The sequence below is a fragment of the Mirounga leonina genome, unplaced genomic scaffold, assembly GCF_011800145.1.
Source record: "Mirounga leonina isolate KUSES-001 unplaced genomic scaffold, KU_Mleo_1.0 Mir_418, whole genome shotgun sequence".
NCBI classification, from domain to species: Eukaryota; Metazoa; Chordata; class Mammalia; order Carnivora; family Phocidae; genus Mirounga; species Mirounga leonina.
The window spans coordinates 11,396,138-11,459,654 of record NW_023270739.1 but is presented as its reverse complement, the minus strand read 5'-3'; the positions used below and the strand labels follow the sequence as shown (position 1 = coordinate 11,459,654).

At 41.9% G+C, this 63,517-nt stretch overlaps 2 protein-coding genes across 3 annotated transcripts; one reads left to right on the top strand and one right to left on the bottom strand.

The window, feature by feature from the left end:
- Positions 1-12,282: 12,282 nt before the first annotated feature.
- Positions 12,283-39,598, bottom strand: PRDM4 (PR/SET domain 4). Of its 2 annotated transcripts, XM_034987643.1 has the most exons (12): positions 39,493-39,598; positions 39,032-39,298; positions 34,909-35,042; positions 33,089-33,274; positions 30,828-31,622; positions 25,818-25,967; positions 24,544-24,662; positions 23,269-23,354; positions 22,507-22,634; positions 21,546-21,860; positions 20,175-20,343; positions 12,283-13,998 (listed from the first exon to the last, which is right to left on the bottom strand). In XM_034987643.1, exons 2-12 carry the CDS (start codon positions 39,040-39,042, stop codon positions 13,686-13,688), a joined length of 2,406 nt encoding a protein of 801 aa, XP_034843534.1. In that variant the 5' UTR covers positions 39,043-39,298; positions 39,493-39,598; the 3' UTR covers positions 12,283-13,685. The 2 variants fall into 2 exon arrangements, with proteins under 2 accessions (XP_034843534.1, XP_034843535.1); XM_034987644.1 differs by lacking the exon at positions 21,546-21,860.
- A 13,741-nt stretch (positions 39,599-53,339) lies between these two features.
- Positions 53,340-53,858, top strand: ASCL4 (achaete-scute family bHLH transcription factor 4). Its single transcript, XM_034987267.1, has one exon. It carries the CDS (start codon positions 53,340-53,342, stop codon positions 53,856-53,858), a length of 519 nt encoding a protein of 172 aa, XP_034843158.1.
- The last annotated feature ends 9,659 nt before the right edge of the window (positions 53,859-63,517 follow it).

The window sequence follows — 63,517 nt, the reverse complement described above, 5'->3', positions numbered from 1 at the left end:
CTTTCCTCTCCCACCCCCAGCATAAACACATTGCCACCTGCACCAGCCAGCTCTGACACTACCTAACTTCTTACCCCAAGCCCCGCCCCCCTGTGCCCTGGCCCATCTGCCCCTCCTAGTCATGCCTGCCTCAGTCCCAGTGCTGTGCAACACCTCCCCCAGAGCACAGGCACAGAGCCCACCACCATCTCATCTCCTGACCCACACCTTTTGCAGGCCTTGGTTCTGGCAGCCGTGGGGTTTGTAACACTTCACAAGCAGACCAACACACCTTGTTAAACATCATACCCCATCCACTGAGGGACCAAACACTGCCCACAACAGGCAAAGTAAGCTACTGCAGACAACTGGACTGAAAGAAAAAGAGGCCAGGACTCAAGAGCAGGGCACACACAACACACATAAGAGCCACTCCATGGAGTGTCAGGCTCTGGGGAACAGAAGACATTGCATGGCAGGGCACTACAGGACCTCTTCATAAGCCCATTACCTTCAAAAGCAAAAGATGTAGCTGACTTTCCTAACACACAGAAGCAGAGAGTCAGACAAAATGAGGAGACAAAGGAATATGTCCCAAATGAAAAAAAAAAAAAAAAAAAAGGACCAAACCACAGCAAGAGGCCTAAGCAAAACAGATGTAAGTAATATGCCTGACAGAGAATTTAAAGTAATCATAAAGATACTCATTGGACTTGAGAAAAGAGTGGAGGACACCAGTGAAACCCTTAACAAAGAAGAAAAAAAAAAAAGAACCAATCAGAGATAAAGATGATAACAAATGAAATTAAAAATACACTTTATGGGGCCCCTGGGTGCCTCAGTCAGTTAAGCTCTGCCTTTGGTTCAGGTCATAATTCTGGGGTCCTGGGATCAAGCCTCACATTGGGTTCCCTGCCCAGCAGGGAGTCTGCTTCTCCCTCTCCCTCTGCCCTCCTCCCTGCTCATGCTCTCTCACACACACACTCTCTCTCTTGTTCTCTCTCAAATAAATAAATAAAATCTTTAAAAATATATACTTGATCGAGGGGCACCTGGGTGGCTCAGTTGGTTAAGCATCTGCCTTTGGCTCAGGTCATGATCCCAGGTTCCTGGGATCAAGAGAGTGAGAGTGCTTCTCCCTCTCCCACTCCCCCTGCTTGTGTTCCCTCTCTCACTGTGTCTCTCTCTGTCAAATAAATAAAATCTTTAAAAAAATAAAATAAAAATATATACTTGATCAAATAAATAGCAAGCTAGAGGAAGCAGAGGAATTAATTAATGACCTGGAAGACAAGAGTACTGGAATGTAACCAAGTTGAGCAAATCAAAGAGAGAAAAAAATTATGCAAATTGAGAACAGTTTTAGGGTACTTGGTGACTACATAAAGTATAATAACATCCACATTACAGGGATTCCAGAAGAAAGAGAGAGAGAAAAGGGGGCAGAAAATTTATGTGAAGAAATAATAGCTGAAAACTTTCTTAACCTGGGGAAGGAAACAGATATTCAGATCCATGAAGCACAGAGATTATACCAAAAAATTAACCCAAGGAGGTCCATAACAAGACACATACTAATTAAAATGGCAAAAAGCAGCAGAAGACAGTTACATACAAGGGAAACCACATAAGGCCATCAGTGGATTTTTCAGCAGAAACTTTACAGGACAGAAGGGAATGGCATGATATATTCAGAGTGCTGAAAGGGAAAAATCTGCAGCCAAGAATACTCTATCCAGCAAGACTATCATTCACAACAGAAGGACAGACAGTTTCTCAAATGAAAACTAAATGCGTTCATGACCACCAGCCGTACGAGAAATATTAAAGGGGACTCTTTGAATGGAGAGGAAAGACCACCAAGTGAGAGTATGAAAAGTAAAAAAAAACACAAAATTAGTAAAAATAGGAATTTCTATAAAAATCAGCAAGAGATTCATAAAATAGAAGGATATAAAGTATGACACTATCTACCTAAAAAATATGTAAGGTGGGGGAGAAGAATAAAGAATGGGTAAACAGGGGCACCTGGGTGATTCAGACAGTTAAGCATCTGACTCTTCAGCCCAGGTCTTGATCTCAGGGTTGTGAGTTCAAACCCTGTGTTGGGCTCCACGCTGGGTGTTGAGCCTACTTAAAAAAAAAATAAAAAGAATGGGTTCAAACAACCATCAACTTCATATAGACTACTATATGCAGATGTTATATACAAACCTAATGGTAACCACAAATCAAAAAGCAATAACAGGTATGCAAAGAATAAAGAGAAAGAAATCCAAATATATCACTAAAGAAAGCCAACAAACTATGAAAGAGAGCAAGAGGAGCAAGAGAAGGATGAGAAAAAAATTACAAAACCACCAAAAACAAGTAACAAAATGGTAATAAATACATATCTATCAATAATTACTTTGAGGGGCACCTGGTTGGCTCAGCTGGTAGAATATGCAATTCTTAATCTTGGGGTCATGAGTTCAAGCCTCACGTTGGGCATAGAGCTTACTTTAAAAAAAAATTAAATAAAATAGTTAAATAATTACCTTGATTGTAAATGTATAAACACTCCAATCAAAGGACGTAGGGTTACAGAATGGATAAAAACACAAGACCCAACTAGATGTTGCCTACAAAAGACTCATTTCAGACCTAAAGACACCTGCAGATTTAAAGTGAGGAGATAAAGGGGCACCTGGATGGCTCAGTCGTTAAGTGTCTGCCGTCGGCTCAGGTCGTGATCCCAGGGTACTGGGATTGAGCCCTGCATCGGGCTCCTTGGTCAGTGGGAAGCCTGCTTCTCCCTCTCCCACTCCCCCTGCTTGTGTTCCCTCTCTCGCTGTCTTTCTGTCAAATAAATAAAATCTTTTAAAAAAAATAAAGTGAGGAGATGAAGAAACATTTATTATGCAAATAGATGTCAAAAGAAAGCCAGGTTAGCAATTCTTATATCAGACAAAATAGATTTTAAAACAAAGACTGTAACAAGAAACAAAAGAAGGGCAGTATATAGTAATAAAAGGGACAACCCAACAAGAAGATATAACAATTGTAAATATTTACACACCCAACGTGGGAGCACCCAAATATTTAAACAATTAATAACAAACAGAAAGGAACTAATCAATAGTAATACAATAATATTAGGGGATTTAACACATCGATGGACAATTCATCCAAACAGAAAATCAACAAAGAAACAGTAGCTTTGAATGACACACTGGATCAGATGAATTTAACAGATACATTCAGAACATTCCACTCTAACACAACAAAATACACATTCTTTTTGAATGCACATGGAACATTCTCCAGAACAGGTCACATATTAGGCCATTAAAATAAATTCCAATAAATTAAAAAAGATCAAAGTCATACCATGCATCTTTTCTACCACAATGCTATGAAACTAGAAATCAACTACAAGAAAAAGTCTGGAAAGAGCACAAATACATGGAGGTTAAGTAACATGCTACTAAACAACAAATGGGTCAACTAAGAAATCAAAGAAGAAATAAAAAATTACATGGAAACAAATGAAAATGAAAACACAATGGTCCAAAATCTTTGGGATGCAGCAAAAGTGGTTCTAGGTGGGAAGTTTATAGCAATACAGGTCTACCTCGAGAAGAAAAATCACAAATAAACAACTAACCTTACACCTAAGGAGCAAGAAAAAGAACAAACAAAACCCCAAACCATCAAAAAGAAGGAAATAATGAAAATTACAGCAGAAATAAATTATATAGAAACTAAAAAATAAAAACAAAAAACAAGACAAAAAAAACAAAAAACAAAACCAAAAACAATAGATCAATGAAACTAAGAGCTGGTTCTTTTCAAATAAAATTGATAAACTTCTAGCCAGACTCATCAGAGAGAGAGAGAGAGAGAGGACCCAAATAAATAAAATCACAAGTGAAAGAGGAGAAATAACAACTAACACTACAGAAATACAAACAATTGTAAGGGAATATTATGAAAAACTATATTCCAACAAACTGGATAATCTAGAAGAAATGGATAAATTTCTAGAAACATATAACATACCAAAATTGAAGCAGGAAGAAATAGAATATTTGAACAGATTACCAGCAATGAAATTGAATCAGTAATCGAAAAACTCCCAACAAAAAAAATCTAGGACCAGAGGGCTTCACAGGTGAATTTACCAAATATTTAAAGAAGAGTTAATACCTACTCTCCTCAAACTATCCCAAAGAATAGAAGAAAAAGGAAAACTTCCAAAATAGAACTCCCTATAGTCCAGTAATCACAGTACTGGGTATTTACCCCCAAAATACAAAAATACTAATTCAAGGGGTTACATGCACCCCTATGTTTACTGCAACATTACTTACAATAGCCAAATAATGGAAGCAGCCCAAGTGTCCATCAATAGATGAATGGATGAAGAAGACGTGATACATATATATGATACACACACACACAATGGAGTATCATTCAGCAATAAAAAAATAATAAAATCTTGCCATCTGTAACAACATGGATGGTGCTAGAGAGTACAGTGTTAAGCAAAATAAGTCAGAGAAAGACAAATACCATACGATTTCACTCATATGTAGAATTTAAGAAACAAAAACAAAGTAAAAAAGAGATAAGCCAAAAAACAGACTCTTAACTATAGAGAACAAACTGATGGTTATCAGAGGGGAGATGGGTGGGGGGATGGGTGAAACAGGTGATGGGAATGAAGAAATGCACTTGTGATGAGCACTGGGTGTTGTAGATAATTGTTGAATCACTATATTGTACACTTGAAACTGATATAATACTGTACATTATACTAGAATTAAAATTAAAAACTTAATTTAAAAAGTAAAAGAGGGGCACCTGGGTGGCTCAGTCGTTAAGCGTCTGCCTTAGGCTCAGGTCACGATCCCAGGGTCCTGGGATGGAGTCCCGCATCGGGCTCCCTGCTCAGTGGGAAGCCTGCTTCTCCCTCTCCTGCCCCCCTCTTTGTGTTCCCTCTTGCTGTGTCTCTCTCTGTCAAATAAATAAATAAAATCTTTAAAAAAATAAAAATAATTTTAAAAAATAAAGTAAAAGCGTAGAAGAATATATATTATGTAAGTACCAAAATTAATGTGGTACAGCTATTTTATTATCAAAATAGACTTTATTTAAAGGAAAGACACACGGGGCACCTGGGTGGCTCAGTTGGTTAAGCGTCTGCCTTCAGCTCAGGTCATGATCCCAGGGTCCTGGGATCAAGCCCCACATCGGGCTCGCTGCTCAGCGGGAAGCCTGCTTCCTCCTCTCCCACGCCCCCTCCTTGTGTTCCCTCTCTCGCTATCAAATAAATAAGTAAAATCTTAAAACAAAAAAAAGGAAAGACACATCATAAAGACAGCAGCCTTTTTTTTTAGGATTTTATTTAGTTATTTGAGAGAGAGGGAGCACAAGCAGGAGGAAGGATCAGAGGGGGAGGGAGAAGCAGACTCCTCACTAAGCAGGGAGCCTGATGCAAGGCTTGATCCCAGGACCCCGAGATCATGACCTGAGCCAAAGGCAGACACTTAACCAACTGAGCCACCCAGGTGCCCCAAAGATACCACCCTTCTTATAACAATAAAAGGATTGATCCCGTAAGATACATTTCTAAATTTTTAAACATTCAGAAACACAGCTTTAAAATAAAACAAAAATGACAGAACTAAAAGGAGAAACAGACAAATGTACAGAGTAGGAGAATTTATTTTATTTTTTAAAAATTTTATTTATTTATTTGACACAGAGAGAGAGACAGCTAGAGAGGGAACACAAGCAGGGGGGAGCGGGAGATTTGATCCCAGGACCCTGGGATCATGACCCACGCCGAAGGCAGGCACTTAACGACTGAGTCATCCAGGCGCCCCTGGAGTGGGAGAATTTAATATACCTTTCTTGATAACTTATATAAGGAGACAAAAATTACAGTAAGCTGATTATCAATTTGACTTGTAATTATCAAGTTGACTTAACTATCAAGTTTATTATTGAGTTTGACTTGATTATCAAGTTGACTTGTTATTCATAGAACACTGTACCCCAAAATAACAGAATATACGTTCCTTTCAAATATACATGGAACATTTTCCAAAATTGACCTGATACAGGGCCATGAAGCAAATATCAACAAATTTTATTTATTTTTTTAAAGAACTGAAACTATTCAGAGTATGTTCTTTGATCATCATGGAATTAAGCTAGAAATCAATTCAAAAAGAAATTAGAAAACTCCTGAAAACTTGGAAATTAAGGAATTCATTTATAAATAATTCAAGGGTCAAAGGAGAAAGCACAGCAGAAATTAGAAAATATTTTTAACTGAATGATAATGAACAACAGGCTTATAAAATCTCATAGGATGTAAGTATAATTGTATCGAAAAGATGATTTATAGTCTTAAATGTCTATTAGAAAAGAAAAAAAAGTTGTTATTTAAGTAGCCATTGTAAGAAAAAGAACAGCAATTTAAACCCAAAAATGTACACAGAAGGAATTAAGGTAGAATTTAATGTCATAGGAAACAAACATACAATACAGAAAATGATCTGATCAAAGCAAAAAATTGATTCTTTAGGATGCTAAGAAAACTGATAAACCTAGGAGCAGTACTAATCATAAAAAAACACACACCTTATCAACATCAGGAGCCAAAAAGGGGACATTACAGATGCTATAGACATTGATAAAATATAGAACAACTTTAAGCGACTAAATTTGAGTATGTTTACAAAATGGACAAATTCCTGGAAAAGCGCAACTTGCCAGAACTGATACAAGAAAAAATGGAAAACCTTAATAGCGAGGCACTATTCCTATCCAACTGCCTAAGAGACATATAAGCTAGGTCCAAGAACCAGGGATTCTCCATGACTGTCCTGAATCCTTTCTTCCCTCTTGTGGCCGTTGGCTGATACAGTGATAAACCAGAAGCAGAGTCTGATCCTATGGGTTACTGGTTTACAACACAGGTTGAACTCACAGTTTCAACAGATTTCTTAAATGAGAATTATTATATTGGGCGGGGGGGGGGGGGGGGGGAGTACAAACCTGAAAGATGGAATGGTGATACTTGAGAGAATTCCAATAACTCCAAGCACCCAAAGTTTCCCTTGTCAACAGAAGCAGCTCCTCCTCCCCTTAATCTAATGAGGATGGTTGACTTTCTTGAATAACCTCTAATGACTACACCAAAATAAAATTCCAATTCTCATTAGAGAGATACTTCTATACCTCTTACTGCCTCTGACCCCTGACTAAGCCCAACCCTCAAATTCTCTGTAATTCCAAAGCCAAACTCTGGAGAAGAAGGTTTAACAGAGTGACAAGAATTTCATAACTCTTGAGGAATATATGTTAAAAAAAAAAAAAAAAACACCCAAAAAACAAACAAACAAAAACAACGCTGAGGATGCTAGCCAGGGGAAGACAAACATAGTTTAGATCAAGCTGAATTTATTGATAAGGGTATATTTCATTGCAAATGATCAAAGGTGAAGCTCTAACCCAGGTTCCAGTACAATTCTGTGTCCCATTCTGCCTTGAAACCCAGCCAGGTCATATAACTAAACTAAGATATCACATTTCCTTGAGGATATGTTTCCTACAATATTTCTGATACCAATTACTTGATCAGCATTTCTATTTTCAGACAACAGAATCTCCTCGATCTAGTTTAGGCAAAAGGAATTTATTAAGCAGTATCGCAAACACTTAATATCACTGAAAAGGCCTGAAATGGATTGTAGGCTGAATTCTAGAAATGACTCCCAATCCCCTAACTGCAGAAGTGAAATTGCAAGGCACAGCTGCTGTTTTTATCATCAAGAAGCTACCTGCCACATCAGAAAACCTCCATCCATCAGAGCCATTAGCTCCAAAATCACATCACCCTTGGTAAGATCCAAGCCTTCAGAAGAATAGATGCCTCAGGCCTTGCTGCTCTCCCCACATAACTCAATTCTGAATCAAAATCTCATACAAGTGCATCTGATCAGAGAACTTTGATTTTTTTTTTTGAATCTTAGGTCTAAAGGAGTCTGGGAAGCAGGTTTTACCTTTCCAGACTCTGTAATACAGGGAAGTATAAAGGAAATTGACAATCTATAGTATCTTCTTTGTACAATTCAGGTTACTATATCATATAGATACAGATAATAGGTCAGACAACATGCTTTTTCACTTCATATGTTTTGGAGATAATTCCATGTTAACATATGGATTACCTCATTCTTATTGATAGCAGTATTGCATTGCTTTGTATGGATGTGCCATAATGTATTCAACACTGCCCTTTTGGGGGACACTTAGATTTCTTCCACCTACACTGTTAAAAACACTGATGTAGTCCTTTGCCCAAACCACACACCCGTAAGAAAGGACTAGGATGCTATACATACCTTTTTCTTTCTTTTTTTCCTTTTTAGAAGCTTGAAATTGGATCTCTGAGTCACAAGCCATTGCTTTTCTTTACATATGTGCCTCTCTCCTTACCACCCTTAAAGTCTAACATGTTCCCTTCCCAAAGAGAGTATATACTGAAACACTATTTGCATTTTTGGAATTTCAGATGCAAAAGAGCCTGGCTCACTTTCTTTTTGCTGCAGCGTATCTGGGTCAGGCATCTTGAAAAATTCCATAATAGAGTACTGTCATCTCCCACACTTTTGAATAATTCATCTTTCATAGCTGAGTGCCAGTTCTCTAAACCAATGAAGTGCAACAGCCCACAAAGGTGTTCTCCGTTTCTAAAAATGCATTTCACCACCCCAGGGCAAACATGCAACTATTACAGGTAGCAGTTTAATGTACCCTGAAAAGAGGTGTCACATCATCAGATTAACATGAAAGAGAACCCAACATGGGGCTTGACCTCACCACTCTGAGATCATGACCTGAGCCAAGATCAAGAGTTGGACACTTAACTGACTGAGCCACAACAAAGCACCCTGAAATATATACATTTTAAGAAGTGCTACCAGGCAGCAAATCACTGGTATGTAGAAAATCTTAATTTTTCTGAACTTTGTTTTCACCATCTATAAAATGAGATAAAACCTACTTTTATAATGCTCCAGAAGGACTAAATAAACATTAAACTAAAATATACTACTATTATTCCAGGCTGTATGTGCAAGTAAATGTGTTAAAAATGCCCTAGACCACGTTAGCTAAGAAGGGCTGGAAGTTGACTATTGACCAACTTTCCCAACATCACTACCTTTTTCCTTAAGTGATTTTCTCTTACTGTGGCTGTAAACTGACCTTGATGTTTGTCCCCAAACAAAGCCATCTCCAGCCTGTGCCTCAGCAAGGATGCAGTGGTACAGAAGGGCAGGGGACGTGCTGCCACAGAGCAGAGAACACAAAAACCAAGGCATACTCGTCAGGAGGTCCCTAATTCACGCCTCTAAATATGTTTTGTCTAATGGAATAGCTTAGATCTTGTGATTTCCTTTAAAGATGTGTAATGGATATATGCCATGATGAGATCCCAAATTTAACTGGGCCACTACTGAAAAATCAGTAAAGCTTGGCTGGTGAGGCACAGGCTGCTCAGCTAGCCGGGTAACTGTGTGCCACTTACTTAACGCTCTGTACCTCAGCCTCTTCTTATGTAAAGTCGGGATAATCACAGGTCACAGGTCAACTATGCAGCTTAAATGTTATTTATAAAGCATTTAGAAGAACAATGCCTGCCACAAGTAAACAGTATCATTGTAATTAAAAATAACCAAAAAGCAGCTATCGATTTGGTAAACCAGATATTCTAAAATTTTTAGTCCTCTATCTGGAATGCATTGCCCCATCTTCACTTTATTACAACTTAGATCCAGGTTAGTCTTCCCCACTTTTCTTTACTAGTCTTCTCTTAGGACTTTTCCACTCTTGCTCCTGGATTTTAATATTTTATACCTGTAACACTCACCACGGTCTTGCTTGCGTTAGATATAGACGTCTGCATCTCTATCTTATGTGGTCTCCAACACAAGACTCCAGTGGACTGCTTCAGGATCATCTGGGCCCAGGAGACTTGTCAGTAGGCCTGGGGCTGACGTGGACATCTGACGCTTCTTAGCTCCTTAGGTGATCCAGCTGCAAAGCCAGGTCTCTGCAAGATTTTGTTTCCAGAGGGCAGGGGCAGAGTCCCAGCCACTTTTTTTTTAATGCCTTAAACTGGGACGGCACTTAGAACGTTTTTGAGAAGAAAGTTTTGTCCTTGTCTGAGGACTACACAGGCCTGGGGGCACTTCATGACTCTCAAGTGTGTATATGCAAGAAAAATGAAGGAACAAAAACCTAGTTGAGAAATTATTCTATCCCTTTCAGAAGCACAGATATCTGCCAGTGACAATACATACCCTTATGAATGGTTCCTGCCATTTTCGTTGCTCACGAGAATTTGTAAAGCTAAGGTTACAATTATAATCACTACTCTGGAAGCCGCTCCTCATTAAGCAATCATCATAAAGATGCCACCTTCAGTTGGACAGTGTTGAGCTTGCCAGGACTGTCACAACAAAGTACCACAGATTGGGTGACTTAACCAATAGAAATTAGTTTTCTCACAGTTCTGGAGACCAGAAGTCTGAGATCAAGGTATCAGCAGAGTTGTTTCCTCTGAGGCCTCTTTCCTTGTCTTACAGATGAGCGATCTTCACCCTGTGTCCAAATTTCCTCTTATTAGACCAGTCAGACAGATGAAGGAACTCATTTTTAACTCAATCAACTTCTTTGAAGACGTCATCTCCAAATATGCTCACATTCTGAGGTACTAGGGGTTAGAATTTCCACATATATGAATTGGGGGGGAACACAATTCAACTCCTAACAGACAATAATCACTTGTATACCTGAAGATAGGTCATTTTGCAGTGTTTGACCCTACGATGCAGCTCTGGTGATCAGATGCTGCAAGTTCACACACCTGATGACAGGCTGACAGCTTCTGGCTTGCTTATGTTCCTCAAGACAGTTGAAGGAGTGTTTACTAGGAGGTGTGTATATAGGCCAACGTGCTGAAAAGGCTGAAGGAGACTCTAACTCCTATTACCTCTTTGCCCTTTGATGTGGTGAGGACCTCAGCTCAGCACACACAAGGTTATGAACAACTCACCTTTTAAGGAAGGAAACACCAAGCATCATATACTAAACTACAAGAAAACTGCAAACTAGCTTCTAGGCTTGGCCCTGAAAACTCAAATAATGAGTCTTTTACTTGTATTAGTAAAACCTGGGGCTTCTTGGGTCACCTACAGACTTCTTAAGGCTAGAAATCTCTGCTGGGCTAATTTAAAACTGAAGACGATTAGCTAATACTGTTTACTGTATGTGGGGCACTGTGGTAGCCCTTTACATGTATTAACTAACATCAAACAGTATTATAAATGCGAACTCTTATTATTCTCTTTTTATAGTTAACAGAGGTATAAAGAGTACACAAAACTTGGCTAAGGATACAAACCATCATGCAATGAAGCCCAGATTGCAGACATTCAGCAGGGCTCCACAACTCATGTCCTGCCTCTCAGTGTGACTCTTTACCCAACAGACTGATCCCACAGCAGCAGATGAGGCCACCTGCAATAGGTACAGACGGCTGAGTAAACTCTTGGCAAAGGGGCAGTTACCAGCTGATTCATTTCCTGGGAATGACTTAAAATGTGCCATTTAAGTCTAAGAAGTCAAACATGGAAGAGACAGTTGTAAATAAGCAACAGGTACATTCTCAAACTGTTTCCTAGGCTTCCTGTTTTCCTACGAGGCTAACAATCGTGGATGGCATCTCAACTGGAGCTGGGAAATGAAGGCATTTAACCCAGCATGAGCTAGTGAGATGGAGGGAGAGAGGGAGCTGGTAGTTCAGCACCACCAGTTTCCTGGGACAGAGGTGGCCTGCCACCAGGATGCCTTTGGCAAAAGGCTCTTTGGAGCTGCCCCAGTCCCACCAGCGCCGTCTAACAGAGTATTCATGACCCAGTATCAGCAGCCAGCTCTAACCACCACCACCTCACCCAATCCCTCAACTGTACACCTACTGAAGTTCTCCAAGAAGGCAGCAGAGTAAAGGCACTCCCTTAGGGAGGACGAGGGCTGGAGATGAGAATGGGAAACACAGGAAGCATAGTTCATTTAACCACTGCTATGCAGAAATACATTACAATATTATCCCAAAGTTATGCTACTTAGAAAATACTTTCTCCACTTCTAACCATAGAAAACAAAACCAAGCTATACCTAATCTTTCCCTAAATGACTCATTCTTCTTCCACAAAATGAGATTACAAGGGGAAGCCTGTATTTTAAAAAAGGTTTTTATTTTAATCCTTCCTAGAGGAATACAGATTTGAATGAAATACATTCATTCCATAAATACATTAGCAGCAAAACCCTCCCACCAGAGTCCGCTCTACTCCAGCCCAGAGGCTGCACCTTAGAGCAGGAGCATGTTCCATCAACCTTCATCTCCAGGATGTGTCTGCTTCTTGCTGAAAGCAGGATATACATGTGAGATCAGGTGAAAGACCAGATGGATGGATGAATGAACTAAGCTGGGACCCTGAAAACACAACCACGTGGTGACCATCAAGCCTTCTATACCTTTGAAATCCGCGACACCCACCATGCTGAACTGATGAGATCCTTCACCAGAGACAACTGAGAAGGTCTAACCTTGCAAATGCACCAATGTGTTTGAAATCATTTGTCATTCCGAGTTGGCACCATTTTAATGGTGTCTTGTTCTTTCTCGCAGGATAAGCCAGATATAAAGGATCATTCCCTCCTTCCTGCCACGGTCCGAGGTACCACTCTGTCAGCTGAGTCCTCATGTGTTTGCTGTCAGGAGATAATCCAGCAGGCATTATTTGACTCACTACACCTCCAGCTCCCCTTTGTCTAGAGGCTAGAGGCTTTACTGGAGACAGAGAGAGACATGTCTAAACCTACACAGATCTCTAAGGAACTGTTAGTAACAGGTGTCTCAACCTGGCTTCCATCAAACCTAGTTTTTTTGGACAGTGGGCGATGTCTCTCCTTTTCTTTTCTCCAACATTGCCTGTTGCCTGGCTGGTCCTTTTTTATCTGCCCTCTAGGCTTCTGCTGAAATTTTGGGAAGCAAGATCTACCCTAAACTCCCAAGTAGCCAAGAGAGATTAAGGCAGGTGGTGCTTTAAACCTGTCAGCTGAAGTCAAAGCAACAAGCTTACACTGCTGTGTTCCAATCCATTCTGGGATGACTTAAGTCACAACAGTCTACATAAAACACACCAGAACCACAATCAGCAATCGGGATGACTGTGAGGCAGGGACCAAGTTTGGCATGCTACCACATCATAGGGCCAGGAGGAAAATGGAACAATGGAAGAATTTAAAATAAATCTGATTTGTCTGGGTGGAAGACAGCTTTGACTCAGGTATAAATGCATCACCTAGTTTATCCTGTAAATACGGAGCGGGCTTCAAAAGCTGACACTTTCCTCCCCATACACCACTTAAAAAGAGTTTACCTGCTCTCTTTTCCCAATCTGTTCTAAAGTGTTCTCATTAGGATACTGTTCTCTAAGTGCTTTATCCATTCCCATTCAGTCTTTGACTGTTGGCTGGAAGAAAATCAGAAACCATTTTATATAAAAACCACTGTAGTGGATAACTGGTTGTATATGTTTTTCCCTTTTGCGTTTTCCATCCAAAATAGTTGGCTTTTATTTATGTGCCGAGAGAGACTCATCTGCTGAATACACAGCACTGTTAATCCGACAGTCTTCTGTCCCCACAGAGTCTGCTAGTTCTTCCTCCTCTGAGTCGTCATCTTCTTCCTCCTCTTGTGCTGATGAGCTGGAGGTAGGACCTTTGCAGGTTTTCAGGTGGCGGGTGAGATGGTATTTGGTAAGATAAGCCTTTGTACATTTTTCACAGACATAATCCCGTTTTCCTTCGTGAGAATTGAGATGTTTCTTCAAGTGATTTGTTCTCAAGAACAGCTTATCACACTTGGGACACTTGATCTGGCGTTCTCTGAGAGGAACACAAGAAAAAACATTTGATTTGGGGTTACAAATGACAACTGAGGCACACACTTATTCTTCACAACCTCAGGTCTTTGTCAGAGGAGCTCTACCCATCTAGAATCAGACTTTTTTTTTTTTAAAGTAGGCTCCAGGCCCAGCATGGAGCCCAACGCCAGGGCTTGAACTCACGACCCTTGAGATCAAGACCTGAGCTGAAATCAAGAGTTGCATGCTCTACCAACTGAGCCAGCCAGGTGCCCCTCCAATGTGGTAGTATTAATATACATGCCCATCAACAGCCACTTGGGAGTTCCTGTTGCCCCACATTCTCAACAACTGGAAGATTCAAATTTGAACATTCATGCCATCTGGCCAATACATAATGAGATCTCACTATGGTATTAATGGTATCCCATATAACAAAAAATTACCCAGTTCAAAATGTCATGTGTCAAGGTTTGAGTAACCCTGGCTTAGACATTTTAGAGCTGGAAAAAAACCTAAAAAATCATGTAGACCAGGAATTTTTTTTTAACTCTTTTTTTGAGCAGCTGAACCCTACGTCTTAAAGGCTCAATATGCAAAACAAATAAAAGGAGATTAAAATCCTTGAAGAAGTGGTAGGATACAGTGAGAAGTTCTGAAGTCTGGCCTCCTTAGCATTTCTACCACCTTCTCCCAGCAGAAGAGGGCACTGAGGGAACCTGTGGAGCTACAGGATGTGGAAAACTAAGCCCCTGCCTTCACGGAGCTTATGTTCTAACAGAGGAGTTACATCATAAACAAAAAATATGTAACATCATATCAAATAGTAAAAAGTACTATGGAAAAAAAAATGAAGCCAGGTAAGAGTGATAGAGTTCTATTTTAGATAAGATAGTCAAGGAAGGCCATTCTGAGATGACAACATTTTTGAGCAAAAACCTGAATGCAGTGAGGGAGGAAGACAGGAAGATGTCTAGGGTGGAGGATGTCTAGGCACAGGCAGTTCAGGGCAAAGGTCCTGAGACGGGAGTGTGTTTAGTATGCTGGAGTCTCATGGGGGCCGGGGGGCAGCAATGTGGCTAAAGCAGAACATGAGGGGAAAAATAATAAAGACGAAGTGGGAGAAGCAGCCACATACCACTACCATATCATGAAGGGACTTCCACACTATGGTAAAAACCTTCTCACCCAAGTATGATGGGAAGCCATGGGGGAATTATGAGCAGAGACAAACACAGTCTGACTTATGTCTTAAATGGATCACTCCAGTTACTACGACAGAATACAGTGCCTGTATATGCATGTCTGGGTAGAAAAGGAGCAGAGAGGCTGGCTGGAAGACTACTGAGATGATCCAAACGAAAGATGCTGGCGGTCTGGACTAGATAAAGCTGAATGAAGAATGGAAGACTGAGCTGGTGAACACTGGGGGAAAATCAAGTTTGTGGGGGGTAATAGTAAGAGCTGAGTTTTGGGGGTGCCTGGGTTAAGTGTCTGCCTTCGGCTCAGGTCATGGTCCCAGGGTCCTGGGATCGAACCCCACCATCGGACTCCCTTCTCCGCAGGAAGCCTGCTTCTCCCTGTCCCTCTGCCCCTGCTTGTGTTCCCTCTCTCGCTGTCAAATAAATAAATAAAATCTTTAAAAAAAAAAAAAAAAAAAGGAGCTGAGTTTTGGATATACCAGGTTTGAGTTACCTTAGTGGACATCCAGAACTGAGAGATGTTGAGTGAATGGTTAGATATATAAGGCTGGAGATATAAATCATAAAAATGGTATCTAAAAAGCCATGGGACTAAGGAGATGACCTAGGTGGTAAGCGTCCCTGCTCCTGCTCTCAAGTTGCTCTTTCTGAGGAGGGTGCAAAGTCAGTCTCTGCCACATGCCTCACACTCTCCTCAAACTATGGGACAGAAACTCCTCCTGCATTTGGCTTTAGGACTGTAGCTAGTTTTTTTCTAAGCAGATAAACAAAATGAATTCCAATACTACTACAACCATTTTGAAATGTCTAAAGGTAAAAAATACAAACATCTAAAAATTTTACCAATGATCTCCACAGGAAATTTAGTGTCTCATTCAAAAATATTTTGAGTGAGGGCACCTGGGTGGCTCAGTTGGTTAAGCATTCGACTCTTGATTTTGGCTCAGGTCATGATCTCATGGTCATGGGATCAAGCCCTGCATGAGGCTCCATGTTCAGTGGGGAGTCTGCTTGAGATTCTCTCTCTTCTCTCTCTCCTCTACCCCTCTGTCCCTCCCCACCATGCCTGTGCACACACACACTCTCTCTCTGCTTCTCTAAAATAAATAAGTAAATCTTTAAAAAAACACTTTGAGTAGTGCTTAATTACGAATGACTTACAAATTAGGTTAAAGCTTGGATGGTCTAAAAACTTTTTATCCCATGGAAGTTTGGCAAAAAGGGTTATTATGTTTCATCATTGTGACAGAGAGTTCAGATCCTCACTTAAGAGAATTGTTTTCATTGGTGAATACCTGATTAAGCCAAGTCTCAAACCCAGTGGAGACAAACAGTTATACCACTAACCTCAAAATAATTTATATTGCATTATGCTGTGAAATGGCTACAGAAAAAGCAAATGCAGAGAAAGTCAAGGTCAAGGAAGAAAATAACTCCATTTAGTAATAATAATAAGCACAGAACATGGGGCGCCTGGGTGGCTCAGTCGGTTAAGCGTCTGCCTTCGGCTCAGGTCATGATCCCAGGGTCCTGGGATCGAGCCCCGCATCGGGCTCCCTGCTCGGCGGGAAGCCTGCTTCTTCCTCTCCACTTCCCCTGCTTGTGTTCCCTCTCTCACTGTCTCTCTCTCTGACAAATAAATAAATAAAATCTTTAAAAAAAATAAATAAATAAGCACAGAACAGTTCATATCCGGAACACTGTCTTCACTTCTGGGTAACAAATCTGAAACCAGGTGATAAGAGGGAAAGCTGCAGAAATTAGGGACATTAAGCCTGATGAAAAGAAGGCTTAAAGGGAACATGACAGCAATCATAAGTACAAAGGAGTTTAAAGATATATTAAACCTACATGTATCATTCCAGAGGCAGGTGTGTATAGAGTGAATGGAGAGAGGCTGACATAAGCTGATTCAAGCAAAACTTTTCCTGAAAACTAAATAAATCAGTTGTGTGGTATTCTAGAACAAACCATAGTATCACTTGCCAGAGACACTGTGGAAAGAAGCCTTTCATTTGGATGAACTCAGTAGCTCTCAACACTGGCTGGACATCAGAGTCACTTGGCGAGCCTTTAAAAATTACCAAGGCCAGGGCTCTACCCCTTACCAGCTAAATTAGAATCCCTGGAGGTAGGACCCTGGCACCAACTGTTTTTCACATTTTCCTAGTGATTATTATGAGCAGTGCTATAGGTTGAATGCTTGTGTGCCCTATCCTCCAATAAATTCATTTGTTGTAGACCTAAACCACAAGGTTATGGTATTTGGAGATGGAACCTATGGGAGGTAATCGGATTTAGATGAGGTCATGAAGATTGGACCCCCCATAATGGGTAAGTGTCAGAAGAAAAGGCAGACAGACCAGAGCTCATCTGCTCTCCCCCACCCCATGTGGGGACACAGCAGGAAGATAGCTATCTACAAGCCAGGAAGAAGGTTCTCAGGAGAACCCAACCATTCTAGCACCCCGACTTTGGATTTCCAGTCTCTAGAAGGTATTTTGTTACGGCAGCTCAAGCTGACTAGCATAAGCAGCTGGACTAAATGATCTGAGAAATCTCTTTCAGCTCTAACGATGTATAATTCTATATAGTATTTGATAATTCGCATGTCTAATTTCTAAAATTTCACACTAATAATGAAACTACTTCATGAAGACTTTGTTTTTTAAAAAGTCATTCTGAGAATTACAAATGTAGATCCAAACTTCTTGGATGTTTTAGTGTTTCAGGTTGCATTTTCAAAAAGATTTATTTACTTACTTATTTGACATGGGGGGAGGGCATACGTGAGCAGGGGGAGGGGCTGAGGGAGAGTGAGAAGCAGAGAAGCAGACTCCCCACTGAGAGCGGAGCTGCACATGAGGCTTGATCCCACGACCCATGAGATCATCATCTGAGTCGAAACCCAGAGTCTGACCCTCAACCAACTGAGCCACCCAGATACCCCTCAGGTTGCACTTGATTAGGAATCAGACAAAAGAGCTAATACAAAAGCAAAGTACCTAACTAAACCTTACAATAAGAATATCAAGTTTCGGGGCACCTGGGTGGCTCAGTCGGTTACACATCTTTCGGCTCAAGTCGTGATCTCAGGGTCCTGGGATCGAGCCCATGTCAGGATCTCTGCTCAATGGGGAACCTGCTTCTCCCTCTCCCTCTGCCACTTCCCCTGCTTGTGCCCCCTCTGTCTCAAATAAATATTTTTAAAAATCTTAAAAAAAAAGAATTATCAAGTTTCCATTGAACATGACTTCCTAAACGGTACCTCCATAACATAAGCTAATGTTTTCTCCCTCTTCTAACATTTACTAAAAGCTCAGGGCCACAAAATCTATTCTTTTTTTTTTTTTTTTAAGATTTTATTTATTTATCTGACAGAGATAGTGAGACAGAGAACACAAGAAGGGAGAGTGGGAGAGGGAGAAGCAGGCTTCCTGTGGAGCAGGGAGCCCAATGCAGGGCCCTGGGATCATGACCTGAGCCGAAGGCAGACGCTTAATGGCTGAGCCAGCCAGGCGCCCCCACAGAATCTATTCTTTTCTCTTTACCACTACCGTTAACTAACACAACCCAGACATTTAATTACACTTGGATTCATGCAATAAATTCTTAATGGGTCGAGCAATATTTGATCTTCTCCTTCAATCATCCTGTCCTACTGCCAGAGTAATCTTTACAAAATGGACATCTCACCATGACATCCTTTTCCTTAAAGTCCTTCAACATTTATACAAGAGTGTGAATACACTTAACATTACTGAACAGTATACTTAAAAAATGGTTAAGATGGTGAGGCTCCTGGGTGGCTCCGTCAGTTTAAGCATCCGACTCTTGATTTCATCTCAGGTCATGATTTTAGGGTTGTGAGATCGAGCCCTGTGTTGGGCTCTGCACTGGGCAGGGGGCCTGCTTGAGAGTCTCTCTTTGCCCCTTCCCCGTCTACCTCCCCACTCTAAAAAAAATAAAATAAAATTTAAAAACGGTTAAGACGGTAACTTTTACGTTACGTGTTTTTTTTTACTGTAATTAAAACACACACCCAGCATAGTGCCTGCTACATGGGGACGTAAAATCCTTCAGTGGCTTCCCATTATTTCCAGAAAGAAATTTAATTTTCCTAGTTGGATAAAAGGTTCATGACTTCATTGCCGCCTCTCTCTCCATCATTCTCACATGCACACTACGCTCTAACTGTAAAGAACCACTTGTGTTCCACAGTCCTTGTATCTGTGTTTCTAAATATGTCTAGAGTACTATTCCCACCCCTTTACCCTTCTTTGCCTCCCTGAATAATTCTAATTCATCTTCTTTAATACTTAGCTCAGACTACCAGGAAGCTTTTCCAGGACACCCTGGCCGGGTCTGTGACCCCTTTCCACAGCCTCTCAGGATCCAATGTTTACTCTAACCGCAATGTGGTATGATCATGCTTTACTGTTCTGCCTCTCTTATTGGACTCTAAGCTCTTTAAAGATAAGGTCTATGTCTTTCACCTCTGTATTTTCACCACTTGGCATAATGGTGGGCATCGAGGAGGTACTTAAAAAACATCTGTTAAATTAAATGAGATTATGGGTTGAAAAAAGTAAATACAGAGAGAAGTGAAAAATAAGATGAAGCAGGGGCACCTGGATGGCTCAGGTGGTTAAGCGTCTGCCTTCAGCTCAGGTCATGATCCCAGGGTCCTGGGATCGAGTCCCATATTGGGCTCCTGGCTCAGCGGGGAGCCTGCTTCTCCTTCTCCCTCTCCCTCTGCCTCTCCCCCTGCTCATGCTCTCTATCTCTGTATCTTAAATGAATAAATAAAATCTTAAAAAGAAAAATGAAACAAACTAAGTGAAATCTTCCAGGATAAAACCAAAACTTAGATTTCCAACCTTTGCTTGGTGAGGTGAACACAGGAAGCAGCTACCAAGGTAGAAGACAATGAGTCAGCACTTGAAAACACTCAAGTTCACCACCTAAAGAGCATGTGGGGTGTGGGGTAACTTACTGTGTGTGGATGAGCACGTGCTGCTTGAGGTCCTGCCTCCGCATAAACAACTTGTCACAGTAATCACACTTCAGATTCTTCTCGCCCGTGTGGATTACCATGTGCGACTCTAGGTGAGCCTTCTGGGTGAAAGACTTGTCACACAAAGTACATCTGTAGTTCTTCTGACCTGCACATTAACCCAAATTGCCACACTGTGAATAAAATAATCACTAGCATTCTCGAGATGAATAGACACAGGTATGGGTATGTGGCAGAGGCAGGAATGAAACAGAACTGATAACTGGAACATCAGCTTCTAGGGCTATTTACCTAGAACCAGTCAGAGAAAATGAATTTATAATCTGCAACAAAGGCCAGTGAAGCTAATAAATCTGACCTCCTTCCAGGACCACTTACCAAAATGTCTATACATATTTTTTTACTGTTTGTAGCTGACACATGATATGAAATCTGAAAAGACATTACTTATAATCCTAGCAACCAACCTAACCCCATTATGTTTAAAAGACCTCATGAAGGGCGCCTGGGTGGCTCAGTTGTTAAGCATCTGCCTTCGGCTCAGGTCATGATCCCAGGGTCCTGGGATCGAGTCCCACATCAGGCTCCCTGCTCGGCGGGAAGCCTGCTTCTCCCTCTCCCACTCCCCCTGCTTGTGTTCCTGCTCTATCTCTCTGTCAAATAAATAAATAAAAATCTTTAAAAAAAAAAAAAAGACCTCATGAACTGGGGAGCCTGGGTGGCTCAGTCATTAAGCGTCTGCCTTCAGCTCAGGTCATGATCCCAGAGTCCTGGGATCAAGCCCTGCATTGGGCTCCCTGCTCCGCGGGAAGCCTGCTTCTCCCTCTCCCACTCCCCCTGCTTGTGTTCCCTCTCTCGCTGTGTCTCTGTCAAATAAATAAAATCTTTAAAAAAATAAAAAATAAAAAATACATGCTAAAAGAAAGGGGTTGGCTTGTATGGAGTTTAGTAAATGGAAACTCAAAAAAACAAAATTTGACAGAACTGGGCAATATTCATAGGAAGAAAACTGGCTCTGGCCAGTGACTAGGAATGAGAGGCTCAGAGTGTTTCTATAGAATTCCCTTTGCTTTCAGTCCAAACACAGGCATCAACTTCCAGATGAAGTCCATTTTCCCAGTCACCTTCAAACTATGGTTGGGGCATTTGGAATGTGAAACATTGTAATAACAGGAGCTAACACTCTCTGAGGAAGCGCAATTATCCCACCAAGATTTATCACCCAATGAAGTCCTGCTGTCAGCCAGACTTTCACATCTTAACTCCACCTACAAGACTAGCTAGCTGCAATTGACTACTGCAGTTTCTAATTGTTGCGAAATTCCATTTTGATGGTCCAGTACAACTTACCTGTATGTATCTTGAGGTGGGTCCGTAGGTTGCTGGGATCACTAAAAGCCTTGCTACAGAAATCACACTTGTGGGGCTTCATACCCATGTGACCCATAAAGTGGACATGAAGTTTGGAAGGAGAGATAAAAGCCTGGGGGCACATTGAGCACTTCCACTTCCTTTCTTTGCTGTGGCTTGGCCCATGGCTGCTGCTGTGGCCCTGGCTATGAAGATGGTTATGGATGTGGCTGGTAAGGTGAGCTTTGAACTCTGTATAGGAATTGCACTCCTTGCCACAGTTACAGAGGTGCACATCTGGGTGTTCGGGAACACCTTCAAAAAAAAAATTACTCAATGTCTCCTCGTACTTAAATTTTAAAAATTCATTCTTGATATTAATGTTGCTTACAATTCTCTATTCTACCAAAATTTCCATCTTGCCCACTCCCTGTAAAACTAAAATGTCTTGTTTAATATTCTATTCCCAGCATCTCACATAGTGTGCCAGGCACAAAGGAAGCATTTGTAAATACTGGATTTTAATACATCTTTCCTAACCAAAAAACTTTTGTTAAAAAAGTGTAGTATAAACTCTTAAACATCGCTTGTCATCATGACACAGTGCAAAGAAAAAGACTATGAAGTTTAAATCAATTAAAGGATCTTTCCTTTTTTTTATGAACTTAAATTACAATGGTACTGGCTCAAAAAAGCAGCCTCAGGAACTTCAAATACTCCAAATCAAAATCTTAACGCAGAAGTTCCTTTCATAAGAATACTGCTTGATCGATAACATTCAGCTTGTGAAGAGCCTCACAGATTTTAACACTTCTAACATAGGCGTTAATACCCTGCTTTTATATATACAAATGTATGTGATTTGCTTCAGCTAACATATAAATCATTACCAAAACTACTTCTGGTCCTTGGTGTTTTTACTATGCTAGATTCAGGAGAAACAAGTCTTATAGTAACTTACCAATCTGCTGAGCATAATCCCGGCTATAATAAAAAAGCAGTTCATTTTCAGGAGGGATATCTTGTGAGGTGCAGAAATAGATTTTTCCATCATGGGGATAAGCCACCAAATTCTGCTCTTCCCGGTTCCTAAGTTATCACATTTAATAGATCAAGCATATTAATTTTGAAATATATACTAAACATATCCTATCCCTAAGCAAAATTCTACATGAAAACTTAGAACTATTTTCTTTGGGTCATTTTTCTAATTCCCTATCCTATTAGGAGGGACATAGAAAGAGAATTCTTACTTCTGTACATCAGCTGATTGCCCTTTATAATAGTCAGAAACACTAGAGAGTTTATCACAGGAAGTAAGAAAATTAAATAAAATTAAGTTTTAAAAAAGCAATAGGACAAAGACACAGAGATAGACAGCTGAATAAGAATTAACTACAACAACAGCCTGAGGGTTGACTAACAGCGGATATAAAGAGCAGGTACCCACTTGCAAATTCAATAACTGTACCATTCCTTATTGTGCTGGTAGGTTGAATAAAATTATTTATTTAAAAAAAGGATATAGCTTCTTCTCTTTTGATTTATAATCACCTAATTAGTCAACAACTACTAGAGTGAAGAAGGTAAAAAGCCTTAGGCCTCAACATATGTTTAGACATCAGTATAATCCGGAATTTTTGGCTCTTCCCTATTTTATGCAACGCTTCCTATTGAAAAACATCCAAATCTTAACTATGTCTTCACCCAAGACTACTCTTACCTGGCTTTGCGCACAAACATCATCCAATTACATTCATTTTCATCAGTTGTAATGATGCAGAATTCTAGGACACCATTGTGGTATATCTGTCAACAGAAGGCAAACATACATGTCAAATGAACAGACAGGCAATACAAAGTGCTACTGAATTTAAGCTAACCAACAGTCTACTCTGCAGTAGGCCTCTGCTTCCCTAGTCAGCGTGGAACTCCACAGTTACCTTCTCACACTTTTGTCTTTTCGCCCAGGCCCATTTCCAGCAATGTAATAAAGACTACTGGAGACAGACAGTTAGTGCTCAAGGTATAGAATGACCTTGCTCTTCATTATTCACATTTTGGCTTGACTGGAAAAAACAAACAAAAACCTACCACATGGTGACAAGGAGTGACTACACAGACATTAAGGTCACAGAACCATCTCTTCTCAGTCTTTTTCCAATGGACCTAGCGTTCTTCTGTATTCTTTTTGGATACCAAAATGCATGTCCTCAATGCTGGCAGCACCTTACCTTTCCAATGTTCACAAGACCCACTTTCCTCTCACTTCAATTTTGCAGGCATCATTCCCAATCTATTGACTACAGTGAACCTATATAAACATGTTAAAGGAATAGCTGTTTATGACAAAACCTTGCATTTCCAGGATTCCCATTAGAAAACGAGAGAAATGATCCGGGGCACCTGGGTGGCTCAGTCAGTCAAGCGTCTGCTTTTGGCTCAAGTCATGATCCCAGGGTCCTGGGACTGAGCCCCGCATCCGGCTCCCTGCTCAGCGGGGAGTCTGCTTCTCCCTCTCCTTCTGCCTCGCCCCCCTGCTTATGCTTACTTGCTCTTTCTCTCTCAAAAATAAATAAAATCTTAAAAAAAGAAAAAAAAGAAAAAAGAAAACTAGAGAAATTATCTTAGCTTCCAATCCCAGAACTGTTTCCCAAGCTAACTATTTGAAGAATGTTTTGGTTGATTACAAAATAAGACTTTCATCATATAAACAAAGTCCATGTATGTCCTCAGCTGCCTCAAGTAATTTAAATGAAGAATCACTGGATTATCTAACAAAAGGAAGACTAAAAACAGTTTATTTTCTAAATTCCATAGCTGGTGTTTTGCTAAATATTATAATTTGGCTACAAAGAACAGAAAGGATGGAATATTAAATAAATGACAGGTGAATGGCACCATACGAGTCTTGGCCAATTTTGTTTTACATCACTTTTAACTACCTCACTATAGTAAAAACATTCGGAAACCACAGAAAAGTTTCATGAACACTGACCTTCCAGATATGGTTGACTGCCTTGTCTGTCCATTCTGCTACTTCCATGGAATGGCTCTGTTGGCCAATGAGAGGCCCAAAGCAAGTCCGCACAGGAATGGTTTCTCCAGTCCACACACCTGTCAGTGAAAAGATATTAACTGCCCAATCAATGGTTTAAGCATCTAACAGGATACACAAGAGAGAGTGGCTTAGCTTCAGTGAACCTAAGAACTACGGATATTCCAGCACTCCTGTGAGGTAGCTAAGTATTTTGTGTTCTATCCTATAAATATGAAAAATGTAATGAGATTAAATGGGGCTCAGAAGAAACATGCAGAATAAGCAGTATCAGAAATCCCTAAACCTGGTCTTATACATAAGGAACCAAACCAAGTCCCTCCAAGTGTTATCTTGGAATACATAAAAAAGACTAGAGAACATTACCCAATTATAAAAATATAAAGCAATTACTACAAGATAAATCAAACTTATAAAACCATCTGTGCTTAAAGCACTGCTCCATATTATCGAAGCTGTTTTAACGTTTTCAACTGACTCATACCCAAACTACAGCTGAAAAAATAATGAACCTAGACTGATATTTTCAAAGAAATGGCACAGTAATTCAGAAACCATTTTTTTTTTTTTAAAGATTTTATTTATTTATTTGAGAGAGAGAGAGCATGAGGGGGGGAAGGTCAGAGGGAGAAGCAGACTCCTCGCTGAGCAAGGAGCCCGATGTGGGACTCGATCCCGGGACTCCAGGATCATGACCTGAGCCGAAGGCAGTCGCTTAACCAACTGAGCCACCCAGGCGCCCTCAGAAACCATTTTAAATCCAAATATGGGTAACCAAACTCTGGCAGTCTATATTTCTTATTCCTTTTTCCTAAGGAGTATTAAACAATTTATGAACATTCGATGTAACTATCTTTTGTGACAAAAGTTTATCAGTGATGAATTTTCCATGTTTTATAAAAGAAATTTAAGTTTCAAGAAATGCTTTGTCATCATTGTTAGAGAATGATACAGCCAAGAATAAAAGTCTTCAGACTCAGGCCACGATTCTTTCCTTTATACAATTCTGATTCTAAGAAAGGGGAACTTTCTCAAGAAAGTTTCAACTTGATTTATTGCTATCACTGGACAAATGTTCCTAGAAGGATAAATCTTAAGCTGTAAATTGACTTCTGAATCAACCAAATAATGACTATATTATACATATCCACTTTTACAACTCTATCCTACAAAGGAAGAGAACTGACAGGCTTTTATGGTTCCAAGGTTCTTACCAACTTCTGCTCCCACAACTGACTGGCGGAGAACAAGCTGCTTTGGGAGAGAAAGCCTCGCTCTGCTCTCTATTGGAGTGTCAGGAACAAAAGTCACTGGTCCGTGATCGGGGCAGTCTGAGGGATAGGCTCGGTCACAGAGAGTGCACCCTATGGATAGGAAGTTTGAGAGAAACAAATGGGGTTAGTTCAAGCAGCCTGAAGTACCACCTGCTTTCTTATTTAAATGCTAATTACTAAAGTATAACCAGTAAGAAGCAAAATTCTAGTAAAAAAGACGCCTGGGTGGCTCAGTTGGTTAAGCGTCTGCATTAAGCTCAGGTCATGATCCTGCCCCACATGGGGCTCCGTGCTCAGCCGGGAGTCTGCCTCTCCCTCTCCCTCTGCTCCTCCCCCTGCTTGTTCTCTCTCAAATAAATAAATAAAATCTTTAAAAAAATACTCTGATCAAAGAATCACTTTTTTTTTTTTAATAGATTTTATTTATTCATTTGAGACACAGAGACACACAGAGAGAGAGAAAGCATGAGCAGGGGGAGAGGCAGAAGGAGAGGGAGAAGCAGGCTCCCCGCTGAGCCAGGAGTCCGATGTGGGGATAGATCCCAGGACCCTGGGATCATGACCTAAGCTGAAGGCAGACGCTTAACCATCTGAGCCACCCAGGCGCCCCAAAGAATCACTTTCTTACACTAAGATACATATCCCACTCTGACATCTCTCTCCAGTAAGATTTTTTTTTTTTAATCTCACAGGACAATTTTACTATTCAGTCCATAGACACTGATCAAAAAGTAACACTAAATTAATTCAAGAATAAAGTACATTGTTTCCTAAAGTAAATACATAATACCTTTAGATATTGTATCTAAAGTCCCAAGATTCCAATTCTACCAAACTGTATGAGGAAACGGGAGTTGAAATGCCATCACGCAAAGCCAAAACAGAGATGACAATATAGTTCAACAGAGGCAGAGACAGCTGCACCACTGTTCGCTTTTGCTTCACTATAAACAAACCGGTCACCCAGGTTTTGATGAGATTCTTAAGACAAAAAAAATTTGGCAAAAAAGTGCTCTTAGGGACAATAGGTAGAATCATGTGCTTGCAGACACGTTTGCTTAAAATTCTTAATTTCTTACTGTTCATATGTTCTTTCTGCATTGTCAGAAAGGGTGCTGCCTTTATATATTGCTCTCTGTGGTTACTGTAACTTCACTTTTACAAGCTCATGAGTGTCGTTCTCATAAATCTTGTGCTCTATTTCTGTTAAGGAATAGTACACATGACTATCAGTCAATGATTATGCTCAAACCTTCCAAATTCGTCCTCAAAATAGTTGGGAGTACATCAACTGCAGAACCACAGCCATCTAAGTGGTTTTTTTCCCTAAGCAATCATTAAACATTTCTCCTTAAATGACATAAAATAGCAGTTAAGTTTTCGTATTTAGGCAAAGCAGAAATAATATCTTACTTCAACTACTACTTAACTAAAAATTCTTTGAAGATCAGATTAGAGATCCCCTACACTTGGTGAGAACTCATTCTCCAATGCTTTTTTTTTTTTTTTTTAAAGATTTTATTTATTTATTTGCGAGAGAGAATGAGAGACAGAGAGCACGAGAGGGAGGAGGGTCAGAGGGAGAAGCAGACTCCCCGCCGAGCAGGGAGCCCGATGCGGGACTCGATCCCGGGACTCCAGGATCATGACCTGAGCCGAAAGCAGTCGCTTAACCGACTGAGCCACCCAGGCGCCCTCCAATGCTTTTTTTTTTTTAATTTTATTTATTTATCTGAGAGAGAGAATAGGAGACAGAGAGCATGAGAGGGGGAGGGTCAGAGGGAGAAGCAGACTCCCCGCTGAGCAGGGAACTCGATGTGGGACTCGATCCCAGGACTCCAGAATCATGACCTGAGCCGAAGGCAGTTGCTTAACCAACTGAGCCACCCAGGCGCCCAATTCTCCAATGCTCTTAATAACAAACCATGCTAAATCTCCAAAGGAGATTCAGATTCCATACTGCCAAAAATGCTTAGCGGTTTCTCCAAAAATACACAAATGGCCAATGAGAACATGTAGAGGTTCAACATCCTTGTCACCTGGGAAATGCAAATTTAAACCACCATGAGATGCTACTTCACACCCACTCCATAGCCGGTAAGACGGCTATAATAGAAAATGTTCGGAAGATGTGGAGAAACTGGAACACTCACACACTGATGCTGGGAATTCAAAATGATGCAACCACTTCAGAAAAGCAGTTCCTCAAGAAGTTAAACACAGGAGCAATTCCACTCCGAAATATATATCCAAGAGACTTAAAAACATGTTCACACAAAAACTTGTACATGAATGTTCATAGCGGCATTATTCCTAATAGCCAACAGGAGAAACAACCAAATGTTCATGAATGAAAGGTGGATAAACAAAATGTGGTACAGCCACACACAGGGTAGTATTCAATCCTAAAGAGGAATGAAGTACTAACACCTGCTACAACATGAATGAGCCAGGACAACATTATGCTAAGGTAAAGAAGACACAGAAAGCCACATGTGGTATGCTTCCATTATATGAAGTGTCCAGAAGAGGTGAATCTACAGAAAGTAGATTAGGGTTACCTGAGGATGGTTGTGGGGAGGGAGGGGGTTAGAAGGGCGGGAATGATGAGAGACTGCTAGTGGGGTATCTTTATGGGGTGATAAAAACATTTTGGAGTTAGATAGTGGTGCTGCTTGCAACAACCTTGTCAATATACTAAAAACTCCTAAATTGTACACTTTAAAATGTATATGTGAATTGTTTCATTTTTTAAATTTTTTTTTAAGATTTTATTTATTTGAGAGAAACAGAGAGAAAGAGCATGAGCAGAGACAGGGAGAAGCAGACTCCCCGCTGAGCAGGGAGCCCAATGCAGGACTCGATCCCAGGACCCTGAGATCATGACCTGAGCTGAAGGCAGACGTTTAACCAACTGAGCCACCGAGGCACCCCAACATATCTCATTTTTTAAAAAACACACATAGGAGCAAGAGGTTCCACATGCCCACTTAAAATAGGATCAACAGACTTTAGGCCACCTCTTCTGCTAAGTTAATGAGGCTACATTAATCACATTCCTAAATTAAAATATTTTAAAATTTTAACTTTCAGATTTCAAAAGATTAACATAAAAGTTCTCCTCACTGCTTGGCTTCTGAGGCACCAGAAGCTCTGGCCTACTTTTCTGACCCTCCTGTTCAGTCTACTTTGGAAGCTCTTCCGCTACTACTGTGTCTTAGCATCCCTAGCCTCTTTTTTTTTTTTTTTTTTAAAGATTTTATTTATTTATTTGAGACAGAGAGAATGAGAGACAGAGAGCATGAGAGGGAGGAGGGTCAGAGGGAGAAGCAGACTCCCTGCCAAGCAGGGAGCCCGATGCGGGACTCGATCCCGGGACTCCAGGATCATGACCTGAGCCGAAGGCAGTCGCTTAACCAACTGAGCCACCCAGGCGCCCCATCCCTAGCCTCTTACATTCCACTCTCACTAGGAGATAATTTCACCCCACTTCCATGGCTATGATTAATGTTTTAATGCTCAGGATCCCTGAATATTTGCAGACAGATCTCTGTGCTCCAGATTAAAATTCTCATTAAACATCTCTCCTGTGTATTTTATAGACACTGAAATCAACATGTCTGAAACCAGACTCACCATCACTCCTCAAAAACAAACAAACGGCAGTCCTCCTCCACCATTCATTATCCGAAAGTGTGGTACCACTATCCACCTAGTTTCCCATGCCAGAAACCAAGGATATCTCCTTAACCCTTCCCTCCCCCAACTTCAACCCACTGGCAAGCTCTACTAAGTTCTCTGTAAATATTCCCCACTTTCCTCATCATCATTACCTCTACTCTAGGTTAGAAAATCACCTTCCACTTAAATTATGGCATCTACTTGCCTCACACTGCAAAGAGCCCCATCCCAAACCTCACTCCTTAAGACCCTTGACTGGTCTTAGAAGACCCTCTGTGTTCTGGCTCCTACTTCTTTCTCATCACCCCCATATTATACTTCAGCAATTCTGAACCACACAAAATTCTTTTAGTTCTAGGCACTTACGGGTGCCAACTCCTGTCTGGGACACTGTTCTTCCTGATACTCAGCTGACAACATCTTTTTTGTCCTTCAGGTCTGTGCTAACATATGCACTGCCTCCCCTGGTAAGTCTTCCCATATTCCTTCCATGGTCTGGTTAGATGCTCCCCCTCCGGCTCTTTTAGACTTTGCACTTAATCCCATCTTCCCACTTATCATACTATATTGCAACAGCTTGTTTACCTGCCTATGCTTCCCATCAGACTATAAGCTCTTTAAAGGCATGTGTCCTCTCCTGCAGACTATTTTCTACCCTGCATCTAGCACAGAGGCTGGCATAGAGTAGGCACTCAACACGTTGCTTGAATGAAGCATGTAGTGACACCAACAAATCAACAGTTTTTATATTGCTTTTTGTTATTGTTGCCCCATAAAAAGAACTTTTACATGCCCAACTACACTAATTTATATGCATTCTGAGCAAAAATAAAAACTGCATTTGTATCTTCCTACATTTTTCCATTGGGATAAAAAAAATACACATGATCTAATAAATCTGTCTTATGTTGAAAAAGCACATGGCATGACACACAGAACACCTCACTGAAGTTTACTTCTATAATGACTCTATCTCTGAAACCCAGGGAAATATCTCGAATACCATTGGGCTGACCTTATGTGTAAAACACAGAAAGAAACGACTAGTTTCCTTACTTCAGAACCCTGTAAGAACCAACAAAATGTCCGTATGTCATCTGGCTTACTTGAGGAAAAGGCACATTAGCATGAAGGACAACACACAAAGAAAAATCCCACAGCCTAGTTTCTGTCTGTACTCCCTTAACGCCGGACTTCGTGACTATATCTGTTAGAGATGGTGGCCCTAGCTAGCAATACTCCCAACAGAAAAAGGCTGGGCACACTCACAAACGGTGAACAAAGCCGCCATGTTTTCCTTGTTTGAATCGGAGTCTTCCATTTGCAGTGCAGGCGGCACAAAAGAAAGGCTGTCTGAAGACACATCTACATGACCTGTCCCCAGAGCGACCTCCTGGGTGATAGAGGAGACAGCCACAGGCTCTAGGCTTAGGCCAACTTCATGGAGGGAAACAGATTCTAGGGAGGCGAGGTTGTGTGAGGTAGAGAGTGCCACGCTTACGGAGTTGGTGCTCATGGCCACGGGGTGAATGGAGTCACTGAGGGCACTGTCAGACATCCCGTTGACCCGACTTGCAATGTGGTCTGTCTCCATGACCACAGGGAGCTCCAGGCCATTCCCGTGAATGGGTATCACACCACCATGTCCTACAGTGTCTGCTGCAAGGTTGTTGCTCACAGAATCCACAGACAGAGGTTCATGACTTCTGGAGCCATTTGGGATTTGGGAATGCTCGCCTGCAACACCGTCCATTGTAAGTTCTTCTGCCATTCCATCTGTAGAGATTGGGCTGGCAACCCTAGAGACGTTCTCCATAGTGATTGTTGTGTCCAAGGCCACCTCATGGCCATCACTGGGGTGAAGACTTTGGGCACCATGGGTGTTCACAGAGCGAGAGTCTATTGAAACAATGCCTGGTTCTAATCCAACATTTCCACTGGACTGATAGGGATCTAGAGCTGAAGCATTATTGGCAATAGATAATGCCGTATTACCATCAACATTTAGAGAGTTAGGGTGGATATACTGAGGAGGTGGTCTGTCAGCTAAATAAGATAAAATGCCTGAGAAAAGGAAAAGATGAGATATCAGAGACTTTTTAGTACATCGTTAAATATAAGGAATTCCAAAGGCTAGAAACTATATTCCTTACAAATATAACTAAATTAATCTCTTACCTACTTCTTTGGTTTAACTGATATATATACTTTATAAAAATAGCAACATAAGTAGACCATAAAATAATCTTCTACCTCCTTATTTGGTTAAATTGATATATATACTTTATAAATAGCAACACACATATACCATAATTCAGTTTTCCCTGTGAAACTGAGAAACTGTAAAAGAGTAGCTATGTTCCTTTGAAGTCACTGGAAATTAAACATTTAAATGATATTAACATATACATAGTTGGAATTCCTGAGACCCAAGATGCTGAAATTTGTTCTATAAAAGTTAAAAGGTAAAATGATTTAAATGTAGATCTTCCACATGAAAAATTTAATTAAGAAAATTTAAATATAACTAAGTTTTAATTATTAAACTGTCACAGCACTTTGGTTGTATTCAAAACCAAAGTCACAACTGAATCTGCTTTATTAAGAAATATTTGAATACACATGCTTATAAGGATGTGCTGAAATGGCACTTGCTGCATTGCCAGTGGGAGTGTAAATTACTAAAACTTCTTTGGAAAGTATATACATTAAGAACCCCAAAAGTATTCATATGCTCTTGCACAAGAAATTCCACTTAGGATAATCTTCCCTAAATGCATTTTACAGATATTATATACAAAGTCATTCCTGTAACAGTAACAAGAACCTAGAAAAACCAAACTGTCCAACAATAAAGATTGATATATAAATAAACCATGGAATATTCATTCAGTAGACTGTAATACAGCATTAAAAAGAATAATTATGAACACCATGCAGCAGTTACAGAAAATAACTACTTAAAAATACAGAAAAATACAAAGCAGAAAAAAGTGAAGATACACAATCATATAGACAGTATAGTCTTAATTATGAAAAATAGTAAAAATTCTATACCCCAAGATAAAAGGCAGGAAGGAAGTACACCAAAAAGATGGATGATGGGACTATGAGTGGTTCTATTTGCTAAATTTTGTAAAATAAATACACACTTAGAATAAAAAAATCATTAAACTTAAAAAAAAAAACCTTTAATTTATAGTAAACAATGCCACTACTAGCAGGACATGTGGTTGACAAGAATTACAACTACAGAATTATAAAAATTGAACCAAGGAAATACTGGAGGAAAAAGGAGAAAAACTGTTTATGTGCCATTAAGAAATTAAGCCTAGTCAAACTGCTATATTAATAGTGTTATCTGTACATTCTAAGAGGAAAGGTACAAAAATATATATATTTTTTTCCCACCTAGAGATTAAGATCCAAAACTGACAAACAGAAAAAAGTGTTATTCAAGTTTTCAAGTAGGGAGGTTAAGAGGAGGCCCTATTCTTTCTTCTAATGTCCCAAATAACCATAATACTTACCAGGTAGAATGGTTCTGAAGTAACTGCTCTCCAGGTGGGGGTAAGGTGGTGGAGGTAGGGTGTAGTTTCTTTCGGGCAACCCGCACATCACCCCTCGATCCCCAATACCCATTGGGAGCATCAGAGACAAAGCAGAAGGCAAAGAGCTCAGGGAGGGACCCAGGTTTGGAATTGCCACTGGCAGGCCTACAAAAAAAATGGTTTTTTTTCCTCAATTAAAAGAAAGTAAGTACTTAAAAACTCTCACTATAATCACTAGCTAAGCTCTCAGGAAGGTTTCTGCATATGGGGAAAAAAAAATCTCACCTAATAGCCCTTTATATCCCCAGATAGTATTGTGCAGATATTCACAAATATGTCTTAAAGGTAGTTCTCAAGTTAGTTTTAAAATGGTCAAGTTGATCTTCCAGTTGTCTGTATTGCTTTTAAGTATCAAAACATTTAATTACAATTAAAAACCTAATTTAAATACAATTTAAGAGAACAAATCACATAGAGATAAAGTGGGAAAAAACACCAAAGTTCACAGGAGTGGTCTCTGAGTAATGATATTATGAATTTTTTTTACTTTTTTATTTGTATTTCCCATTTTATATGGTGAGAATGTTTTACTTTTTAAAAATTCATAAATATGCTTATACTTGGAAGTTAAATGTATATGTGCTGTGTTTTTGTGTATGTGCTATATTTCGTGATTTAAAAAATTTAAGCTTTAGATTATATCTACCTTGGATTATACCTGCAAGGTGTAGAAGTGACTCTTACATGCCTAAGTATAACAATGAATACTAACTTGAGCAGTGCTGATTTGCATTATTTTTGCCAGTGGCAATATTTTTTAGTACGCTTTTCCCCCATAACAAGAGTGTTCATTAAAAGGAATGCCTAAGAGATAATCAAATGAGTTAACTACTAATAAAATTTTTTTTAATTTCTTTTGTGGACACTGAAAGGAATGTGGAGACCCTAGTTTAGATGAATTTATTTAGCTGCTGCATTTTAGTGATTAAGCAGGTAGTTCCCTACAGAGAACTATTTAAACAACTTAAAGATTTAAATCTTAAACTTTAAATCTTATTGTTAAGTAATCTCCACATCCAACATGGGGCTCAAACTTACAACCCTGAGATCAAGAGTCACATGCTCCACTGAATGAACCAGCCAAATGTCAGCATTAACTCTAATTTTGATAAAGAAAGCCCAATACATTACAACGTCATAGATCATTAAGAATCAATAGCTTGTCTCTTTTCGAAAGAAAAAGAAAAGAAAGCAAATAAAAAGGTTTTACAAGTACAGTGATGGGGGAAAATGAGCTTTTTCTATAGTATTCCTCTCTGAGTACTGAGGCCCATGGGAGTCCCATATAGGAGCTCCATCTTTGGTGCCTCCTCTTTGAATTCTAAGCCTGGTGCATTTGCAGCTGTTGCCAGTTTCAGATATAATAAAAAAAAAATAAAGCTCAATTGCTCTTATTTTCTGGAACAGTTAGAATAACTTTCATTCTCTTCTATTAACCCAGGGACAGAGTACCAAGGGTATGAACCAGATGAATGGATAAACCTAGATAAAATGCCAAGTCAACTACATCTCTAAAGGCCACCAAGCCCACAGGAGGACTAATCAGAAAAAACTGCTACTCCTATCCACTAGTACTCCAGTGGTCCACAAAAAACATTTCTTCCATGAGGCTGACACACGTGGAACTGCAGTTCAGACCTGCTTGGCTTCTCCTTTACACTCTTTCTCCCTTTAGACTCCACTGAGAATTGATCATGCAATTAAGTGTTGAAATTCAGTCGCTCTCCCTTACTACTGACCTGGGGCAGGAATGGCATTGTGAGTGGGTGAAGCAGCCAACCCTAGATGACTCCCTGAGACTGGCAAGGCATTGCTCACAGAGGATGAAGTCAGCTGCTCCATCCCCACTGGGCTCAGGTTCATTTCATTCATCCTAAGAAAGAGCACACACAACCAATTAGGAAAAATCTCACATTAGTGATTCCATTTAAGTTACTGAAGAACCTGAAACAATGGGGGTAGGGAAATGGGAGCTGACCAACTACTACTTCATTTTTATGCTCACAGCTCTCTGAGACAGTGTCCTATTCTTTCTACTGATAAGGAAACTGGGATTCAGAGACCTTAACTCAGTCAATGTCACAAAGCAGAAATAGGATTTAACTCAGGTGCACTTTGTTCCAAACCTTATGCACACTGCCTGAAGCAAACTGCAATCCTTAGAGCACATGGCAATAAGAGTTTGTTTTTTAACCATCCAAGTTTTCTCTTTCACAGTATTTTCTTCAAATGGCCTATTACTTCAAACCAGACTTCTGTAGAGTTTCACTCGAAAGCATTTTTACTAATTTTTTTACTAAGACTTACAGTGATACTGGGTCTGAATTAGATTATTAACGGTGTAAAGAAGCACCGTATTTCCTCCATGGGTTAAATTTTATTAAAACTCTGTATAAAAATCTTAATAATATCTGCCATATAGCAAGGTTCATTATGTAAGCTTTGATACATACTTTATAAAAATTTATTTCACATTGTCTCACCAATTCTTCAAAATAAAGTAAATGAGGAAACCAGGTCAAAGAGGACATGTCATATGCCCCAAATCCTAGCAATTAAGTAGAAGAGCACCGATCATGCTGCAAAACACTGCCAAAAAGTTTCTCGATACAGCAAACCTTTTTTTTTTTCTTTTCAAATCTACAGACCATTTTTGTCAGGTATTGGAGGCTATCAATAACTATTAGTTCCTATATCAGAATTTAGAGACTGCCATATTATAAGCATTATAATTTCAAGAGACTAGCCAACATGTTATCCAAATGTTACTAAAGACCTCCAATCCCAGGGCACCTGGGTGGCTCAGTCCTTTAAGTGTCTGCCTTCAGCTCAGGTCATGATCTCAGGGTCCTGCGATAGAGGCCTGCAGCCCTGAGTCTGGCTCCCTGCTCAGTGGGGAGTCTCCTTCTCTCTTCTTCTGCCCCTCCCCCTGCTAGTGCTAGAGTTTGTGTGTGAGCGCCCGCGCGCTCTCTCAAATAAATAAAATCTTAAAAAAAAAAAAAAAAAAGGGGTGCCTGGGTGGCTCAGTCGGTTAAGCATCTGACTTCAGCTCAGGTCGTGATCTCAGCGTCCTGGGATCAAGCCCCGCATCAGGCTCCCTGCTCAGCGGGGAGTCTGCTTTTCCCTCTACCCTCCCCCCTGCTCGTGATCTCTCTAATAAATAAATAAAAATCTTAAAAAAAAAAAAAAAGACCGCCAATCCTATATTGAGAATAAGTATAGGGAACAGTAATGCAAGTTCTTCTGTGTATGTCTATCTACATGGGAGGAGTAAAGGAGAGGAGGAATCAAATGGATCTACATATTTCTGAGCAGCGAAAGAAAACCTAAATAGGTTGTAATCTGAAAAATGGCAGTACCAGCTATCAGTAAACCTGAAAATAATAGCTCACACTTATTACTCCCTTACTGTATGTGTAAGGCACTGACCTAAGTGATTTACATGTAACTATTTCACCTAATCCTTATAACTGCTGTGAGGTAGGTATTATTCTTGATCCCATTTTAGAGATGAGAAAACAGACTCAGAGAGGCTAAGAAATTTAACCCCAGATTATATAACAAGTGGCAGAGTTGGAATTTAAATCCAGGTCTGCCAATTTAAGAAACCTAAATCGAATCACTATGTTGTGCACTTGAAACTAATAGAACATTGTATGTCAACACCTGAAATTAACATAACATTTTATGTCAACTACAATAAAATTTTTTTAAAGATTTTGTTTATTTATTTGAGAGAGAGCACAAGCGGGGGGGGGGGAGGGTCCCCATAGAGGGAGAGGTCCCACAGAGGGAAAGGGTGAAGCAGGCTCTCTGCTAAGCAGGGAGCCTGATGCAGGGCTGGATCCCAGGACCGTGAGTTCATGACCTGAGCCGAAGGCAGACACTTAACCAACTGAGCCACGCAGGCGCCCTTACAATAAAAAATTTTTAAAAAGAAACTCAAGCTCTTAACTACAATTAGAAAGACAATTACACTAAAAGAACCATTTTGCCTTTTACTCAGTTCCAATAATTAGGATCTGTGTATTTATATTGTGGGTTGTGTTTAAAGTCCCACGTAGACCTGTTCCTGCATTATTCTACATCCACAGGCTTTATTCTACCCCAGGCCAGGTATCTCATAAAACTAAACTCTCAGACATTAATAAAATGAACAAGGCCAACAGCAGAGAATAGGCACTCTGAAATATTTGATTTGGATGGAGCAACGCATTTTCATCCTCACTAGAGGCAACTAGAAGCGTACGACAAATGAGGCACACCTGACGAAGGACAGCACATTAATAACAGTATTTAATTACGCTATAAAAGAATGCAAAAAAATCCTTATAGCCTAAAAAACAATAGCTAACTTAATTTTGCAAGTTTAAAACAGACTTTTCCTGTAACTTTTTATAGCTACAAATGTAACTAAAACTCTACAACCACTGGAGCAGTGGGTTAAACAAATGGGTTACAATAATTTTTTAAAGTACACCTAAAAGGCTATAGCTTCAAATCCCATTCTAAAAATTCCTGAATATTGGGGCGCCTGGGTGGCTCAGTCGTTAAGCGTCTGCCTTCGGCTCAGGTCATGATCCCAGGGTCCTGGGATCGAGCCCCACGTCGGGCTCCCTGCTCTGCGGGGAGCCTGCTTCTCCCTCTCCCACTCCCCCTGCTTGTGTTCCCTCTCTCGCTGTATCTGTCTCTGTCAAATAAATAAAAATCTTTAAAAAAAAATAAATAAATAAAAAATAAAAAAAAATAAAAATTCCTGAATATTAATCTGTGTACCTAATCTCCAGATAAAAATCAAAATGGTGTTTCTAGGTTGACTCCTAGGCCTTCTCAAACCAGTTCAAACCAGAGTTTAATGTGAGAGGCTCAGCAGATTTCTGCTTTGTCGTGAGTCACTAAAATGTGATGACCTCAGCAGCCATAAACCAAAGGTAACTAGTATCTCACAGAGAGAAAGCAGAAGGGAATTTACAATATGATCCTCATAAGACTCATTCCGAAGTGCAATTCTATTCTACCTACCTTCCTCATAGGAGTTTCTGGGAAGCAATCTTGGGAGAAGGGCCAAAATCACACCAACCTCTCTCTTCTTCCCTACTCATTCCTGGTAAAATCATTTCTTTCACACTTCTACGCTTTATGTGTGTGTTTCTAACTGACCTAGGAATAAACCATTTGCCAGCTGCTAATCTTATGACTTTTTTCTTAGAAATCTTGTAACTTTCTCTTAGAATATTTAAGAAGCTAACTGAAAGCGGCTACTTTACAAAATGCAATGGACAGTCTGAGCAACTTCAATGAATTCGTTTCATCCTCCTCATCCTAAACATACAGCCTATGAAATTGCCCCAAAAGAACAGCCAAATGCAACTATATCTGGCGTATTTCTGTACTGGCATGGTATCATTAAGTACTTGAAACATTAGCAGGAAATCTGCAAAACTAATCATTTCTACCTGCAAGATTAAGAACTTAATTTCTCCACATTACTATCCGAGCCATAGGGAAACCAGCAAAATTCAAGGTGAAGCATGGTGATAAGCTAAAATACACGCTGGAATTCAAATCAAGGTATTAAAAGCTCAAGTAACTCAAAGGCACAGGGGAAATGTCAATGAGCCAACAGTCAATGTGTGGCTAATGGGAACTATTCACATTTGGAGTAAATCTGGTTGAATGAGAGTATATGCAACCCAACTCTGGCTTCTGGATTTCTTGATCCTTTGGGGACATATATCCATTTGCAAATCGCACCTGTAACCTTCCCCCATGGCACCAAAACCAAAGAAAGGCACTCCAAACTCTCACTTGCCAAATGTTTTCCAAAGGTGTCACCAGCGCGGAGCCCACCAAGCCACTCACCTGTGATGCATCTGCTTGGGGCCAAGTGTCAGAGAAAAGAACACACGGGTGGCGGGGAACCGGCATCAGGGATTGCGTTCCAGGGTCACGTGCTACCGCATCTTGCTTACAACCGCTGCCCGAACGCGGCCATACGGCCCCGGGGCCGCCCGGGGCCGCCCAACTTGTCCCGAGGGCCGGCGGCCGCGCACCCCGCCGCGAGATGGGGCATGCCGGGGGACACCCGGGGCTTTTCCTCCAGAAGCTTCGGGAGGGGGGCTGCCCAACCTGGGGAGGGGGGAGGACAAGGGCGGTCACCAAAACGGGGGAGGATGCAGTCCCCGGCCCCTCGCCACCGGAGAGCCCAGGCGCTGCGGACACCGCCTCCCAGGGGCGGCCGGCTGACTCGCCAGCCCGCCGGCGTGCGGCCCGCAGGCCCTGCCGCCCTCGCCCCACCCCGGCCGGGCCCGTGTGCAGCCCACCTGCCGGCCGCGCGGGGGGCGCGCGCGCCTGCCCCACCGCTTTGTTCCTCATCCGGGCAGAGCTCGCCTCGGGCCCTCCCCGCCCGCTCGGCCCCCGCGCCACGGGGGCCGCCGGCCTAACGTTTCCCGCCCGGCCCGGCCCGGCCCAGCCCGCCGTCTCCTCAGGGCCGCACCCTCCAAGGCGCGTTTCCGGCTCCTCAGCCACTCGGGGCCCCGCCGCTCCGCCCCTCGTGCGTGCGCCCCTCCCCGCCCCGGCCCGCTAGCGGCGCCTGCCTTCCGGCGCCCCTCCCCCAGCCGAGCCCCTTCTGCGCGTGCGCACCCCGGGGACCCGGGCCCGAGGTTGCCTGGCTGCGAGAGGCTCCGCCGGGAGCGCTGCGTCTCAGGCTGGTCGGATTGCGCCGAGCGTCGAGCTATCGACCCAGAGTTGCTAGGCAACCAGGGCTCATGTGCAAGTAGCAAATGGGTTCTGAGTCCCCTAAATCCTCAGACTCAAGGTTTCAGGCTTCTCAGCATTCTCCTACTAGGGAATCGTGGGTCCACGCAAGCCCCAAAGATTCCAAGTAAGGGACTTAGCCCAAAGATATTGGCGCTGTTGCCCAGGAGGCACTGGGAGTCTATCTTGAGTAGTTTTCACCTTAAGTTACACCTGAAGGTTGCCCAGCTTCCCTGCTTCGAGTCATAAATGGTGGAGTGGGATTTGTACAAATTTTCTTCCCCTCGTCTCTTTGCCCTTCTTCTCTCCTGTATGGCAAGCACCGTGCTAAGCTCTAGGAATACTGAGATGGGATCATTTTTCTCTAAAGTCAAATTTGTGAGGACTGGACATTATAACAAACTGCCTGGTACCTTCCAGACACCAGCAGAACAGCAGAGACCCAGGAAATCCTCCTTTCATTCACAAAACAGTTACTGAATTACATCTCAAACAGAAATACAAAATAAGACCTAGGTCTTGACCTTGAACAGCTTGTAGCCTAGTGAAGACTGTGAGTTTTGCAATTCAATCCCAGGTAAAGGGGCAAAGGCACAAACAGTGTTTTGGATGAGAGGTGAGAGTGGTGTTTCCCTTCCCCTCTCATAAAAAGAAAGCACATTCCAGATGAGGGAACTAATCACTGAACACTGACAGGTCACACTGGTTTTGCTCTCGTGTTGATAACAAATAGAAGTCTAAATCAAGAAAGTCGTCATATCACAAGTAAATTAGACACAGTATTTCCTAAAATACCAAATTCAAACCTGGGACCTAGAGAATAATGGTGTGTTTTATAAAGGGCTGAATAATTTCCCTCCAGTTTTCCATGTCTATTCTTTTCAAACAATGTTATTAATTTCAGAGATGTAAAAATCGTGTAAAAAAATCATGATTACACAGAATATGTAAGACCTAAAACTATAATAGCTACGGAAGAAAATATAAGAGAAAATCTTTGTAACTCTGATAGGACACGAAAATCAAGAACCACTACAAAATTGACAAATTGAACTTCATCAAAATTAAAACTTTCTGTCGTGAAAAGACACTGTTGACAAAATAAAGTTAAACCAGAAATGGGTATAAAATATTTGCAAAACAAATATCTGACAAAGGACTTTAATCTGGAATATATAAAGAACCCTTTAAATTCAATAATAAGGAGTCAAACAACCCACAATTTTTTAAATGGGCAATATATTTGAGCAGCCACTTGACCAAAGATGATATATAGATGGCAATTAAGCACACAAAAAGATGAGCAACATAATTAGTTATTAGGGAAATGCAAATCAAAACACAATAAGGTAACATTACGCACCTACTAGAGTGGGCAAAGTTTAAAAGACTAACTATAACAAGTGTTGGTGCAGATACAAAACAACTGGAACCCTCACACTTTGCTGGTGGGAATGCAAAATGCTACAGCCACTTTAGAAAACAACTTAGCAATTTCTTATACCATACAATTCAGTAATTAAATTCATAGGTATCTACCCAAGAGAAAATAAAAACATATGTACAAAGACTTGTACGAAATGCTCATAGAAACTTTATTTGTAATAGTTCCAAACTGTAAACAGCCCGACTGGTGAATGAATAAACAAATTGTAGTATATTTACATAGTGGAATACTACTCTGCAATAAAAAGGAGCAAGCTATTGGTATGTGGATGAATCTCATCTTTCATACACAAAAGACTACACATATTATGTGTGCCCACTATATAAAATTCTAGAAAAGACAAAACTATAGTAATAGAAAGCAGATAAGTGATTGTCAGGAGTTGGGGATGAATAGAAGGGATGAGATTGCCTACAAAGGGGCATGAGGAAGCTTTTAGGGGTGATGAAAATTATCTTGATTATGGCAGTGGTTACACAACTGTAAACATTTGTCAAAATTCATCAAACAGTACACTGAAATTGGTGAGTTTTATTGTATGTAAAAATGCTCAAAAAGCCAATTTAGAGTAGGTCACTGTATGCTCTCTCATCATTCTTAATCTTTATTGTAATTAATTGTTTAATTTTCTGTCTTGCCAAGTAGATTTTAAGTTTTGGGAACAAGATCCATGTCTATCTGATTTAATGCTACATGAGATAGCACAATACCTGACATATACTAGGAGCTCAATAAATATTTGATTAATAAATTAAAGTTAGGGGTGCCTGGGTGGCTCAGCCGGTTAAGCACTTGCCTTCGGCTCAGGTCCTGATCCCAGAGTCCTGGGATCGAGCCCCACTTCGGGCTCCCTGCTCAGCAAGGAGTCTGCTTCTCCCTCTGACCCTCCCCCATCTCATGCTCTCTTTCTCTCAAATAAATAAATAAAATCTTTAAAAATAAATAAATAAATGAAAGTTAAACTGGCATAATCCTGAACTATGCTTATTAACTCACATACAGCTTTACTTGGAGACATACAGAAAAATGAATGCCCAAAGGTTACCTAAGGAGCTGATTTAGGATGACTTGCCACTTTAAGGAGACACCAAGGGACCAGTAAAACAATCAAAACAATGGGAGAATTACTGACCAATCAGACAAATAGAAATAAAGAGTATAGCTGTTCTTTTAGGACCCACGTATTCAAATGACTGAAACAGAAATGTTGGTTTGCACCCAAAGGGTGACACTTAGAGATAAGTGTATATAAGACAAACTAGATAACAACCATTCACTTTTTGCTGGATGGAAAATTATCTTCTAACACTAAAGATCTGGGCAAGAATGGGTAAATTAGGGGCGCCTGGGTGGCTCAGTCGTTAGGCGCCTGCCTTCGGCTCAGGTCATGATTCCAGGGTCCTGGGATGGAGCCCCGCATCGGGCTCCCTGCTCAGCGGGAAGCCTGCTTCTCCCTCTCCCACTCCCCTTGCTTGTGTTCCCTCTCTAGCTGTCTCTCTCTCTGTCAAATAAATAAATAAAATCTTAAAAAAAAAAAGGGTAAATTGGGGCCCAGTTTGGGCTGCTCAGGATATCTTTTTTTTTCATTCAACTCCAATTAAGGTACAAAATCCTGCTTTTGATCTCTCATGTTAGGAAGACTGGAAATACGACTTTTTGTAGATAAACCTGTTCTTTGGCATTCTTGAGATTCTCCCCCTAAGCCTGAAACAATTATAATTCATTGTAACAGATTCTAACTGACTCTTTTCTTTATATAATATTTGCAGAAAGGCATGGGAAAGCTAGAATTTATTCAACAAATATTTGTTGAGTACCTACTACATGCCAAGTATTGCTTTGGGCCCTGTCGGATACAGCAGTGGATTAGACAGGCAAAAATATGCCAGTCCCTATGGAGCTTACATTATAGTGGAGGAATACAGATAATAAACAAGTAACTAATTAAAATATATAACATTCCAGATGGCGATAAATACCATGGAAAAGTATGGCAGGGAAGAAAGCGCCCGGAGATAGGGGCTGCAATTTAAAATAGGACAAAGAAATCATCATTGAAAAGGTGAAATTTGAACCAAAGGAGGTGAGAGAGTGAAGAGGAGAGTTTCAGACAGAGGTAAGGGAAAGTGCAAAGGCCCTGAGGCAGAAGAATGTCTGGCAGGTTTGAAGAATTGCAAGGAGGTCCATGACAGTAGAATTGTACACTCCAACACGGTAGCCATTAGCCACACGTGGTTATTGAACCTCTAAAATGTATCTACATCAAATTGTGGAATTATATTAGGGCAAGAGAGTAAAACAGAGTGACTGTGTTAATGACTCCAGTTTGGCACTCCTCCTTGTGACCATGTCCTTTGCAAGGTGACTTTACAGCTCATCCCAGGATCACCTAGAGTCCTCTTCTTCTGCCCCATGATTCTGAGTTGGCCATACTAGACATTTACTAGAACTCAGCCTAAATCATCGCCTTTCAGGCTCAAGAACTAAATAAATACTTCTTGCCTTAAGTGACTGAGTCTTGGGTTAGTCTACTTGGTGGCCACTCTGAAGGAGGCTGCCCTCCTTTTCCTGGATACCACTGATTTTCTGCTCAGAACTTTGGAAACATTACATGGGAATGAAAGATTAAGCACTAGTATTTGCAACATTATTTCTTTAGGGTTAATGTCCAAGAACAGGCATACCTCGTTTTATTGCACTTCGCTAATATCACATTTTTTACAAATTGAAGGTTTGTGGCAACCCTGGGTCAGTCAGTTGGTGCCATTTTTCCGACATCATTTGCTCACTTTATTTCTCTCTGTCACATATTGTTAATACTCCCAATATTTTAAAAGTTTTCATTATTGGGGCACCGGGGTGTCTCAGTCGGTTGAACATCCGATTCTTGATTTCCGCTCAGGTCATGATCTCAGGGTCGTGAGATCGAGCCCCGTGTCACACTCTGTGCTGGGTGTGGAGCCTGCTTAAGATTCTCCCTCTCGTTCTGTCCCTCCCCACCCCCTGTGCTCGCTTGCTCTCTCTCTCTCTCTCAAAAAAAAAAAACCAATAATAAAAATTTTTAAGTTTTCATTATTATTATATTGGTTATAGTGATCTGTGATCTTTTTCTTTTTTTTTAAAGTAGGCTACATGCCCAGTGTGGAGCCCAACATGGGGCCTGAACTCACAACTCTGAGATCAAGACCTGGGCTGAGATCAAGAGTCAGACACTTAACAGACTGAGCCACGCAGGCGCCCTGATCAGTGATCTTTGATGTTACTATTGTAGGTTTTTTTGGGGCCACAAACCTCACCCATATAATATGGTAAACTTAATCAATAAATGTGTGTGTTCTGACTGATCCACCAACTGGTTATTCCCCCTTCTCTCTCCTTCTCCCCGGACCTCCCTATTTTCTGAGACACAGCAATGTTGAAATTAGGCCAATTAATAACCTCTAAGTGTTCAAGTGAAAGGCTGAGGATGCACGTTCTCTCACTTTAAATCAAAAGCTAGAGAGGCGCCCGGGTGGCTCAGTCGTTGGGTGTCTGCCTTCGGCTCAGGTCATGATCCCAGGGTCCTGGGATCAAGCCCCACAACGGGCTCCCTGCTTGGCGGGAAGCCTGCTTCTCCCTCTCCCACTCCCCTTGCTTGTGTTCCCTCTCTCGCTGTGTCTGACGGAGATGGACAACCAGATTAATTCTGTTTTCATGTCTGCCAACACAACATCCATTCTGCAGCCCATGGGTCAAGGAGTAATTTCAACTTTCAATTCTTACTATTTAAGAAATACATTTTAGGGGGTGCCTGGGTGGCTCAGTCGGTTAAGCATCTGACTCTTTTTTTTTTTTTAAGATTTTATTTATTTATTTGACAGAGAGATGCGGCGAGAGAGAGAACACAAGCAGGGGGAGTGAGAGAGGGAGAAGCAGGTTTCCCTGCCGAGCAGAGAGCCCGATGTGGGGCTCAATCCCAGGACCCTGGGATCATGACCTGAGCCGAAGGCAGACGCTTAACGACTGAGCTACCCAGGTGTTCCTGATTCTTGATCTCAGCCCAGGTCTTGATCTCAGCCCAGGTCTTGATCTCAGGGTCATGAGTTCAAGTCCCTTCCAGTGTGGAGCCTACTTAAAATTAAAAAAAAAAAATTTCATGAGGCGGTAGCTACCATAAACATTCATTCCTCTGATGGATCTGGAAGTTGAAACCTTCTGGAAGGGTTTCACCATTCTAGATGCCATTAAGAACATTCATGATTAATTAGAAGTGGTCAAAATGTCAATATGAACAGGAGTTTTGAAGAAGTTGATTCCAGCCCTCACGGGTGACTTTGTGAGGTTCAGGACTTGAGTGAAGGAGGTCACTGTGGATGTGGTGGAAACAGCAAGAGCACTAGAATTAGCAGTGGAGTCTGAAGATGGGACTTAATTGCTGCAATCTGATGATCAAACTTGAATGGATGAGGAGTTGTTTCTTATGGATGAGCAAAGAAAGTGGCTTACTGAGATGGAATCTACTCCTGAAGATGCTGTGAAGATTGTTGAAATGAACACAAAGGATTTAGCATATGACATAAATTGAGTTGATAAAGCAGCAGCAGGGTTTGAGAGGATTGACTCCGATTTTGAAAGAAATTCTACAATCCTTTCAAACAGCTTCACAGACTACAGAGAAATCGTTCATGAAAAGAAGGACCCAGGGGCGCCTGGGTGGCTCAGTTGGTTAAGCGTCTGCCTTCGGCTCAGGTCATGATCCTGGGGTCCTGGGATCGAGCCCCACGTCGGGCTCTCCGCTCTGCAGGAAGCCTGCTTCTCCCTCTCCCACTCCCCCTGCTTGTGTTCCCTCTCTCGCTGTGTGTCTCTCTCTCAAATAAATAAATAAAATCTTAAAAAAAAAAAAAAGAAAAGAAAAGAAGGGTCCATCAATGTGGCGAATTTCACTGTTGTCTTATTTTAAGAAATCCCCACAGCCACCCCAACCTCCAGCAATCACCGCCTTGATCAGTCAGCAGCCATCACATGCAGGCAAGACCCTCCACCTGCAAAAAGATGATAGCTCACTGAAAGCTCAGATGATGGTTAGCATTTTTTAGCAATAACATATTTTTTAAAAAGATTTTATTTATTTTAGAGAGAGAGCACAAGCAGGGGAAGGGAAGAGGGAGAGGGAGAGAAAGATTCTTAAGCAGACTTCATGCTGAGTGTGGAGCCTGACACCGGGCTCGATCTCACGACTCTGAGATCATGACCCAAGCCGAAATCAAGAGTCGGACGCTCAACCAACTGAGTCACCCAGGCACCCCAGCAATAATGTATTTTTTAATTTTTAAGAAATATTTTATTTAGGGCGCCTAGGTGGCTCAGTTGGTTAAGCAACTGCCTTCAGCTCAGGTCATGATCCCAGAGTCCTGGGATCGAGTCCCACATTGGGCTCCCGGCTCAGCGGGGAGCCTGCTTCTCCCTCTGACCCTCTCCCCTCTCATGCTATTTCTCTGTCTCTCTCTCTTTCTCTCAAATAAATAAATAAAATCTTTAAAAAAAAAAAGAAATATTTTATTTGTTTATTTGAGAGAGAGAGAGAGAGCATGAGCAGGGAGATTGGCAGAGGGGCAGAGAGAAGCACACTCCCCACTGGGCAGGGAGCCTGATGTGGGGCTTGATCCCAGGACTCTGGGATCATGACATGAGTTGAAGGCAGATGCTTAACCCACTGAGCCACCCAGATGCTCCAATAACGTATTTTTAAATTAAGGTATGTACGTTGGGTTTAGACACAATGCTGTCTATTGCACACATAAGAGACTGTAATGTAAGGTAAACGTATCATTTATATGCACTGGGAAAAAATTCATTTGACTCGCTTTATTGTGATGTTCGCTTTATTGTGGTGGTCTGGAACTGACCTGCAATATATCTCAGAGGTATGCCTGAGCTTGGTTTCACTCCTCTATGAGGTGCAGAATGGCTTATTTTCTAAATGTAGTGGATGCAGAACGAGAGCTGACATAATCCTGTGTGTTCTGTTCACTCTTGAGACCTTAGAAGCAGAACACATGGGTCACTGAACGAATTCAATTCTTAGACTTGAAGGCACTATACTAATATCAGGAGCCCCCAGGCTGTAACTGATGAAGGAACCCTGACTCTGCTCAGGCTTTGGAGTAAGAGGCTTCTGGTTCAGCCTGAGTGGAATAAGAAATTGGGTGGAATGATCTGTGGAGTTTAACCAAAGACATTTTCATGTGGTTGCCTTCAAATGTGAACCTCTAAGCTAAGGTTATTTAAACTTTGGGCTTAAACTTACCGCGATTTGATAATGGGAGGCGTATTTTTAAATTTGCAGTATTCTTTCTTGATGATTTATTTGATTACATAACCTCCAGCCAGCTATATTGGAATGGTCTTCATTAGAGGAAGGAAAAGAATCAGGAATGAGTTTTTAAGCCTAGCCCACCAGGTTCTGGGGTTCATTTAACTAAAGTATCATTCTGATCTATTTTACAGATTTTTATGGGGCAAAACTAGATTGTGATTTTAGGATGATACACAGAGGAATAGTAGTTGCCATTGAAGGAGGGTGGAAACTGGTGAGGGGGGGAGGCGGTTGGTAAGAACCTTAGTAATGCCCTCCAAAAATTCCAACAGTAATGATAAAATAAATTTTAAAAGTAACTGAAAATTTAGCTCTCAAGAAGTTCTATGTGGTTTTTACCAAATCTTCAAGGAATACATAATGTTTACCTTTTGTGAATGGTTCCAGAGCCTAGAAATAGATGGACAGCTACTCAGCTTATTTTTAAGAGTTCAAAATAATCCTAATACCAGAAAAGGAGAGTACAAGAATATAAAACTAGGAACAAATACAATTTGGGATACTAGAAACAAAATTTCTAAATGAAATGTTAACAAATTGAATCCAGCAGTGTACTAAAAGAATCATGACTCCATAATGACTCCATAAGATTCAAACCCAGGAATGCAAGACAGCTCAACTGTAGCAACTCTATTATCACAATTCACTGCAATACTAAATTAAAGAAGAAAATACACATGATTTCATAGATACATTTGATAAAATTTAATAGCCATTAAATATTAATAATACTCTTAGCAAATTAAGAGTAGAAGAAAATGTCCTTAATTTGATAAAGACTATCTCCTCCATGGTAGAACATTAGAAACTTTCTCATAAAAAAATGCAAGAATACTAGCTATTACTACTACAATTAACACTGGACTGGGTATCTTAAGCAGTGAAATTTAATAAGAAAAATAAATGAGTTACATTGAAAGGAAGAAACAAAACTATCATTGTTAGTAGACAATATGATTATAGTTTAAGAAATCCTAGAAAATTGGGGCACCTGGGTGGCTCAGGCAGTTAAGCATCTACCTTCAACTTGGGTCATGATCCCAGGGTCCTGGAATCGAGTCCCACATTGGGCTCCCTGTTCATCGGGGAGTCTGCTTCTCCCTCTCCCTCTGCTGCTCTATCTCTGCCAAATATATTAATTAAATCTTTTTAAAAAATCCTAGAAAATCATTATTAGAAAATAACTATTAGAACTATCTATGTGTGCTGAATTATATATTTAATATATGTACATTTCACAGCATGTAGATTTTCTCTCCATTAAAAGGCGATAGAACTAGCCAGTGAAATGACTGGATTAAAGATTAACATGCGCTAAATCATTAGCTTCAAAAACTAGAAAAAAATTCTATTCAATAGCAACCAGACCTATGAGACGTCTTGAGATAAATGTAATAAGAAACACATAAGATCTACACTAAGAAACCTGTGAGACTTCATTAAAGGGCAAAAAAAAAAAAAGACTTGAATGAATGAATTCTATCATTTCATACAGGAGAGATTTCAATGTTTCAAAAAGCTAACTCTCTCTCCAAATCCATCCATATATTTAACACAGTCCCAATTAGAATCCCAAATTTTGTTTGTTTCCTTACAGAAATTAAAAGTGCATGCATGGGGGCGCCTGGGTAACTCAGTCATTAAGCGTCTGCCTTCGGCTCAGGTCATGATTCCAGGGTCCTGGGACCCAGCCCCACATCGGGCTCCCTGCTCAGCGGGAAGCCTGCTTCTCCCTCTCCCACTCCCCCTGCTTGTGTTCCCTCTCTCACTGTCTCTCTCTGTCAAATAAATAAATAAAATCTTTTTTAAAAAATGCATGCATGTTACCTTCTCTGCTCTTCTCCAGATTTAGACGTCCTTGTTCAAGAATTGTCCCTCCAAATGACTTGTGCAGTCAGCCATCGATCTCCAAGCCTCGAGTTTGGTGCCTTTCTCTAATTCACACCGAGGTGTCAGACATAGGCAAGGAAAAGGCCTGCAAAACTTGTGGCAGGAGAAGACAGCCTTAAAGAAGAGAGAAAAGACAAAAAGCCACAAGGAAAGGATGAATGTGTTTGATGACAGCAAAATTTCACATTGTTGTATGACAAAAGACCGCAGAGACGGGGTTAGCATGCAGTGTTTGAGAAGGACAGAAAAGCTAGTAATACATTGTACCTAAATATTTGTGGTTCTTTAAATCATCTTTAAAATAGAATGGAGGGGTGCCTGGGTGGCTCAGATGGTTAAGCATCTGCCTTCGGCTCGGGTCGTGATCCCAGGGTCCTGGGATCCAGCCCCACGTCCGGCTCCTGGCTCAGTGGGGAGCCTGCTTCTCCCTCTGCTTCTCCCCCTGCTCGTGCTCTCTCTCTCTCTGTATCTCTGTGTCTCGAATGAATAAATAAAATCTTTAAAATTTTTTTTTTAAAAATAGAATGGAATGGTGCTGGTAAAGGATTCATGAAGGTTTCATCCTTCTGTGTGACAATTCGACCTTCAGTTAAACTTTCTGTTTTCTGGTCCTCTGAAACCTGATAAAGATAGAATGTCAACTATGTCATTAGACAACCTTACTCGTATTAAAGCAATGGCATCTGGCACAACTCTAAATACTTAGCTTTGGGCTTCTCTGAGGGGGAAGACTCCTTGGCCACTGGTGGGGTCCCTGGAAGTTATGCGTGTGGGTTCATTCCAAGAATGATCTGGCTCCTGAGGGGTATGAGACTAAGTCAGGACAGCTACCACATGGGGCTGACGTGAGTCTTCTTTCCACACCCTGAGCTGTAACTTGGCTCCAGGGGGCTTGGGAGAAGCACCTGTGTGGATTGCCGCACAGAGTATTGCAAGGACTCCCAGGGAGGTGCAATGCCTAGTTCAGCCCTGCTCCAAGTATTGTTCTTGATCTGTATCCTTCCCAGTGAATCCGACACCAAATGTGGCCCCCGGTAGTCTTACTGAGTCTCAGTATTTAGTTGTACCCCAAAGGCCCCTAGGAGATGTTGCACATGGTAATATAGATAGCTTATACCTGAGCTAGGTATGATCTATTCAGTTTGAGATTTAGTTATCTACACCTGTGAGAAATCTTATTTCTATGCTGAGGTCGTAACATATGTTTTCCTGTTTCCCCTTGTGACAGCTGATGCAAGTAGCAGGTATGGGGGCGTCCAGACAGGGATGTACACCTCTGTGCCACCAGCCTAGGAAACCAAAATCTATAATGTGATTTCAAATATTTTGGAAGAAGAACCAATCTAAAGTCTTCATCTCACATGTTTCTTTCTTTCTTTCTTAAAGATTTTATTTATTTATTTGAGAGAGAGCGAAAGCCAGAGAGATCACAGAGGGAGAGGGCGAGGGAGAAGCAGACCCCCGGCTGAGCGGAGAGCCCGATGCGGGGCTTGATCCTAGGACCCTGGGATCATGACCTGAGCCGAAGGCAGACGCTTAACGACTGAGCCACCCAGGCGCCCCTAACTCATTATTTTTAATAATAACATATTCTTGAAGTATTAGCCCTCTATTGATGGACATTCAGGCTGTTTCCTTTTTTTCCATTTAAAAATCACTACAAACAATGCTACAGTAGATAATGTTGTACATATAAATTCACGTCGGTGCATTTATCTATGTAGGATCTCTGAGTCAAAGGACATGTGAGGTACAGTATTAATTTTAATAGTTACTTTCCCAAAAGCTTGTAGCGATTTATGCTTCTGCCCCTTCCCCAAATTCCTGCCTGCCCTTGATGTTAGCAATTTTTACATTTACATTTTCCAATCTGAGGATGAAATATGGTATCTCTTATCTGTTTGCCCTTTCCTCCCTCTCCTGTCTACTCTCTAGTCTGCAGAGTGATGTTTTTGACAAACAAAATCTTACATTGGCACCATTCTGCTTAAAACACCTCATTAATTTCCCATCACTCTTAGAACAAAGGCCAAAATCCTTAACATGGTCCAAAGCACCTTGTGGTCTAATAGTCTTTCTACCTCTGTGGTGGGCTTGTCTCCCAGCCAGAAGGGCTTTCTCTGGATTGTTCTCAACTCTACTGAGAAATCAAGGTGACACCTTAGGTTGTTTGCTGGTACAAACCTCATAGGGAGTTTTTAAAATGTGACTAACTTATGCCTAAAAGGAATAATTATTTCTATTTTATTTGCCTTGATGGAGGTGTTTTTCCAGGTGCTTCGGGCAGATCATTTAGGGTAGCACTTGTCAAAAAAAAAAAAACATGTCAGGGCAACACCCTGACTCCTGAGGAATAGGGAGAAAGTCTGATCATAAATGTCAGGGGTATTTGCTTCTTGTTTTTAAGTTGGACTTTTAAAAGTAGAAGTTGCCTTTAATGTGCTGGGTTTGCAGAACAAGAAATCTGATTTTCAGTGTGATAACACATTTTTTGACATTAACCAGTACTGTTGGATTTTTAATGACACTTTCATCTTCAAAGCCTTTCACCAACACAGATGGATTAATTATTCTTTTTTTTTTTTGGTGGTGTGTTAAAAAGACAAGTCTTCAAAGCCATCATCATTTATCCCTGGAATTGGGGCTCTTCACCTGCCCCCAAGGGAGAAAATAAATTGCATCTTTGTTTTTAAGACAAAAAGAAGAATACAATAGAAATACACTTTTTGCACTATGGAAAAATGGTCTTATATCCTGGGTGGGATTAGAAGAGGTTGGGAAGCAGTGTTTAACCTGTGTTTACAGTAAGCACTGTGAGAAATGACTGGCTAAAAGTGTTTGTTACTGTTCAACCTTTTGATGTGCTCTTAAATAAAAGTATCACACACACATGAAACGTCCTGCGTTCCCCATACGCAGGAGCGTAATACTCGCACCCTTATCTTCGTTGCTAAGGTATATTCCTTTCCTCGTCTCTTCGAAAAACGTCTAATGGGGTTTTTAAAAGATTGGGTTTTGGAGAAGTAAACCCTCAAGCCTCCCCTGAGGTCCCCTTTTGCTTGACACATCTTATAACCACAAGGGAGCAGTCTTTCCTTTGATGAGGTCTTCCCTCCACCTCCACAGAAATGGAAGAGCAAGGGTAAGTTTGCAAACAGTCTGAAAGCTCTTTCCATTAGCCCTGGACGCCGGAAACCACAAAGGGCAGTCAAGTTTTGATTTTCAAGGAGAAAGCCTCTGCTAAACTTTCGCTCAGCCGCCAGATCTGTGGGTTCCTGGGAGGGGCTCTTTTGAAACCTGGAAGATTCCTATACTCTTGAAGACCCAGAGCGGTGGATTACAGTAATTGAAAAGCTTGGGTGACTTTGAAAGATTACCCTGTTTGGTGTACGCTCACATTTCCAGGCTAAGGGGCCGAGCAGAGGCATCCCTTTTGTTATCTGCTGAAATACGAAGATCAGAGGGGAAGACAGGGTTTGAAGTGTGGATTAGGGGGTCCCAAATCTTTGCCTATCACCTCCGTCTGGAGCTTTATAAATGATCGAGGAGTGCAATGAATTCAGGGAATCATGCAGAGTTTCCCTGAAGCCTGTCCTGGAACCAGACACTTCTTTAAAGTCCATCTGAATGGACCAGCAGATGATCGACGCTTCGAAGATTTTAAGTCTCATCTTCTAAGAGATTAGTCTCTTGGGTTGATCTGTTTGCTCTTCGGCGAGGGAATGGAGAAACGTAAACCCGCCGGCCTGCTGCCCTCGCCGTACCACCTCCTCACCGTGCCCGCGGACCTGCCGGGGACCCTGCCCCGCCTCCCTCTCGGGGACCCGCTCACCGTCTCCCGGCGTCTGGACGCCGCGTGTGGGCCGCGGGCGCCCGGGGGCTGCGCCGCGAGGCCGCCCTGCCGGCCCCTGCCGCTGGAGGGCGCCCTGGAGCCCGCCTTCCTCCGCCGGCGCAACGAGCGCGAGCGGCAGCGGGTGCGCTGCGTGAACGAGGGCTACGCGCGCCTGCGGGACCACCTGCCCCGGGAGCTGGCCGGCCGGCGACTCAGCAAGGTGGAGACGCTCCGCGCCGCCATCGGCTACATCAGGCACCTCCAGGAGCTGCTGGAGCGCCACGGCCGGGGGCAGGAGGGCCCCGCCGGCGCCCGCACGCCGCGCCCGGCCGAGTGCAACAGCGACGGCGAGTCCGAGGCCTCGTCGGCGCCTTCGCCCTGCAGCGAGCCCGAGGAGGCGGGCAGCTAGCGAGAGCCCGGCGCGGCCCCCCGCGCCCCCTCCCCTGCGCGCCCCAGGAGTCGGGCTGAAGAGTCTCTCCCGGGTGGTTTGCATTTTTTTGCTCTCGCTTTTTTCTCCAGAACTGAATCTTAGGAAGGAGAAATGCCTGTTTTACGGGGTGGGGTGTATTTTGACATTCTGGTTGCCCTCCTGCCCCCACCCCCCTTATTGGTTATGCGCCTGCAAACGCAAAGGTGCTTATTACGGAAATTCTACGGTCCTTCTCAAGTGCACACGGTGCCAGATTCTGAGCACCTCATTATTCTAAAAACTCAAGAGGGCGACAACGACAGGAATTTCCCACAGCCCGCGGTGTGGGTACAATATGTACGTGAATATCGAATTAAATCCAACCTTAACCAACGAAGAACTTTGCAAATAAATAAATAAATGACAGCCCTTAGGACGAGAGGAACGTTTTCCTGCATGCTTTCCTTTGAGAATTGCATTTGAAATTTAATGGACACTGTCACTTTGGGTGAAGGTGACTCCAAGCTGCCGCTTGAGCAAACACCCGTTTGCCAGGGCCTGCTGCTGGGCCAGCGCGTGCCGTTGGCTGAGTCCGTGCACCGCGGTGCCCAAGAAGACCAGGGCCGTGTTTTGATCCTGCCAGCCTCATCCAAAAGTGGCTGTTTGGACACTTCATAGCGTCGAGGAAGTAATCAGATTTGGATGAAAACTTCTCAGTCGTTTCTGTCCGCTGTTTTTTTATTTTCCTTTTCTTTCCATCTCTCTCTGTAGTTCTCACTCCATCTAACCTTTGGTTAAGTTAAAGTGACACCCCTGATTAAAAAAAAAAAAAGAAATGTGTAGATGGTCGAAGAGGGTGGCCTGGGGCACCTGGCTGGCTCAGTAGGTTAAGCGTCTGCCTTCGGCTCAGGTCATGATCCCAGGGTTCTGGAATCAAGCCCCACATCGGGCTCCCTGCTCAAGGAGAAGCTTGCTTCTCCCTCTCTCACTCCCCCTGATTGTGTTCCCTCTCTTGCTGTCTCTCTGTCAAATGGATAAATAAAATCTAAAAAAAAAAAAAAAAAAATGAAGAGGGTGGACTGAAGTTGGTATGTTCTCAAACTTTCATCATCATAAGGGCCTCTAGGTATGCTGAAATTATCTAGTGACTTTGGCTTTGTTCTTGGTCTTTGAAAAACATTTAATTTTAGTCAATTTTGTCTTAGAGACAATTATGAAATTCAGTAGATAAGTCAAATGCTTGTTGACATATGAAGATAAACTTCCTCTCTCTAAAAAGGGTTTTCTAATACCCTGAATTGACCTTTCCACAGAGGCAGTCCTGGTATGGGGGTGGGGAGTGGGGCCAGCACACTGGCAAGGAGAGAAAACTACTCATGGTGAGCCCTTTCAGGGCATGATTTAATCCCCACACGGGCCTCATGAGCTAGGTTTTAGTACCTCCTTTTTACAGATATGTCAACTGGGGGAAGCTAATATGCGATACGAATATCTTTTACGGGCCTCGAATTCTGTTGTTTACTTTTTACATGTCCTATTTCATTCTCATTCATCCTAGTGAGGTATTACACATATGCTGTGGTTAAAAAAAGGTGGGGGGGCTTGCGCGGGTTTGTATTGCTGTGGTTAGCTGAGCTGAGATTCAATCCTGAGTTTGACCCTAAAGCCCAGACTTGCTGTGTCTCTTACCCTGTCCTCCCTTGCTCCCTTATTTGTTAGCCAGGTGACAGAGCAAACATTTCTTAATTGCTCAGCAACTCCATTTCCTCATCTGTAGGTTTCACAGGAGAAGTGTAGATGAAAGATCATGGTAATCTGCAAGGTACTATTCAATGGTAAATTAGTCAGGTTTTAATCCTTTGGAGAAAATACTACTACTCAGTTCTATGGGGAGGAAAGCCTGGTTGAAAATTATCTCTAGGTAGAGTTAGTGTGATTTCTTCAGTGTGTTAGGAGGAGGACAGAGTAATCACATGGCATTAGGATTTTACCTTCTATTGTAAGGTTCCAGGGGACATGACTTGACTTGTGGAAGCTGAATCCCTGTTAAGACATATAATTACTAATATTTGGAACAATGAGTTATAATGGATTCTGTGTTTCTGGCGGCGCAGATAAATGCTGTACAATGATTCACAACAAATAATTACTTTTTTTTAAGAACTGGGCAGAGCCTTTTGGTTTGAAGGAGCAAGATGTAACCTTGCTCTTTCCCATTCCTGGGTTACAGCCTTACCAACATCTGTCATGTATCCATTTTGGTCTCCAGGCCTGTTGTTATTCCCTATGGAGGTTTCAGTGAAGCAAACCTCTGTGAAATTATTTACTATTGGAGGTGGGGGGGTGGGGCACGGGAAGGAAAACACCCATGTTACCTCCCTGGCTGAATTGGAGGAGAGAGTAATTCACCAAGTTGTTGAGAACCTTGAGAAACTTTTTAGGGGTCTTTGATAGTTCCCTCCTTCTGCTCCAGCCATGGTCGGCACCTTGACGTTCTCTTTTCTACAGTAGGAATAATAACAAAAGATTATATTTTGTTATATACTGTGGTTGCTTTTAAATGCATGAAAATGAAATAAAGACTTTTTTCTTCATTTACTTCTCTAAAATAAATGCATAAAATGTGTGAACAAATATAATATACCTTGAGATGAGTGGTTTATAAAGAAAAGGACAAAGGCAGTTTTAAAAGAGAATTTTATTCCAGGGGTGCCTGGGCAGGTCAGTTGGTTGAGCGTCTGACTCTTGATTTTGGCTCAGGTCATGATCTCAGGGTCATGAGATCAAGCCCAGACTGAGCATGGAGCCCACTTGGGATTCTCTCTCTCCCTCTTCCTCTACCCCTCCCCAACAAAATAAATAAATAAAAATTTTAAAAGAGAATTTTATTCTGGATAAAAATGCCTTGAGATTTTTCATGTGATTTTGTTTGAAGTCCTACTAAAAATAAGGCAATGATTTTGAGAAGGCTTTTGAAAAAAAAAAAATCAGGCAGTTTTTCTGGAACCTTCCAGATGGCCTACCGGAGGAGCAGTAATTCAGGAATGAGACCTTTTAAAATGTTCAATCTTCCCTTTTCCTGTGGATGGATGCTTAATTAACCATTAGACAGTTTGACTCTTGGAAAAAACAAAATAAATGACCAAAAAGTTATGTAGAAACAACGTGATGAGCAGAGTTTTATGGAAACGGTGCTTCATGACAGGAGAAACATTCACATGTCCTTTAAGATCTTCCCTGTTGTTGGGCGCCTGGGTGGCTCAGTCGTTAAGTGTCTGCCTTCGGCTCAGGTCATGATCCCAGAGTCCTGGGATCGAGTCCCACATCGGGCTCCTGGCTCGGCAGGAAGCCTGCTTCTCCCTCTCCCACTCCCCCTGCTTGTGTTCCTGCTCTCGCTATCTCTCTCTCTGTCAAATAAATAAATAAAATCTTTAAAAAAAAAAAAAAGATCTTCCCTGTTGTTTTTGGCCACTCAGCCCAGACACATCCATTAGATTATCCTGTATTGCTTATTGGAATATTCCCTGTGGTTCATAAGTCTGACTAATGGCAGCAACACCTCATAGAACGCCTCTCCGAGGCTACAAAGGAGGAGGGGCTGTAACGGGGTGTGCCCTGGTTAGGGCCTGGTTCAGCACTGCCATTCACTGGCCTGGTGACCTTGGGCAGGCCCCCGATTTCTGTGGTCTGGGTAGTCCTCTATGCTAGGACACTTAAAGTTTAGATTGCATGATCTTTTAGGCTATTCCAGCTCTAGAACACCCTTCACCTCACATGTGCCCCATCCTGGACTCGAGGAAAAGAACGTCGGTAAGACAAGCCCGCTTCCTGCCACATAGAGCGGCAACTCTGTTTCTCTATCATCTTTTTCCACTAGAGAGATCCAATTCCAGGGCAGGAATTACTTCTTTTTTTTTTTTTTTTTGAGTCTAGTTGCTGTTACAATGCCTCGTTTTATTTTATTTTATTTTATGTTTGAATAGTTTTATTTATTTATTTGACACAGAAAGACACACAGCGAGAGAGGGAACACAAGCAGGGGGAGTGGGAGAGGGAGAAGCAGGCTTCCCATGGAGCAGGGAGCCCGATGCGGGGCTTGATTCCAGAATCCCAGGATCAGGACCCTAGCGGAAGGCAGGGGCCTAACGACTGAGCCCCCAGGTGCCCCTACAATGCTTCATTTTAAAAAAAATGCAAGCTGGGGCGCCTGGGGGCCTCAGTCGGTTGGGTGTCTGCCTTCCGCTCAGGTCATGATTTCAGAGCCCTGGGAAAAAGCCCCATGTGGAGCTCCCTGCTCAGCGGAGAGCCTGCTTCTCCCACTCCCTTTGCCACTCCCTCTGCTCGTGCTCTCTCTCTCTCTCTCTCACGCTGTGTCAAATAAATAAATAAAATCTTAAAAAAAAAAATAGTAAAAAAATGCAAGCTACATAATTTTTTTGTTGGATGGAATTTGAAGAAGCTTCCAGTCTGGAGGGAAAGTTAACCTATTTCACCTCAGTATGATAAAAAAAAAAGGTATACATGTTATAACTGATGTCCAAAACGAAAAATGTTATCAGGATACAGAGAAAAGAGGGAGTTATTCCAGCCTCAAGTGGGTAGAAAACTAAGAGAAAAGGCAGTATTTGGAAGGTGAAATGGAATGAGGAGTACAGAAGATCCAGGGGCGGGGAACAGGTGCCTAGAAGGCAGGAACTATGTTTCGAGAATAGAAGCTGGGATACAGGAGACTAGAAGCTGGCTGAGACAAGATTCTAGAAGGCATTGAAAGCCAGGTTAAAAAAACTTGAACTACTGGGTTCCTGGGTGGCTCAGTTGGTTAAGCGATTGCCTTCGGCTCAGGTCATGATCCTGGAGTCCCGGGATTGAGTCCCGCATCGGGCTCCCTGCTCAGCAGGGAGTCTGCTTCTCCCTCTCCCGCTACCCCCTCTTGTGCTCTTTCTCTCTCTCAAATAAATAAATAAAATCTTAAAAAAAAAAAAAAAAACTTGAACTACTGACTTTTTTTTTTTTACAGGGCATTGCAGTAATGAAGAGAGAGGGAGGGAGGGAGGACCTCAGCCAAGGCAGTGTCCCTGGAAATGGGGAAGAGGGATGGGCTGGGAGGTGATGTGGGTCTCTCACTGACAGGTGTGGCCGCTCAGAGGCTGGAGGTGGGGGAAGAGATAGAGGGAGCTGTTAAAGACGACTCTCGTGAGTTCCCATCAACTGAAACCGGGAGCACAGAAAGACAAGCAGATTTAAAAGGTAAAAGCCGTGTGTTAGAGATGGTGGATTACAAATACAGATAGGCTACTTCTGTCCACAAGCAGTTGGAAATGCCAATGTTGAGGTCAGGGGGGAGGTCAAAGACAGCTGGAGACTGGAGAGTCATGCACCTTTGGGCAGTAATAGGAATGGCGCAGATCTCCCGGGGAACATATCGAGGAGAACAAGAGGAGAAAGCTGGGGCAGGCCTCCCTGAAGGAGTGGCAGGTGAAGAAATGGCTTTGAAGAGGACTAAGAAGGAGGGAGAACTAAGCTGCTGTGAGATCATGGCAATTACAAGCAGGCATTATTTTATAGGGAGGAGGGATGGCTGACAGCATCATATAAATCAGAGGTGTCAGGGAGTTTAGGTGTGAGGGGAACCCACTGGATTCGGCCGCTGAAAGATCACTAGAAACCTTTTTAAGGGCATAAAAAGGGTAGGAGGAGAAAGCAGAGGTGAGGTTGAAGCCTGTCCTTTCAAGATGCTTTGCAGCAAATGAGCAAGAGAGCTGGCATGGTGTAAAGGGAAACCCAATGGAGAAAAGATGGCACATCCAAGGCAGGTCTGAGCCTGAGGTCTTCCAGGCAAAACAGGCTCATCGGTGACAAGGCTTCGAGGAGTCTGAAGTCAGGTGGAGGGGAGGGTCTTAGGAACTGGGGAGATGAAGGAATCGGAAGGACAGCGGGTTGGAAGGGAACCAGTTGAGACTAAGCTAGGTGTTTAAGTCACTGAAGAAGATGGAGCAGGTGTAGACAATGACGATGAACATGAGAAGAGTTGTTCCTTAGGTACTGCCTGGCTTCTTCAAAGGCATTGAGTTAATAGTGTGCAGTGGCTTAATTAAAAAGTTGCATAAAACTCTCTGTGATGACACCACACTTTAAATGATATTTGTATTTATTTTATATTTTATCACTTTGTGACCATATGTAACTCTGGAAAGTTCATCAGCATGTAGTATATGAAATAATGATAGTGTATACAACATATATTACCCAAGAGTCTGGCAACAAGGAATAGATGCTCAATAACTTATTAATTTCCTTTTGTCTGTGGCTTCTGAGGTTAAAAAAAGATACTCTTCTTATGTAGAAAAACTTCAGCAGAGGAACCAATATAGAGTAAATGCAGTGGATCAAGGGCTGGAGAGAAAGAGAAAATAGTACCTTATTTTCTTCCCTTTGTGGAATTTCTGGGGACAGGGGAAGGAGAATAAAGTATCCTAGGGAAAAGGAACAGGGCTTGGAGAGTAGAAATGGGATGCCCTTCAGTCATCCAGATGTGGACAGATAGTATCCACTCCTTTGTCAGTACTTTCTGATCTGCAGGTAACATCACATCACCCCTGGACACCTGAACTTAACTCTCATCCTCTTGTCTCCAGGGGTTATAATTCTTAGTTGAATGAGAGAGCAAAGTCCCACAAGGCCAAGGAAAACATTTCATAGGATGAGTCAGTGTTACCCAGCTATCACCAAGCCAACCAGAGTTTCAGATGGTGCCTTTCAAAAAGCTTTTGAGCTGTTTCTGTCTAGACAAAGGTGTTCTTCAAAGCCCCCAAAGTTATCATTGTCATCTCCAAAAATGGGTAGCAATCCCACTTGTTGCCCAGAGAACGAGATTTTTTTAACAGTTTTTTTTTTTTTAAGATTTTATTTATTTGACATAGAGTGAGAGAGAGAGCATAAGCAGGGGAGCTGGGGAAGAGGGAGAAGCAGGTTCCCTGATGAGCAGGGAGCCTGACACAGGGCTTGATCCCAGGACCCTGGGATCATGACCTCAGCCGAAGGCAGACGCTTCACTGACTGAGCCACCCAGGTACCCTGAGAACGAGACTTTTGATGGAAATGTGCACTGGTGGAATCCTTGTCTGCAGAGTGATCACTAAAAAGGCAAACTCTATCTCTGGGCGAGCTCTCTGGACCCTTCTCTATCAGTACCGCCAACCCTGTCATCTCCTCGTCAGGCGGACAGGCTGCTGGGGGAGAGCAGATGGCCTAGAAGGACTTGACCTCCTCCTTACTGGCCCACGAAACCAGAGAACCATTTCCAGCTCTTTGATTCTTATCGTCGTGTTGTGTGGGGAGGGGGGGGTGCTACTCGCAGGCTCCCTGGGTGGTGAGATGGGTTTTTAATCCTTCCATCCTTCCGTAGTTACTTAGCTGCGTCCTTTGGTGCAAACCTGTCAGCAGCCTTTTCATGTTGGGTTACTCACTGCCATTAACCATGGCCAAAATGAAACCACAGATGCTGCAGAGGGAAATGTGTCCAGACAATAAAACTCTCCAAACTGGTTTTTGCCTACAGAGCAAGCCTCGAGGGGGCCACTCCTGACATTTCTCATTTCCCTGACAGTGGGGGAAAAAAAACATCTCTGAAGGAGGAATCCTATCTCACAGTCATGGGACTAGAAAGAGCCTTGAAAATTGACCTGACGCAGCCCTGGGGGTTTTAGTGAAGTGAAGGATTAAATTGTGCAGGGTAGAAGCGTATCTCTTCTCTCCTGAAAGACCTCTAATGACAGAAATTCTCCACCAGCTAACATTTCCTGAGAGCCTACCAGCTGGCAGGCTAACCCTTTATAGGTAGTATTCTCATCTGATCACAGCTATCCTGCGAGGTATGTATTATATGTCACTTCCATTTTAAAGATGAACTGAGGCTCAGGGTGCCTGGGTGGCTCAGTCGTTGGGCATCTGCCTTCAGCTCGGGTCATGACCCCAGGGTCTTGGGATCGAGCCCCGCATCTGGCTCCCTACTCGGCGGGAAGCCTGCTTCTCCCTCTCCCACGCCCCCCCGGCTTGTGTTTCTGCTCTCGCTCTCTCTCTCTCTGTCAAAAAAAAAAAAATTAAAAAAAAATATATATATATAATGAACTGAGGCTCGGAGAGGCTAAGTAACATACACAGATTGGTGGTAGCAAACCACGTCTGGTTGGTCTTCATCCATCCATTCATCAATCAGCAACGATTGATTGCCTGCATGGAGCTTAAGTTTAGGAAGAGGAAGAGAGTCAATAAACGAGCATACATATATGTTTCAGGTGGTGATGATGGCTAAGAAGAAAAATAAAGCAGAGATTTTTGTTATTCAATTACTTTTCATCCTTATGGTCAACAAATACCTCTTCTTGCATAGTTCTGAAGCAGCGCTGAGCAGATTCCAAGAACTGGATGACTTTGAATCATAACAGCATATTTGAAGACTGACATTAAGTAAGCTCTTCTTGTTCGAGACCCACAGTTACCATACAGCTGAATATCCATGTTAAAAAAAAATGAGGGACAAGTAGAATAAAGTGTATTTGGGGTCCTGGCTGATTAGGGGATCGCAGTCAACCCCCGTTCACATTCACAGCAAACCAAGCTTGACGCAGGACATCAGAACACTTCCTGGTATCTATTAGTTTGACATCTGAAGGGAGAGCAAAGTGTTCTCTATGGAAGCCCCTTGACTTCAGCTGCACCTTGATAATGTAGGAAGAACGTGGATTCCAGTCCTAACTTCAGGGCTTATTGGCTGTGTTTCCTTGGGCAAGAGACATTACCTCTCTGAACCTATTTCCTCATCTGTAAAATTAAGGACGGTAACACCTGTTCCTTCTCCTGGGGTTGTGGTAAAGGGGAAACGAGGCTACCTAAGTCAAAGACTCCTACCCAACTGCACATCAGTTCTCTGGAAGATAGGGATAGCTTTGCAGAGAAGTACAAGTACTCTATCCAATCTGAGGGAAATTCTATTCCATGTGAAGTCAGCTGATTAAATTCTCAAGTAGCATGATGGAAATAGTAACATACTAGGTTTTCTCATTAGTATAATGAGCCATTCCAAAACCTAACAACCACAGCAATGTGTTATTTCTCACAATTGAGACTATAAGATTGACTGGGAGGTTTATCTGCGGCTCTCCAAGAGGCTCACAGTTGCTGTCCGAATGCAGCTAGACTTGCCCGATGGCCCGACATGGCCTCTCTCCGTGTGGTCCTTCATCCTTGAGGAGGGCTGCGCTTCTTTCTATGATGACTTCAGAACAGCAAGAGGACAAGAATGGAGGCTGCCAGCCTTTGGAGGCCAAGGCTCCGGAGTCAATGTCTGCATTCTTTGGGCCAAAGCAGGTCACGAAGCCAGTGCAGATTCAGAGAAGAAACATAGACTCCACCTCTTGGTGGGAGAGACTGCAAAGCGGTGTCCAAGATAGGAGAAATTTCTGTGGCCGTGTTGGCAATTGACCTACCACAAATATTATATGTCATTCTCTGTTTTGAAACCTTATTTATTTATTTATTATTTTTAGAGAGGGATGGGGGAGGGGCAGAGGGAGAGAGAGAGAATCTTAAGCATAGGCTCAATGCCCAGCATGGAGCCTGATTCGAGGCTTGATCACGACCCTGAGATCATGACCTGAGCC

What these genes read in the sequence shown, in the direction of transcription:
- PRDM4 (XM_034987643.1), bottom strand. An exon ending in CTTCAGAACCATTCTACCTG is followed by an intron (nt 31,623 to 33,088) that starts GTAAGTATTATG and finishes TCCTTTTCTCAG; the next exon opens with GCATTTTATCTTATTTAGCT. An exon ending in AGTTGTGGGAGCAGAAGTTG is followed by an intron (nt 24,663 to 25,817) that starts GTAAGAACCTTG and finishes TTTCACTGACAG; the next exon opens with GTGTGTGGACTGGAGAAACC.
- ASCL4 (XM_034987267.1), top strand. Translation starts at nt 53,340, where the DNA reads ATGGAGAAACGTAAACCCGCCGGCCTGCTGCCCTCGCCGTACCACCTC.